The sequence below is a fragment of the Ursus americanus genome, chromosome 2, assembly GCF_024610735.1.
Source record: "Ursus americanus isolate L20-20 chromosome 2, mUrsAme1.1.p, whole genome shotgun sequence".
NCBI classification, from domain to species: domain Eukaryota; kingdom Metazoa; phylum Chordata; class Mammalia; order Carnivora; family Ursidae; genus Ursus; species Ursus americanus.
This window is the reverse complement of record NC_142128.1, coordinates 45,392,167-45,458,613: the sequence shown is the minus strand read 5'-3', so window position 1 is coordinate 45,458,613 and position 66,447 is coordinate 45,392,167. Positions and strand designations below refer to the sequence as shown.

Below are 66,447 nucleotides of genomic sequence, written 5' to 3'. Positions count from 1 at the left end.
TTGAATGAATGGTCAAGTGATTTTTGCCAAGGATATCGAGAATATTCAAAAGAGAAAGGACAGTCTTTTCCACAAATTATATTGGGAAAACTGAATCTCCACATACGAAAGAATGAAGTTGGACCCTTATCTTATTCTATACACAAAAATTAATTCAAATGGATCAAAGGCCTAGATATAAGACCTAAGACTTAAAAACTCTTGGAAGAAAACACAGGGGAAAATCTTTATCACATTGGATTTGGCAATTATTTTTTTAATATAACACCAAAAGTATAAGAAAAAAAAGGAAAAAACAGATAAATTGGTCTTCATTGAAATTTAAAACTTTTGTGCATCAAATACACTATTAAGTGACACAATCCCAGAATGGAAGAAATATTTGCAAATCGTATTATCTTATAGGAGATAGATCTAGAACATATAGAGAGCTCCTACAACTCAATAACAACAACAATAAAACCCAAACGAGCAAATTTTAAAAGGAGCAAAGAACTTGAATGGGTATTTCTCCCAAGAAGATATACAAAGGACCAATAAGCACATGAAAAGATGCTCCACATCACTCATCATTAAAGAAATGCAAATCAAAACCACAATGAAATACTACTTAACATCCATGAGGATGATATTAGAAAAAACCAAAACGACAAATGTTGGCAAAGATGTAGAGAAACTGGAACTTTCATGCATTGCCAGTGCAAATATAAAATGGTGTAGCCACAGTGGAGAACAGTTTAGTGGGTCTTCAAAAAGCTAACCATAGAATTATATGAGGGGCGCCTGGGTGGCAAAGCGGTTGGGCGTCTGCCTTCGGCTCAGGGCGTGATCCCGGCGTTGCGGGATCGAGTCCCACATCGGGCTCTTCCGCTATGAGCCTGCTTCTTCCTCTCCCACTCCCCCTGCTTGTGTTCCCTCTCTCGCTGGCTGTCTCTCTCTGTCGAATAAATAAATAAATAAAATCTTTAAAAAAAAAAAAAAAAAAGAATTATCATATGACCCAGCAATTCCAATCCCAGGTATATATCCAAGGGAATTGAAAGTAGGGCCTCAAGAAGATACACGTACTCCAATGTTCATCGCAAAATCATGCACAACGTGCAAAGGTGGAAACACTCCAGTGTCCACAAATAAATGAATAAATAAGGAAAATGCATTATATGCAAACAATGGAATATTATTTAGCCATAAAAAATAGAGTGAACTTCTGATACATCCTGTAATATGGATATACCTTGAAGACATGGTGCTATTTGAAATAAGCCAGACACTAAAGGGCAACTATCCTATAATTCCACTTATATGAGGTATCTAGAATTGGCAAAGTCAGAAAAAGAGAAAGTAGAGTAGGTTACTAGGGGCTGACGGAAAGGAGAAACAGGGATTCATTGTTTAATGGTTATAGAGGTTCTGTTTGGGATAATGAAAGGTTTGGCATCCAATCCCATTGTGTGTTTTGGTAGGGGTGGGTGTCCAAACAAGGAATTTTCCAACACCAGCTGGGTGTCCTATAATTCAACTCAATTCTGACACCATCTACTTGGAGATAGCATCGGGTTCCACAGGTGAAGTGTTTAGTCCCACAAGTCTGTCCCCCACCCCCATTTCAGATGCCCGTGACAAATGCAGGTCATTGTCAGGGCTTCTGACCCACAGGCTGTAGGTGATAGACTGAAGGCTCCAACAACCCCCTCCTTAGGTTCAATTAATTTGCTAGAGCAGCCCACAGAATTCCAGGAAACTCTTCATTTACTAGATTACCAGTTGATTATGAAAGGATGTAATTCAGGAACAGCCAAATGGGAAAGACGTACAGGACAAGGTGTGGAGAAAGGGCAGGGACCTTCCACGTTCTCTCTGAGGTCACCATTCTCCCAAATCTTCACATGTTCACCAACCCAGAAGCTCTCTGAACCCCCTCCTTTTAGGTTTTCATGGAGACTTTGTTATGGAGGCATGATTGGTTAATTCACTGACCTTTGGTAACTGATTCAACCTCCAGCCCTCTCCCCTCCCAGGAGGTCAGGAAGCGGGACTAAAATTTCCAACCCTCTAATCACATGGTTGGTTTCCCTGGCAACCAGCCCTCATCTTAAGGTGAGGTCCAAAACCCACTTGTTAACATAAATCCAGTTGTGGTGGAAAAGGTCTGTTATGAAACTTTTTTCTCTTTTAAGAGAACACCCAGTTCTTTTTTAAGGCTCTGAAGAGATTTTAGGAACTAAGGACAAGAGACCAAATATTATAACAAAAGATACTCTCATTACTGTAGTCACTCAGGAAATTCCAAGGGTCTTGGAGGCTGTGAGATGGGAGCCATGGACAAAGACCAAATATATATAAGAAATGAGTGACCATGGGGTGCCTGGGTGGCGCAGTCATTAAGCGTCTGCCTTCGGCTCAGGGCGTGATCCCAGCATTCTGGGATCGAGCCCCACATCAGGCTCCTCCGCTGGGAGCCTGCTTCTTCCTCTCCCACTCCCCCTGCTTGTGTTCCCTCTCTCGCTGGCTGTCTCTCTCTCCGTCGAATAAATAAATAAAAAATCTTAAAAAAAAAAAAAAAGAAAAGAAACAAGTGACCAAATATACACTTCTCATAAATCACAGTATCCCAGGTAATGAAAACATTTTGGAAATAGATACAGGCATATCTCAGAGCTGTTGGGGGTTCAGCTCCGAGCACTACAATAAAGTGGGTATCACAATAAAGCAAGTCAAGTGAATTTTCTGATTTCCCAGTGCATATAAAAGTTATGTTTATCCTGCAGTGCGTACGTGGCTCAGTCAGTGAAGCACCGACTCTTGATTTCTGCTCAGGTCATGATCTCAGGGTTGTGGGATCGAGCCCTGCAAGGCCTCCCTGCTCAGCGGGGAGTCTGTTGGAGATTCTCTTTCTCCCTCTCCCTCTGCCCCTCCCTGCGTTCACACACACGCGCGCACACACACACACACACACACACACACACTCTTTTTCTCTCTTCTCTCTTTCTCTCAAATAAATAAACCTTTTTTAAAAAATTATGTTTACAGCAAATTGTAGTCTCTTAAGTGTGCAGTAGGTGTATGTCTAAAAAAAAGTACACACCTTCATTTAAAAATACTTTATAACCAAATAAAGAGCTCATACAACTCGACACCGAGAAAACCAATCAACCCAATTTAAAAATGAGCAGAGAACCTGAATGGACTTTTTTCTTTTTTAAAGGTTTTATGTATTTATTTGACAGAGAGAGAGAACACAAGCAGGGGGAGTGGCAGGCAGAGAGAGAGGGAGAAGCAGACGCCCCGCAGAGCAGGGACCCCGATGTGGGGCTCAATCCCAGGACTCTGGGATCATGACCTGAGCTGAAGGCAGACGCTTCACTGACTGAGCCACCCAGGCGCCCCATGAATAGACATTTTTCTAAAGAAGACATACAGGTAGCCGTTGGACACATGAAAAGATGCTCGACATCACTAATCAGCCGGAAATGCTCATCAAAATCACACTGAGATGTTGTTTCACCAGCCAGAGGGGCTAGTATCAAAAAGACAAGAAACAACACGTGTTGGGGAGGACGTGGAGAAAAGGGAACCCTCATAACTTGGTGGGAAGGTGAATGAGTGCAGCCTCCATAGAAAGCAGTCCGGAGGTTCCTCAAACAATTGAGAATAGAAATACCGTATGATCCAGCTATTCTGCTTCTGGATATTTACACAAAGGCAACGAAGACACTAATTTAAAAAGATATATGCATGTCTACATTTATTGCAGAATTATTTACAATAGGGGCGCCTGGGTGGCACAGCAGTTAAGCGTCTGCCTTCGGCTCAGGGCGTGATCCCGGCGTTCTGGGATCGAGCCCCACATCAGGCTCCTCCGCTATGAGCCTGCTTCTTCCTCTCCCACTCCCCCTGCTTGTGTTCCCTCTCTCGCTGGCTGTCTCTGTCTCTGTCGAATAAATAAGTGAAATCTTAAAAAAAAAAAAGAATTATTTACAATAGCCAAGATATAGAAGCGAATGTCCATTGATAGATGAATGGATAAAAATGTGCCATATATAGATATAGAGAGAGAGAGAGAAAGAGAGAGAGAGAGTGGGATATTACTTAGTCATAAAAACAAGTGAAATCTTGCCATTTGCAACAACATGGATGGACCAAGAGGGTATCAGGCTCAGTGAAATAAGCCGGACAGAGAGGGGTAAATACCATACGATTTTACTTATACATGGAATCTAAAAAACAAAACAACAAGCAAAAACAGGCTGATAAATACGGAGAACAAACAGGAGGTTGCCAGAGAGGAGGGGGCAGGGGCACGAACGAAATAGGTGAGTGGGATCAAGACACACAAACTGCCCGTGATAACGTAAGTCACGGGGATGAAAAGTGCAGCATAAGAAATATAGTCAATAGGCACCGTTCAACGTGTTCTCTCTCTCTCCTCCCCGACTCTCATGATCTCTGCTCCTCCCTGAGTGACAACCTCATCCTTTCCTCCTGCAAGCACCCCTAAGCCAGCATCTTCAAACCTCAGCAACGCAGATGTAAAATCATCTCTCTTTATCTCCTGACACTCACATATCAGATACAATAAGACTGTAAAAAGGTTTTACTGCTAAAAAATGCTGAGCTTTCAGCAAGTCGTCATCGCTGTTGCTGGTGGAGGACCTCGCCTCGATGTTGGGGCTGCCGTGTGATCAGGGTGCAGCTCGCTGAAGCTCGAGGTGGTTTGGCCATTTCTCACAGTAAAGTTTGCCGCAGGAGCGGTTTCTCTGTATTAGGTGATGCTCTTTGATAGCATTTTACCCACAAGAGAACATCTTTCAAAATTGGAGTCAATCCTCTTAATCCCTGCCACTGGTTTCTAACGGTGTCTACACCACACCCTAAACCCTTTGTGGTCGTTTCGACAAGCTTCACAGCATCTTCACCAGGAGTAGAATCCCTCTCAGAAAAAAAATCGTTTTTTCCCTGCTCATCCATAACCAGCAAGCCCTTATTTGTTAAAGTTGTGTCAAGAGATCGCAGCTGTTCAGTCCCATCTTCAGGCTCCACTTCTGATTCCGGTTCTCTTGCTGTTTCCGCCAAATCTGCAGTTACTTCTTGACCCCCTCAAAGGTATCCGGGAGGGCCGGCATCCACTTTTCTTCTAAGTCCTGTTAATGTTGCTATTTTGACCTCTTCTCAGGAACCACGAAGGTTCTGAATGACATCAAGAATGATGACTCCTGGGGCGCCTGGGTGGCACAGCGGTTAAGCGTCTGCCTTCGGCTCAGGGCGTGATCCCGGCGTTGTGGGATCGAGCCCCACATCAGGCTCCTCTGCTATGAGCCTGCTTCTTCCTCTCCCACTCCCCCTGCCTGTGTTCCCTCTCTCGCTGGCTGTCTCTATCTCTGTCAAATAAATAAATAAAATCTTAAAAAAAAAAAAAAAAAAAAAAAAGAATGATGACTCCTGGGACACCTGGGTGGCTCAGTCGGTTAAACGTCTGCTTTCAGCTCAGGTCATGATCCCGGTGTCCTGGGATCGGGTCCCACATCGGGCTCCCTGCTCAGCAGGGAGTCTGCTTCTCCATCTGCTTCTGACCCTCTCCTCTCTTAGCTCTCTCTCTCTCTCCCCCTCTCTCACAAATAAATAAACATAAATCTTTTAAAAAATAGTAACATCAAAGATCAGTGATCACAGATCACCACAAAAATATAATAATGAAAAACTTTGAAATATTGTGAGAATTGCCAAAATGTGGCTCAAAGCAAGTAAGTGTAGGAAAAATGGTACCAGTAGACTTGCTCCACCCAGGGTTCCCACAACACTTCAATTTGTAAAAAGCGCAATGTTTGCAATGCGCAATAAAGTGGAGCACAAGAAACCGAGGTACGACTATAATGTTGTGGGCAGCACTGGGAATGCAGTTCATGCCACTGACTGGAACAATTAAAACAGTAGCTTTTATTTTTTTTAAGATTTTATTTACTTATTTGAGACAGAGAGAGAGAGAACCAGCAGGGCGAGGGGAGGGGGACAGGCGGACTCCCTACGCGGGGCTCGATCCCATGACCAGAGATCACAACCTGAGAGCCAAAGCCAGACGCTTACCCATCTGAGCCACCCAGGCGCCCCATACGACGGCTGCTTTTAGCTTACAACACCATGCCATGTCATTTAGGCTATTTCACCGCAATAAAAAAACCACCAAAAAATGAGAAAAGGATTTAGATGGGAAACGAAAATGCCAATTCACACAGCACACTGAAGAGCATCGTGCTCCGCTCAGAAAAAAAAAGTAAACAGAAGAGTCACGAAATCAGGACTGCAGTACGCAGGAAGAGGGCTTACCACACCTCTGAGAGGAAGGGGAAGTCTCGGTGAGCACCAATTTCAGTCTCTGACGGGGCCGCGAAGGGCAGATGCCAGCCCCCGGAGGCCGCCCGCGCCAGGCTGCGCCGCGGACAGCATGCTCCGGCCTCGCCTGCTGCTCGCCCTCGTCCTGCTCAGCTCAGGTACCCGGGTCCGCCGAGGCCCCGCGCTTTGCGCAGCGCGCGGCCCCTAAATCACTTGTGCATACTGTCTGTCTGTCTGTCGTCTGTCTGTCTGCCGTCGGACCCGGGGCGGGGGGCGGGGGCTCTCGGTGGCGCCTGAGAAACCGCCAGCTCCTCTCCACTCAGCGCCCGAGCTCCTTCACAGTTCACGGCTTTGCGGGAAGTCTCCGCGGGGCTCGGGAGGCGAGCTCTTTCTAAGGCCAGACTGTTTGGGGTTCACACCCAGCATGCTGTGTTATAAGGAGTACTGAGATCAGGAGAGTGAGTTCTCTTCTCGCATTAGCTACTGTCCTGCTCTGGAACCTCAGGTAAGTTACCGATTCTGCCTGAAACTCACTATCTTCATCGAAGAGATCGAAGATCTATGGCTCAGCGTAGCCAAAATTTCTGGGCACAAGGAAGACACTAGAAATAGCCCTATTGGTTTTTGCTTATTGTATAAAAAGGCATCTCCCTTCCTCTGATGCAGATCAGGGTCTAGGCAGACCAGCAGGACTTCACCAGCAGCGGAGAAAGGGACGGGCTGGTGCTGCCTCCCGGTTCCCCGCTGTCCCCTGGGTGGAACCCAGGAAGGTACCCTGTGCCGGGTCCTGGGCTGAGTGTTGCACACGGATTTTATACATACCCTCAGGACAGGCTGTGAGTTTGTACTCTACTGACCCCATTTTAAAATGCGGGGCCCAGATGATGTCAATAACTTGCCCAAATTTCATTAGCCAGCAGGGGGCAAGCTCTTGCAACAGTTGCAACAGTTCTGAGAAACGGTGCCAACTGACCAAGCACAGCCCTAGCCCAAGAGAAAAGACAGAAGTGAGAGCATCACCACAGCTGTAGAATTAACTAGATTGACTGGCAGCTGGAGTGAGGGGAAAGGGCTGGTTTTCTACTTTCCGGGGACGCATCATGATCAGAGTGGAAAAAACTCCCATCCCTGTGGAGTTCACATTTGAGCAGGGGAAACAAGAGGAGTAAGTGAAATGGCATATTGCACAGCGATAAATGATAAGTAAGTCAAGCAGGGAAAGAGGGCATGAAGTATGGTGGAAGGGGCAGGGAAATTTCAGACGGAGTAGCCGAAGGTGACGAAGTTGGGTGACAAAGGGGAGGGGATGAAGGAGCAGTGAGTTCAGTTTGGGACCTGCTAACTTGAAGACATCCGTGTGCTATCCGTAAGATTTCCAGAGAGCAGCTGGAAATTGAGGACTAGGGGCTGGAGGCCTGGAAGTCATGGCACGGAGCGAATAAAGCTAAGGAGCGAGCGCAAGGAGGACAGAACCCTGGGCAGTAGGTGTAAGATGCAGAAAGAGGGAGAATTTGTTCCTATATTCAAAAGCCACTCCCTGGCCTGGGGGCAAAGCCCCACATCTTTGCCTCGCTTTTACCTCCTTGCAAAATTGAACCCACCCTAAACTGAAATATTCTGAATGTGCTCAGGTGAAAATTCCCCGGTTCCTTCCCATTTCCATCGATACCACTCATAAAGACCCTACGAAATAGGGTCGAAATAGACAGTCCTTATTCCCACTTCAGGGAAGAGGAAAGAAGACACACGACACTTAAGTAACATACTTCGTGTCACCCATTTATGGGCTGGGGGGGGGGCACCATGGGCCGCGTGGATAAAGAAACACACGTCCATGCATTTGCAGGTGTTCTAACGCCCAGGAGAGAAGCAGTGATTGCCAAGTTTGGAGATCAGGAGTCTGGTTTCAGAGTCTGTGCTCAAAATCACCTTGCCATGCTAGTTTCCACGAGCTACCTATTCACATAAATGTATATATAATTACAAAATATGACACTAGGAAGAAAATCGGCAGGGTACCATGAAACAGAGAGACGAGGGGATCTGCTTTGCATGGGGTCAGACGTGTGCAAGGCCCTCTGCTGGGAAGAGTTTGAGGAAGGGAAAGAAATCCGCTGTGGCAAGGATCTGGCACAAATTCAATCAATTTTGAAAACGAGTATGAAGGACGATGACTCACGCCATCCCACCTTCTTTCCAGTTGGTCAGACACTGTGACTTTCTATTTTTAAAAAAAGCTGAAAAGATAAACCATGTTGAGAAATAATCCCAGTAGGTATAACTGAAATCGGGCATCATCATGCCTTGGAGAAAACGAATTTCATTTTTTTCTCCATTTTATTCTTTCTAGATGGGAACTTATCAAACATTAATATACATACAAATTACTAGGGAATCTTATAATACCGATTCTGAATGCAGACAAATACTCTGCATTTCTAATAAGCTCCCTGGTAAACCCAGTGTTGCTCCGTGGACCACACCCCTTGAGTAGCAAGGTTCTAGATTTCATGGGATTTTAGTCCTACTGGGGTTGAAGGGAGGGAGAAATGAGGACTAATTCTTTGAGCGTGTTTGCCAGAAGCAGATACGGGTATTCTGATGTTGAGGAGAGAAGTGGTTGCAAGCGGAGGCAGAACCAATCATGTGAGCTAGCCATATGATTCTGAGGTCCTGAGTCAAAACTCCCAGACTTTTCTGCTGAGAGATTGTATCCAATGGCTCCCTTAGCTACTTCTCTAACCAATCATCCACACCTTCCAGTGTTTACTGTTGCTCATTTTTGTTGCGCATCGCGGGCAAGGAGTTGTTTTGCATTATCCTCGGGGACAACTGTGCCTTTCCACCTCTCAGAGTCCGTGGTCTGTCCCCATGTGACCTCCAGCCTCCCGTGACTCTCAGCTTCCAGCCTCCCAGTCCCCATCTAGCCTCAGCTGGGTCTCCATCTACAGGCAGATTTTCTTTCTTTCTTCCATTAAAGAGAAATTCACAAAACATAAAATAATAGTTGTAAAGTATATAATTCAGTATCATTTAGTACATTCACGATGTTTTGCGACCACCACTTTCATCATTCCAAAACATTCTATCACCCCGAAAGAAGACTCTATGTCCATTAAGCAGTAATTACCCATTTGCCCCCCAAGCCCCGCTCCCTCCTGGCAAATACCGACTAGCTTTTTGTCTCTGTGGGTCTACCTATTCTGGACATTTCATATCAGTGAAATAGTGTGATGTGCGACCTGTGTGTCTGACTTCTTTCACTTAGTATAATGTTTTCCAGCTTCATTCGTACTGTATCATGTATCAGCACTTCGTTTCTTCTTATTGTTCAATAATATTCCATTGTATGTACGTACCACATTTTATTTATCCGCTCATCTATACAGATGGACGCTTGGGTTGTTTCTACCCTTTGGCTCTTGTGAACGCTGCTGTGATGAAGGTTTGCGTGCAAGTAGTTGCTTGAGGACCTGTTTTCAATTGTGATCCAATTCTGGATCATACGATAACTCTAGGATTAATATTCTGAGGAGTCACTAAGTCTTTTTCTACAGTGGCCGGTCCAGTTGACATTCCGACCAGCAATGTATGAGGGTTCTAATTTCTCCAGCACTTATTTTATTAATAATTATTTATTTTATTAATCCTTACCAGCACTTACTTTCTGATGATGATGATGATGACGACGACGACTCTCCTGGAGTTGATATTCAAAAGGTTTCTTTTCCTGTTCCAGCAATTCATTAGTTAGTTTCTAAAAGATGAAATTCGTAGTTAGGCAGAAGCGTCTAGGAGTTTCCTGAGTCTAGGAGGTCTCACTGGTGACAAAATCCGTTCTCTACTTTTATTCTGCTTCTCATTCCTGAGGGCCATGGGATGATGGATCATCTTCTGTAGCTGCTTCCTGCTGGACGTGGGCACCGTCGTGGGGGTCCGGGGAGGTAGAGAACCTCTTCCAGCTAGTCCGAGGTATGTGGGTCGCCGGGCTTCGCTCTGAGCTGCTCACACCCTTGTGTTACCACCTTCTGTAATTGTATGGCCTGTGTAGGCTTGGTCAGGAACTGTACGAAGAGTTAAGTATGCAGGTCCAAGGAGTAAGGATTATTAGTAGCAGGATTATTAGTGGCCGCAGGAAAGAGAGGAAATTTGTGATACTGGGTCGTGCCGTTTGGTAGTCGGCCAGACTTAACTGGGAGATGCCCTCTGGTTGAAGGTACGCAGTCAAGCCTCGTGATCAGAGAGGTTTTAATATCCACTTCTACTTCATCTGAGGAATGAGTGCTCCAGGTAGAACGTGAGGTTTTAGTTACACACAGGTCCCCTCCTTCTGCTAACAAGTGGTCCAGAGCTGGTCTGTTACCTCACACTACATTAGCGAAAGAGTCAACGACAATTTGTAAATTCTTGAGGGCACCGCCTGTATTTCTAGCCAGGGTTTCTATTGTGCCAGTTCCTAGGGTGGCCTCATGATACATAAAACCTCCCAAGGGCTGCTTAATCTGATGGGCGATCCAACGCTGGCCAGAACCAGGCCCCAGGCTCTCTGTTCCTGATGGGAAGATTGAGTAGGGTGATGTAAGGTCGTCTGCGTGGGACTCATGAAGCCTACAGTACATGGCCCAGTGAGCAGGATATCGTCAACGGACACATGAGCAAAAGCGAGAAACGGGGAGATAAACATCCCAGCTGGAGATGATGCCCTGGGAGCCTATGGTGGCATGGTCCTCAAATAAAAGCATGTCCTGGGGTGCACAGGCTCAGTGAGCCTGCGTTGAGTTAAACCAGTTAAGCAATGCGGGGTCCCAGCTTGGGGATGCCATTGCATGCAGGAGACAAAGGCTGTGTACTTGATTGGACCTGTGGCTGCCTTTCCAGGGGCCTGATGACATAAATAGGTCCATCTCCAGCACCCCTTAGGTTGGGTCAGTCTTGTCCGTGCCCTACATTGACCTTCCCACGTCCCTGTAATGTTGTCGCATCCCCTCAATGGACACCAAGGAGCTTCACTGGGAAAGCAGTCCTCAGTGACGTTGACAGTAGGAGGGGCTGTGGGCGTTCCAGGGGTACATCCACAGCAGAGCTCTCCAGCTGATGTGCAATTTACGTATTGCACCCCTCTCCTCCCGCTATCATTAACAATGGGGGTAAGATTTACCCATAAAATTTTTCTGTGGGAATGACCCAGCCCGTACAGCTATGGAAGGAGAATTTTTATTTCACTTTAATTTTTAAAATAATTAATTTCTTTGAGAGAGAGAGAGAGAGAGAGAACATGAAAGGAAGGGGCAGAGGGAGAGGAAGAGAGAATCTCAGGCAGACTCCGCACTGAGCACGTAACCTGACTCTGGGCTCGATCCCACGACCCTGAGATCATGACCTGAGCCGAAACCAAGAGTCCGACGCTTAACCGACTGAGCCACCCAGGCGCCCCTGGACCCTGGAAGGAGAATTTTTAAAGGAATTCAGAAAGCCCATAAAGAAACTTACATTCATGCACTTTTCGGCAGTGCATATACTAACATCAGAACGATACAGGGAAGATTAGCAGGGCCCCTGCGCAAGGATGACACGCAAATTCATGAAGCATTCCAGATTTTTATGTATCAATCGAAATCGAATTTTGCGTTGTAATTACGTGTTATTTCCTAAGCCCAAAATGTATGTATTAAGCATAAAACCTATTATAACTTTAAAAAAAATTTCCCACTGCTGCATTAGAAGAGAGTGAACTTCACATCCTTTTTTTTTTTTAGAGTAGAATTTTTTCCCCTGATTTTTACCCTTCGGAACATACTACTAGCAAACAGCACATTTTCGGAATAGAGTCAGTAACACTTTATTAAAGGACCTGTGCGCCAAGTACTATGCATACTCGTATGTTGGCCAATCATCTCTAAACCTTTCATGTTAGAAATTGTGTGCGTAACAGTCCTAATTGAAAACGTGTACCACAGCTCATATCGCTTGTTCTCTGAGATGTCTACAGGAGTTGAGCTCTCAGCCATGAAGAACTTTGGCTTCTCAGAAACAGCTTGTTGCCAAGGTCAGGCTAAGACGAGACCTGCTTACGGTTGTGGTTGCCCAGCTCATGAGAGTGGTCCCCACCTTCCTACTTAGCTGGCTTACCTCTGCGTACGTGCTATTAACCTGTAGGTACTTAACGAGGAGTCGGTTACCCTCTGACCCATCTCCGTTGACAAGTCATCTTAACGTTGGTTAAGCGAGAAGAAAACGGATCAGTCTTCCAGTAGTTTGGAGCCTTTGTGGGCTCAGATGTCCTGATTTCGATTCTCTGTGTGTGCTTGGAAACAGTATACTGTGGTTTTCAGGATTTTTTGTTAACACATCGAAGCCTTAAAAAAAAGAAAAAAGATACACACACATTCTCAATGTATGGTAAAACAGATATAAGTCACTTTTCCAGGTCCAGAGCAGGGTCCAGAGCCCTACTCACTGGGTGTCCTCCTCACTCTCCATAACCAGCTCCTGGTGGTCCCCAAGTCCCCTCCTGGGGTGCTTGGAAACCACTGGTCGGGAGCATTCCTTGTTCTCATTAGCCAAATAATAGTACTTCTGTCACCACTGTCAAACTGATTTGGTCTTCATTATTTTGTATTCTGGTTTCAACCAGGATCATCCCAATTTGTATTTTAGTTTTCATTCCAATTTTTCAATTAATTTTTTTAATTCATTTTTAATCAGGTTTATCAGTAGATGCTGTTATTCATAAGAACGGTGCGTCCAGCAAATGAGGATAACTGATGCCTTTTTTGTGGTTTTGAATAAAAGCATTTACAGTTTCTAAATTATTATTTTGTAAAATTCTTACAGTCTCACCATTTCACCTCATCACATGCTGATTTAATATTGTTTTATGTAAAAATAGTCCTTTTCCCATTGTGCCACCGTTCCTTCAAGCGTCGTTAGTTCTTAAAACGCATTAAAAAATAATAACCAGGTTGACTTTCACACCTTATATAATCAGCTGTATTACACACCCGTGTTGCGGTGACAGTGTCCTGGAAAGACATACTATTTCTCACGTATGCTTTTACTGAGAAAATAATATACCAATTAGCATGGTCATGTCACCCAGTGCTTCATATTGAAATTTTTACGATCATAAAATTGCAAAGTCCGATCAGGGATTTACACCTGTGTTTTTGGTAATGCCGTAGGCAGCCTTTCCAGAGTAAATTCTGGGCCCCCTTGCTGTTTATGCTTTCTTTGACCTATTTTGCCTTTTTCATTTGATCAAGTCCTTGGAAAACCATTTTCAGTAAGTTTTTCCTAGTCTCTTTAGGCATGTGGTTGGTTGTCATGGGGGTGACGCGTAAGGGAGGCCAGAAGTTGGGTTGAGATGGCAAGAGACTATTTTGTGCTTTAATGATGTCGTACTTGATAATAAGTGTGTAAGTTACTAATACATGAAATGATGGTAATTGTATCTTCCATGTGAATTCCCATTGGGTAAAGTTATTTCCTGATGTGAACAAAATTACACTAGGGTCACTCTGGATTGGATGGTGTATAAACCATCCAGCCTCAGTGTGCGGGTGTCGGTGACATATCCAACAGCCTTTAGTTTATTTCCCTCCGCTGTGAGTTTACTTGGATTCCCTAGGGGTTCAGTTCCCAAGGGTGCTCGGGTGTGTCTGTAGCTTGAGATATTCCTAGAACCACTGTGACAATAATGTCAGGAAAGTGTTCACATTACGATCTTAAGGGCTAAAACACGGTGCCTAGCCCTTGGAAGCTGGTGAGCAGGGCAAAGAGGACTGGAAAACTATCCATTTTACCATATAGGAGCAAGGAGCGGTGGTATTTCTTACTAAACAGTCACGGGGAAAATGGCTTAACCTCTTCAAGGCAAAAAAGCAGGAGAGCAGGCCAGCACCGTGCGGGCTGACGTCACTGTAGTTCAGATCTGGGTGTCCTGTCCACGGGTTTACTTATCTGCGTGCCCCTGGAACAGAAGTGTCAGGTCGGAGAGTGGCTCACGGGTGTGTTTGTTGTCGTCTGTGGCTTGCAGCACCTCGTCCTGAGCTTCTGGTGCAGGTGACTTTTCCGCTCCAGAGTTGGGGACCCATGGCACCACCCTTCTAGTTTTAAAGAAGATAGCATGGCCAACAGTACGACAGGAGGCTCTGTTTTTATTGGGTGTGGTTGATCCTGGGGTGACCCACTTTTCCAAGTTTGGAGGTACACCCAATGCCCGGGTTTGTTGGGGGCAGCCTGATTTCAGTAGGTTGGGGGAGGTGACAGAGCCAAGGATACTTGCTGAGCGTGTTGGAGATTCACTATATGCTTAATGGCCAGAGAAACCTCCGGGTCTGGTGGTGAGAAGTGAGAGCCTTTAGGAAAGAGCCTCCCATAAGTCGTTTTGAATGGGCTAGATTTTGGTTTACCCTTTGGGGCAGCTCTTACCCCGGTGGGAGCTATCGGTGATAATTTTAAACAGTTTTGCTGTGTTTCTGGGCACGACTTCACCAGGGCCTTTCCAGAGGGTTCTTTTAGTTCGTCCTGTCCTTCTAGAAGACTGAGGTCTCCAGGCACAGAGTGTAGCCTCCATTTGATGTCCAAAGCTCCGGCTACCCCAGAAATGACCTTTGATGTGAAAGTCGACCCATTATCACTCTGTAGCAACCTCGGTAACCCAAATCAGGGAAATCTCTCTTTTTTTTCTTTTTTACTTTTTTTGAGAAAGAGAGAGAGCATGTGAGCTGGGGGGGGAGGGGGTGCAGGGACAGAGGGAGAGAGAGAGAGAATCCCAAGAAGGCTCCACACTCAGTGTGGAGCCCGATGTGGGGCTCAGTCTCACAACCCTGAGATCATGACCTGAGCCAAAACCAAGAGTTGGATGGTCAACTGACTGAGCCACCCAGGCGTCCGAGGAAATATCTCTTTTGATAAGGCCTTTCTGTCCCACAGGGAGAGGCCCCATGCATCCAGTGACTGTATCCACAAACACCAAGAGGTATTTGAACCCCAGGTGCTACCGCATGACAGCAACATGCATTTACTTCCCCTGGGGGTGCCCCCCAGTCTGAGTTGCTGCGGCTAAAGGGGGTACCAGAGGCCTGGCTTGCACATTATTTGTCTGGCAGTAGACACACCGATTTGCTATCCTTTTACTAATCTCTTTCATCCTCGGGATGTCTACCATCTTTGCTAACCACGGGCAGAAGCTTCTTTGCCATCATGGGTTGAATCGTGTGCGCTCTTAGGAACCCCCAGACAGTTTGCTTGGGTGCCCGGACTTTCCCACTGCTCTCTGTCATCCAATCTCTGCTTATCAGGGACCACGGGGAGCCCATTTTTGCTCCCTCCTCTCTTTCATCATAGGACTAGGTGGACTGATAAAGAGGCAAGGAAGGGCGTAATGGCCGCTGCAAAGTCTCCCCTGGTCTAGCAGGCCTTTCCATGCCTGCGTCCGCCAAACAGCCTCCCTGTATGACTTCTGAATTTCCTTTCTGGTGGCCCTTACAGTCACTGCCCCACTGCCATCTGTGGTGGCTTTGCCCTGCTTCCAGCAGCCTGTGGATTTCTTTGCCATATTCGATTCCTTTCTTTCCAGCATTTAAGGACCCGCTTTCTTTCCCTATTTCTCCAGGAGCACAGATGACAGAGCAGGTGTATTTAGAATCGGTGTGAATAGGTAGCCCTTTCTCTTGACCCAATTCTAAAGCTCTGTTTAGCACAATTCTGTCTGCCTTTTGGACGGAGGAGCCTGGGGCCAGCCTCTCGGCCTCCACAAGAGTGGTTAGGGTCATGCCCCTTTTTCTATGAAACCGCTACAAACCAGCCTCCGTCTGCATGGGACGGGGCTCTGCTCCGGAGATCTCTGGGACTGGATAGAGTACCCTTGATCCGTCACTTCTGGGCCACTGTGGGTAGTCGGTGGATCAGGTCCGGAAGTCGAGTGGCTGGGTGTCAAGCGTGACATGGCTTCAGCTGTCGCCGAGGGGGGCCTCGCTGCACGGCCTGATAGCGCCGTATTCTGTGTCGGAGTAGCCACAGAGGTCCTTCGGTTTCCAATAAACCAGAGACCAGGTGTGGGGTCCAGACTGTTGCAGGCTGACCCATAGGTTTTCTCTGCCTCTCTGATCGAAGGGCCTGTGGCTGCCACAGCTCTCAGGCAGGGAGTCCGACTCTTTAGAGAAATAAGCTACCCTTCTCTTCAAGGCCCCCAGCGTTTGGGTTAACACCCCCACGGCCACTCCTTGTCTTCCCTGTACATATAAATCCAACGGCCTTTCAAGGCCTGGTAACGCTAAGGCTGGGGTTTCTGGAAGGAGGGCTTTCAGTCTAATGAAAGCTTGATCACAGGCTTTATCCCACTCAGATGGGTTGGTCTCAGGTCCCTGAAACTCATCATAAAGGGATTTCACACTTAGCCCAAAGTCAGGAACACAGATGCGGCCAAACCCAGCCATTCCCCAAATCCCGCACACTTGCTTGTGGGTCCTTGGTGAGGCCGGCTGACACTCCGCTTTCTCTTTCACGAGGAAGACCTTGTGGCCCCCTTAGAAATAAGGAGCCCCAGCCTTTTACAGGTTCCTTAGCACTGTGAGCCTTGTCTTTTGATACCAGTACCCCTTGCTGGCTCGGAAATTTAACAGGAATCTAGCATTTTTGTCAGAAGACCCTGAGTGAGGCTGGCTTTTGCAACACCACCCATGCATTCACGAGAGTGCTGTTTTCTAGAGTTCCCTTTTTTAAGGCTTGTTCTGGGATTTCTCCAGAGAGAGTAGGGGAATTTTTTAAAATCCCTGATGTAAACCGGTCCAGCAGTATGGTTTTGCTGGGGGGCCGAGGTCTTTCCACTCAAAGGCAAATAATTCTTGGGACTCCGAATCTGGTGGGGAGCAGAAAAAGGCCTTCTTTAAATCTAACGCAGTGTAATATTTACTATTACTTGGTGGATCAGCTGATAGGGCTCGACAGACGTACGTCTCAAGTAGCCTCATTAACAGCTTAGAGGCCTTGAATGATCTGTTCCTTGCTCCCTGGCTTTTTAACGGTAAACTGGGGTATTGAGTGGGGATCTGCGTGGCCTGCTCAACCCTTGCTCTAAGAATCTATTTTTTACCCAGAAGACCCCTTTATAAAAAGCTTCTGGTTTTAAGGGGTGTTGCCTTACCCCTAGCCAATGATCGATCGGTTTTATTTTTTTTAAGATTTTATGTACTTATTTGACAGAGAGAGAGAGCCAGCACAAGCAGGGGAAGAGGCAGAGAGAGAAGCAGGCTCCCACTGAGCAAGGAGACCGATGTGGGACTCGATCCCAGGACCCCGGGATCATGACCTGAGCTGAAGGCAGACGCTTAACCCACTGAGCCCCCCAGGCGCCCCATCCATCTGTTTTAATTCCAGCATCACGAGTGTGGCACTGGGGGCACATCCCACTCATCCTTGTGCCCAGACCTGCAGGTTAACCTGGCTTAAAATACTCTGTCTTCCCTTCAGACCCTGGCAGACCGTGTAGGACAGCCGTGAGTTTAGCCCCCGGGACCTGGACACTTGGCTCTCTCTCCTGTCCTGCTCCCAGCTGATTAAGGCTCCCAATTTGGAGAAGATGTCTCCCCCTAAAGGAGGAACCGGACGTTCTGCTGCATAAAGAAAAGAGTGCTTTTGTCATTTTGATCCTATGCCATAGGTCAGAGTCTCCAGAAATCTCTTGGTTTCTCTTCCCGAGACTCCTTTTATATTACATTGAGTGTTAGAAAGGCTACTCTTCTGGGTGCTCCACACAGAGAAAGTGGTTCCAGTATTAAGTGACAGTTCCACCCACACTCCTCCCACTGTGAGGGTCACCAGGGCTCCTCATGGGAAACGAGGATCTGGTTGTCTGAAGCCGGCCAGGGAGCCCCATGGCCCCATCACACCCCATCATCGTGGAGGGGCAGCTGGGATGATTCAGTTTTGCCCATCCTCCTTTTGGGGGCGGTGAGTAGTTCTGTTTCCATTGCCCTTCCTGTTTACAGTAAGCACCCTGACTGTAACCCAACTCTGTCAGCGGCCTCTTGATCCCACGGGTTGGGGGTGGGGGGCAGGGTGTCTTCGTGGGTGTCTTCCTTCCTGACCCTGGGTACCTCGAGTGGCCTGGAGCACCACTGTCAGAAGGCAGCTCACCTTTCAGCTTTCTCGACCTCTCTCCTCGCAACTCCACCCCCCCCCGCCCCGCCCCACCCCCTCCCTACCGGACACCCCAAGGGCTGCCTCTGCTAGCCGAGCAGAGTCAGTGTCCGGACCTATGGCCCATTTTGGAAGTTTCCTACGGATTTCTGGGGCACCTGGAGATCGGAAATGGGTCTTAAGGACCACTTTGGCTACCTCGGGCCTTGAGGTCCCAGTGTGTATGCCATCTCAGACTATCCAGCAGCCTGAGCTGGCGGGTGGGTTTTCACTTGTCCCCTGGGACTCCGGCAATGTGGATCAGTCTATAGGAGGTCCACTTACTTCTTGCATAGCTTTCAAAAGTAGGCTCCGGAAAAGCCCTATAAACCCTCTCTTCCGTCTAAGGAATTAGGATCCCACCGAGGGTCAGCTCCTGGCACTGCCTCCTCGCTCCGTCTCGGAGAATACAACCCAGGGTGACGGTCCCTTTCAGCCCCTTCTCTGGCTTTTGCCGCCACCCAGACTTTTCTTCTGCCTCTAGGAGGACGGTTAGTAAAGCTTGGCTGTCCCCCCAGACCGGACTGTGCATAGAAAATATGCATAAATTTATGAATTCAGCCAGATCAGCTCATAGTCCCCTGGTGTGCCTACCAGCCGCACAGGTCTGATGTTGAAAAGAGGACACGCACATTAATGAGACGTCTGTCACCTTTAGGGACCTGTCTAAATGGGAATATTCCGGCCCCAGGCTGGAAGCAGGTCCCTAATCTAGTAGTGCTATCTGGTAAGGGAGGAGACATCAGGGACCTCTTGGGGGTGTTACTGAGAAATCGGGGGTTAGCACTGATGGGGTTGGAGGAATTGGGGTCTGGGTGTCCCTAAGGATCTGGGTACGGGGGAAATAAGGCGGAGGTTTATTGCGACTTATGGAAATGTAGAAGGGATTTGAGGCAAATGGTTTCTAGCTTTATGTCTTCGGACTTAGAGGCAGAGTTCTTCATCAGATCTAATACGGGAAGTCTTTTGGAGGTTTTAGGTTCCACCTTTATCTTACAAATTTTCCATTTCCTTTGTAAACCTTCATTTCGATATAGTGGCATAAAGCATTGAACGTATGGGATCTCTCCCCATTTTCTTACTTTTCTACAAAATAGTTTCAATCGCAGTGTGGTCTTGAATTTTAAAGTTCCGTTTTCTGGCCACTTTATTGCACCCTCTACTGTATATTGTGGCCAGGCTGTGTTGCAAAAGATCACTTGCTTCTGAGTCCAGGGAGAGGATCCAAAACCTTCCAGTTCTGGAGACTACAGCCCACAGGCTTTCCCTCGGGGTGGAACTTGTCCCATGTTCTGGGAATCTTCCTTAGAGTCTCCTTCTTCTTTTTTTTTTTTTTTTTAAGGTTTTATTTATTTATTTATTTGACAGAGACAGAGACAGCCAGTGAGAGAGGGAACACAAGCAGGGGGAGTGGGAGAGGAAGAAGCAGGCTCATAGCGGAGGAGCCTGATGTGGGGCTCGATCCCAGAACGCCGGGATCACGCCCTGAGCCGAAGGCAGGCGCTTAACCACTGTGCCACCCAGGCGCCCCCTTAGAGTCTTCTTCTAACTTACAAAGGGAGTTCACAGTGAGTAGCGGTGACACAAATGCCACACCATTTGCTCACAGAATATTTAAGACTCCAGTGGCTTGTCCTTCAGAAAAAACCTGAGAAAGAAAGGTGCCCCAGTGGCTTAAAAGATGTTCGGAGACTGCCAAGGACTCTGGGGTGTCTATCTTATCAGTTAGTCACAGCGAAGGTAAACCGGAGAACCGGGGTTCCCTACTTACAGATCGCCGGGAAAGAAAAGAAAGGAAGGACAAGCTACACAAAGAACAAGCAGCCAGGGTGGCCATCCAAACAGCCAGCCACAGCCTACTGACTAAAAACATATGACGCAGAATTAGATCAGCCAGGACGGAGACGTCTGGCGATCTCCCAGACCCTAAGCACCAGGTAACGGAACAACTGTGCCCAGAGTCCCCGACAAAGGGACCAGACAACTTTATCCCCTGACTAGTCTTTAAACCAACGCCCCCGTTCCCGTTTCACCAGCCTGGGGCGTCCAAGCCTCCCGAGGAGCCCGGTGATGCCATCTTTCTGTTTTCTCCCGATTTACTCAGACTCGGTGAGACAATCTCATTTACCTGTAAAAGCTGTGCTGTAGACCCAGCTTATGCCAGCAGGGATCATTGTAAAGATAGCCAGTGCGGCCGCTGGATTTCAGGGGATGGCCCAACGCTGGCGGTGGTTAGAGGCACCAAGGAGGGAGAGCCCCGCAAGGAATCCGCTCCTGGCCCAGGCCCCGGAGCTTGAACGCGTTAGCCCAGGACGAGCCGCCACTGCCCTCGGCTCTGCTCATCGGAAACCAGGGACCTGGAGGGCAGAACCTCAGGAGGACGAGAGTCCCATCTGGGTCACCAGACTTTGTTACTGGACCAACGTGGGTGATTGAGAGAGACTACAGAGCTGGAGTGGCCTTGTGAAGTCTTCTGTATTTGCAGCAAATAAAGAGAACATAAGTTCCAAAGCTGTGACTCCCCCAAACGGGAGTAAGCAGCTCCTTTTTTTCCTTTTAAGTCAATTTTTAAAAATGCAAGTATAATTAACATACAGTGTTATATTAGTTTTAGGTGTATAATATAGTGATTTAACAATTGTATATATAACTCCGGGTTCATCATGGTAAGTGTATCCTGAATCCCCTTCAGTTATTTTACCCACCTCCTGGTAACCAGCAGTTTGTTCTCTCTCGTCTGCTTTTTGGTTTGTGTCTTTTCTTCTTTGTTTTCTTCCTTAAGTTCCATGTATGAGTGAGACCATACGGTATTTGTTTTTCTCTCCCTGGCTTATTTTACTTAGCATAATCCCCTCTAGATCCATCCATGCTGTTGCAGATGGCAAGATTTCATTCTTTCCAAGGCCGAGTCATATTCCAGTGTGTGTGTACACCACACCTTCTCAATCCGTTCATCTGTGGGTGGCCACGTGGGTCGCTTCTGTGTCAGGGCTCTGGTAAATGCGGCAATTAAAGATACAGTGGTTCCTGTATCTTTTAGAATTAGTATTTTCATTTTCTTTAGGTAAATACCCAGTAGTGAAATTACTGGGTCATATAATTTTATTTCTAATTTTTTAAGGAACCCCCATACTGTTTTCCGCAATGGCTACACCAGTTTGCATTCCCACCCACAGTGCAGGAGGGCTCCTTGTTCTCCACAACCTCACCAACGCTTGTTATTTCTTGTGCTTTTGATTTTAGCCCTTCTGACAGATGTGAGGTGGTATCTCATTGTGGTTTTGATTTGTATTTCCCTGATGGCGAGGGATGTGGAGCATTTTTTCATGTGTCTGTTGGCCATTTGGATGTTTTCTTTGGAGACATGTCCGTTCATGTCTTCTGCCCATTTTTTAATTGGATTATTTGTTTGGGGGCCGTTGAGTTGTGTAAGTTATAAGTTCTTTATATATTTTGCATACTAATCCTTATATATATATAAGTTCTTTATATATTTTGCATACTAATCCTTTATCGGGTATATTATTTGCAAATATCTTCTCCCATCGGTAGGTTGTCTTTTTGTTGTGTTGATGGTATCCTTCACTATGCAAAAGCTTTTTCTCCTGGTATAGCCCCAGTTGTTTAATTTTACTTTTGTTTGCCTTGCCGAAGGAGACATATTTAGCAAAATGTTTCTATGGCTGATGACAAAAAGATTACTGCTTGTGTTTTCTTCTAGGAATTTTCTGGTTTCAGGTCATTTAGGTCCTAATCCATTTTGAGTTTATTTTTGTGTATGGTGTAAGAAAGTGGTCCAGTGTCATTGTTTGCATGTAGCTGTCCAGTTTTCCCAACACCGTTTGTTGAAGGGGCTGTCTTTTCCCTATTGTATATTCTTGCTTCCTTTGTTGAAGATTAGTTGACCATATACCTGGCTTTATTTCTGGGAGCTCTATTCTGTTTCATTGATCTATGTGTCTCTTTTGTGCCAGTGTCATACTGTTTTGGTTGCTACAGCTTTGTAGTTTATCTCAAACTCTGAAATTGTGATTCCTCCAGCTTTGTTCTTCTTTCTCAGGATTGCTTTGGCTGTTCGGGGTTTTTTGTGGTTCCCTACAAATTCTAGGACTGTTTGTTCTAGTGCTGTGAAAAATGCTGTTGGTATTTTGGTAGAGATGGCATTAAATGTGTAGATAAGCAGGCTCCTCCCACTGGGGGCTGGGATGAATATTCAGAGGGAGAGCTCCTCCTCATCGCGTGTAATGGCCAGGCATGGAGTTGCACGTGCACACTCAGAAAACACGCCTATACATACGTTGTACGTTATGCCAATGAGGCTTATGCTCTCCCAGGGCAGGGATTTTTAACATTATGATGAAGCTGAGGTAACCGTTGGGCACTTTATGAGTTATCTGCCCAGACCTGTCCTGGGGCCTGGAGGTGGGGGGCAGGGGAGATCAAAACAGTTCTTTTCCTGTTCCAGCAATTCTTTAGCTAGTTTCTAAAAGATCAAATTGATAGCTCGGCAGAAGTTTTGAGGAGTTTCTTGGGTTGTGGGGTTCTCCCTGGTGGCCAAGTCACACCATCTGGACCCTGAAGCAGCTCTCCTTGTGCCCAAAGTCTCACAGAAGGGCTTTGGAACATTGTCTGTAACTTCCTCACCTTCCAGAAGCAAAATGCCTCCAGCCTTTTTTTTTTTTTCCGTAGACTTTCGGGGGCCTCTACCTTCCCCTTCTCCACCTTCTTCTACTTTGTCTCTTCTGTCACAGACCCCTTTCTCGTCCCCCTGTACCCAAGCAAACTCTCCACAAATAGAAGCAGAGGCAAGCAGGTATTTGAGCTCATCCTTGAAGGATCACTCGGAGCTCACCAGGTGGAAAAGGCGAGGAAGGGCATTTCAGGCAAAAGGAACAGCAGAGCAGAGAAAGAGCAGGGCATTCTTGGAAGAATTACAAATAATTGAGCTCTGGGAACCTGTCGCTTTTATTCAAAACACTGCGACAATGTTATCTCCCCTGAGAAGTGCTCCTTGACAACCCCTCACTCCCCCGGCCCCCGACGCTCACTTCCCTGTGCTCCCACGGGGCACGCACCTCTATTGCTTCGACATGTATGGAGCTAGAAAGTGTGCTAAGCGCTAGGGATACGGAGATAATAAGCACAATCCCTGTCCTCAAGATTCTGGAAAAGACAGGAAAACAATCTCATAATTACGACAGAAAGAAAGAAGGACTTGGTACCGAGTGCGCCAGGTACGAGGCAAGCAGAGGTCAGCCCCGTCCCAGCTCAAGGGCGAGGTCACTGCGCCGAAACTACTCCCTTACCTGCCAGGCTCCTCTCCCACATGGTGAGCGCAGAGGACCAACATTTCCTGTTCATGTTGCCAATCTTCAGCCACGAAGTTGGTCCGTCAAAGGGATCTAATACATACGGTCTGAATGCCATGATTTCTATAGCCTCGCTTACTGAATTAACATGGAACAGCGCAAATAGTAGAAAGAGTGACTTGTTAAATGCCTAATTGCTGTCTACAAAAAACAAAGGAGACTTCAAGGAATGTGCTAGGCAGGGAGGCAACAGTTCCTAGGGAGTCCTTGGGCCTCAGGTATGCCCAGACTCCTTACAAAAGAGACACTGTTCCTTAATATCCTGAACAGAGAACCTCAAAGAGAAAGAATGGAGTGTCCTCAGCAGCTGCTCATTGGTTGAGTAGTATGTGCCTACCACGTGCCAAGCCTTGGTCAAGAGTGGTCACAACCGGGGCGCCTGGGTGGCACAGGGGTTAAGCGTCTGCCTTCGGCTCAGGGCGTGATCCCGGCATTATGGGATCGAGCCCCACATCAGGCTCCTCCGCTATGAGCCTGCTTCTTCCTCTCCCACTCCCCCTGCTTGTGTTCCCTCTCTCGCTGGCTGTCTCTATCTCTGTCGGATAAATAAATAAAATCTTTAAAAAAAAAAAAAAAAGAGTGGTCACAACCATGAAAAAGACACAAAATTCTTTGCTCTCATGGCGCTTACATTCTAGTGGAAGAGAGAATTTTAAAAAAATGCAAATTATGACGTATGCTAGATGGTAAGCATTATGGAGAAAAATAAATTCGAAGGCAGCTGAATGTACAAGGGTGGGAATGCAGGCTGGTGCAGCCGCTCTGGGAAACAGTAAGGAGGTTCCTCAGAAAGTCAAAAATAGAGCTGCCCTATGACCCAGCAATTCCATTACTGGGTATTTACCCCAAAGGATATAAACATAGTGATTCGAAGGGGCACAAGCACCCCAATGTTTATAGCAGCAATGTCCACAATAGCCGAAGTATGGAAAGAGCCCAGATGTCCATCAACAGATGAATGGATAAAGAAGATATGGTCTATATATACACAATGGAGTGTGACTCAGCCATGAAAAAGAGAAATCTTGCTTTTTGCAACGACGTGGATTGAACTAGAAGGTATTATGCTAAGGGAATAAGTTGGTCAGAGAAAGACAAATACCATATGATTTCATTCATGTATGGAATTTAAGAAACAAAGCAGAAGAACATAGGGGAAGGGAAGGAAAAATAAAATAAGATGAAAACAGAGAGGGAGGCAAACCATAAGGGACTCTTAACTCTAGGAAACAAACTGAGGGTTACTGGAGGGGAGGTGGGTGGAGGATGGGATAACTGGGTGATGGGCACTAAGGAGGGCGCATGATATAACGAGCACTGGGTGTTGTATGCAGCTGATGAATCATTAAATTCTACCCCTGAAACTAATAATACAGTATATGGTAGCTAAATTGAATTTAAATTTCAAAAAAAGGCCGCTGAATGTACGAGGGTGAGGGTTGGTGGTAAGAGAAGAGTGATCCTCTCTGAGAGGGAATGTGTGCGTTAAATACCTTTCACGGGTGAGAAATGAGCCACGTGCACACGTGGGAGGAGCGCTTCCAGACAGAGGGAAGCGCAGGTGTACAAGCCCCAGTCTATTCAAGGAAGAGCCAGGCCAGCAGAGTGCGAGCAAAGCGAACCAGTCCGGGAGAGTGGTAGGAAATTAAATCAGAGAGCTAAAAATGAGCAAATCGTTTCGGTCCTTATAGGCCATTGTAACTGGTTTGGTTTGGTTTGGTTTTTGTTGTTGTTCTAACAGTTTTAACTGAAATAGAACACCCAGCGACTTTTTCCATATTTTGGCTGTTGTGCGCATTGCTATAAACGTTACGATGCAGGGGCCCCTTCACATCAGTGTTTGTATCCTTTGGATAAATACCCAGTAGTGCAATTGCGGGGTCGCAGGGTTGCTCTATTTTTTTTTTTTTAAGATTTTATTTATTTATTCGACGGAGATAGAGACAACCAGCGAGAGAGGGAACACAAGCAGGGGGAGTGGGAGAGGAAGAAGCAGGCTCATAGCGGAAGAGCCTGATGTGGGGCTCGATCCCACAACGCCGGGATCACGCCCTGAGCCGAAGGCAGAAGCTTAACCGCTGTGCCACCCAGGCGCCCCAGCGTTGCTCTATTTTTAATTTTTTGAGGAACCTCCATATTGTTTTCCAGAGTGGCTGCACCAGCTTGCGTTCCCACCAACAGTGTAAGAGGGCTCCCCTTTCTCCACATCCTCACCAACATCTGTTGTTTCCTGACTTGTTAATTTTAGCCTGACAGGTGTGAGGTGGTATCTCATTGTGGTTTTGATTTGTATTTCCCTGATGCTGAGTGATGTGGAGCATTTTTCAGGGGTCTGTTGGCCATTTGTATGTCCTCTTTGGAGACATGTCTGTTCATGTCTTCTGCCCATTCCTTGACTGGATTATTTGTTTTTTGGGTGTTGAGTTTGATAAGTTCTTCATAGACTTTGGATACTAGCCCTTTATCTGATAAGACACTTGCAAATATCTCCTATTCTGTCGGCTGTCTTTTGGTTTTGTCGACTGTTTCCTTTGCTGTGCAACAGCTTTTTATCTTGATGACGTCCAGATAGCTCATTTTTGCTTTTGTTTTGCTGGCCTTTGAAGACATGTCTAGCAAGTTGCTACAGCTGAGGTCGAAGAGGTTGCTGCCTGTGTTCTCCTCTAGGATTTGGATGGATTCCTGTCTCACATTGAGGTCGTTCATCCATTTTGAGTTTATTTTTGTGTGTGGTGTAGGAAAATGGTCCAATGTCATTTTTCTGCAAGATATTCATTGACAGATCAAAGATGTGGTATGTACACACGATGGAATATTACTCAGCCATCAAAAAAATGAAATCTTACCATTTGCAATGACGTGGATGGAACTAGAGGGTATTATGCTGAGGGAAATAAGTCAGTCAGAGAAAAACAATTCTCATATGGTTTCACTCATATGTGGAATTTAAGAAACAAAACATGATCATAGGGGAAGGGAGGGAAAAATAAAATAAGACAAAATCAGAGAGGGAGACAAACCATAAGAGACTCTCAACTCTAGGAAACAAACTGAGGGTTGCTGGAGGGGAGCGGAGTGGGGGATGGGCTAACTGAATGATGGGCATTAAGGAGGGCACTTGCTGTAATGAGCACTGGGTGTTGTATGCAGCTCATGAATCACTATACTCTCCCTTTGAAACTAATAATACACTATATGTTAATCAATTTAAATTAAAAAAAAAAAAGAAATATAACACACAGCAAGAAAACTGTACAAATCCTAAGTGTGAACTCAATGAGTTATCATAAAATGAATAAATCTGTGTATCCAGCCACAGGTCAAGAAATAGAACATTAGCAGCACTCCAGAATTCCCCGTCGATGCTTCCTCCTACCTGCGCTCTCCCTCCTCCTCAAAGGTGACCACTGTCCTGACTTCTAGTAGCAGATTCGTTTTGCTGCTTTTACTTTCACTAAATGGAATCAATAGTAAAAATAAAAGCCAAATGAATCTTTGCTCAAGATTTTGCTTGTGATATTCACCCACGTGGTTCCTAGAGGGCAGAAGGGTTCAGATGACAAGGGCCCATTAAACTCCTGATGGCAAAGCCGGGGTACAGAGGGGACTGCGTGCAGTGCGTCTGTGCCCAGCACCCACGTGACAGTCCAGGAAGAGGAAACGTGAGCTGAGCGTCAGGGTCTCGAGAGGTATTTCCTCCCTGCTCAGAGTCTGCCCTGAGAAGTAAGAGATCTGGAGAGGGTTGGGGTCATGGCTTCAGTTACTTCTTCCCTGATTCACTCAAACATTCCCAGATCCTACTTCATGTCGGGCACAATGCTGAGCTACAAAGTTTTTAAGGAAGGGTCAGTTAGACAAACGGGTGACCAGGACTGCAAAATGGCGTGGTAAGTGCTCAGTATTTGCAAAGGGCGCTAAGAAAGCATCTTCTTTATTTTATTTTATTTTTATTTTTTAAAGATGCTTATGTATTTATTTGACAGAGACAGCCAGCGAGAGAGGGAACACCAGCAGGGGGAGTGGGAGAGGAAGAAGCAGGCTCCCAGCGGAGTAGGGATCCCAGGACCCCGGGATCATGCCCCGAGCCGAAGGCAGATGCTTAACGACTGAGCCACCCAGGTGCCCCAGGAAGCATCTTCTTTAAGAATCGTTGTGACTATCTCACCTTTTGTGCTCAAACATTAATGGCTCTGAGATACGCTCAGGAGGATATGCCCATTATCTCTTCCTTTGAAGTTATATTTATTACTTTTTTAAAAAAGGTTTATTTCTTTATTTTAGATATGGAGAGAGTGCGCATGAGCAGGGGGAGGGGCAGAGGCAGAGGGAGAGATTCTTCAAGCCGACTGCCCGCTGAGCGCAGAGCCCGATGTGGGGTTCAATCCCACGACCCTGAGATCATGCCTGAGCCAAAATCAGTAGTCAGACGCTTAGCCAACTGAACCGCCCAGGCGCTCCTTGTATTTATTACTTTATATTTATCAGTTTTATCTCCTCGATTAGACTATCATCTGTTTGAGAGTAGAAAAGGTATCTTCTGGGATCATAAAAAGAGCACAAAGTGGCTGAAGTCAGAATAGTTGGGTTTGAGGGGCGCCTGGGTGGCTCAGTCGTTAAGCGTCTGCCTTCGGCTCAGGGCGTGATCCCGGCGTTCTGGGATCGAGCCCCATGTCAGTCTCCTCCGCTATGAGCCTGCTTCTTCCTCTCCCACTCCCCCTGCTTGTGTTCCCTCTCTCGCTGGCTGTCTCTCTCTGTCAAATAAATAAATAAAATCTTTAAAAAAAAAAAAAAAAAGAATAGTTGGGTTTGAATCCTGACTCTTATTCTTTAGCTGGACAACCCCGGGGAAATGAATTAAACTCTCTATGCCTCAGTTCCTTCATCTATAAATGGAGATAGTACTATCCATCCTACCTGCCTCCCAGAATTGTAACAGCATCAAAGGAAATAATGAGTAAGAAGAGCTGTAAATTCTTATCGTCCGTCCTCTAAACCCCACAAACCTACTATGTTGAGCACAGTAACTGCTCAGTAAGTTCATCAGCAAAGACTTGTGGTTGCGGGAGCCTGTGCCAGGGAGTGGATGCAGTTCCCTGTCCCCCTCCACCTCCTGCCCAGAGAACTCAGAAGTTGGACTCAGATATTGTGCCCATGACTCTGGAGTGACCGACCAGTGTGGGAGGGTGGACTGGGCCAGAACCGTCTGGGCCAACTGCCCGTTCTCCAAGAACGCCAGACATCTTGCTGGGGGTGGAACCTCTGGGATTGTCCATTTCAACGCTTCGGCTAACCCCTGTCTCTCTTGCTCGTATCTCTGGGCGTCAGTATCAGCAGGCTCTAACTGACGGGCAGAGTTGGGGGAAACGGCGTGGGGAGCAGGGAGTGGGCAGAGGGGGATGGTTATAGCCGTTTCCCTTCTGTGTTTGCAGGGAATTCAGCTCCACAAGACAGCGCCAACCCACTGACGGTGAATGGGATTCTGGGGGAGTCAGTAACTCTTTCCCTGAAGCTTCCCGCACGTGACGATATTCAGTCCATCACCTGGCTTCACAATGGAAAATCTGTCACCTTCATATTGCCGAAAGCTGCTCCCGACGTGCGGGTCTCGGTGACGGACACAGAACGGAAACATCGACTGCAGATAATGGAGAACTACTCCTTACTACTCAGCAACCTGACGGCGGCAGACGCAGGACTTTACTGTGCCCAGATAACCATGCAAACCTCTACCGAGTTTTCCTGTTACACTCTGCAGGTCTTCAGTGAGTCACAGCATGGGGTGTAATTGTGTATGGACTGAAGGGTAGCACAGATGTCCAGTCCTGTGCCCGCAAGTGTGCACGGTAGCCCAGGAGTAAAGAGCGTGGCATTTGCAGTCCGACTGAGGTCTGGCAGGAAAGCAAGTCAATGGCGTTGCTCGGCCGATGAGTGACAGAGTGGAGAATAGAACCTAGGTCTTGTGACTCCTGGCCTCAAATCACATCACTGTCACTCACACACTAAAATCGTCCCCCTCCACCGGAAATGTACTGGAAGTAATAGAAGCGGAGTCGCTGTGACTCTGTTACCTGGTGTATTACCTGTATCCGTAGTATATTCTTCACAATAAGTCCATGAGGCAGGTGCCACCCTTACCCCTGAGGCCTCGAGTCAGTCCCAGCAACCTGCCTACGGTCATGGAGACAGTAAGTGGGAGAGTACCCAACATGATAGCGCCCTTTACACAAAGGCCAGTCTGACCCCATGGAGTGATCAGTGTACAGAACAGGGGTCTACCTAGAAAGTGCTCTGTAAGGATGAACTGATAATAAGAAAGATCTTTTCTATCAAGCTTATTTAACTTCTTTTTTCTTAAGGATTTTATTTATTTATTTATTTATTTATTTATTTATTTATTTATCAGGGAGAGAGGGAGAGCACACACAACCAGGGGAAGCGGGAGGCAGAGGGAGAAGCAGACTCCCCACTGAGCAAGGAGCTCGATGTGGGACTTGATCCCAGGACCCTGGGATCATGACCTGAACTGAAGGCAGACGCGTAATCGACTGAGCCACCCAGCGGTCCCAAGGTTATTTAATTTCTAACAATATTTTCCCCAGATGGCTCATATCCTCAACATAAAATTATGGAAACTAGGAGACAGTTTATGAGTCAGTATTAGAAAAGAAAATCCTTCTAGCAATCGGTGATGTTCAGAAATGCTGTGAATGGCTTTAAGATAATCACTTGGTGAGAATGTCGTACAGGAGAGTCAAGCATTAAACTGGCAACTCTAAAGGCCACCGGGATTCTATAATTCTTACCTACTCCAGAATCCATGGTATCTAAAATTCACCCAGAGTCTTTCGGGTTAAGACATGGAATCCAAAAAAAAAAAAAAGCACTTTAGTTAAAATGTCACCACAAAAGGTTACATGTGAACCTTTAGAATCCCACGAATATTTGGTGGATTTGCCATGTTAGATTGGTCAAAGTCATGTCCCTAAAGGAATAGGACACAGAACAGGTAAACATGATAGGAAAGAGCATTGCCTAGAAAGTCCGCAACAGGAATTCCAACCAAAGGGGCAAACTGCATTAGTTTCTTGGGGCTGCCAAAATAAAACACCACAAATCCGGTGGCTTACAACAACAGAGTTTTTTTTTTTTTTTTTAAGATTTTATTTATTTATTTGACAGAGAGAGAGAGAGCCAGCAAGAGAGGGAACACAGGCAGGGGGAGTGGGAGAGGAAGAAGCAGGCTCATAGCGGAGGAGCCTGATGCGGGGCTCGATCCCATAACGCCAGGATCACGCCCTGAGCGGAAGGCAGACGCTTAACCGCTGTGCCACCCAGGCGCCCCAACAACAGAAATTTTATTCTCTCTCAATTCCAGAGGCCAGAAGTCCCAAATCCAGATGTGGGCAGGGCCACGCTCCCTCTGGAGGCCCTACGGGCCATCTGTTCTTTGCTTCTTCCGGCTTCCGGGTGCTGTTGGCATTCCGCGGTGTTTGTTGGTCTGTGACTGCATCATGCCAGTCTGCCCCCCCCCCGTGTGATCTCCTCTTCTGTCTCAAATATCGCTCTGCTTTCCTCTTACAAGGACCCTTGTCATTGGATTTAGGGCCCACCCGTCTCCTCATCTTACTTAATTATATCTGCAAAGACCCTTTTCCAAATAACATTCTGGGAATTAGGACATGGGGATATCTTTTGGCCGAGGGGTGGGGGGGTGTCATCATTCAACCCACAACAAGCACAATCCCTCAGGGTGACCAGGATCACCAAAGCAGAGCTAGGATCCTGGAGAGAAGAGAGACATCCAGTCGAAAATCTGAGAATAGACCCATATCAGGCTCCTTCATATTTGTTGAGAGGATGTCCTTCTGCCATTCTCCAGAAGACCAAGCGTGACTTCTGCAATAACCATACTCCCCAGATTCAATGCCAATCCCTTCTCAGGGCCCTTTGACATCAGGAGTGCCAGGGAACAGGGGTGAGTTCTAAATGGGGTGGTCATAAAAGGCCTCACTGAGTAAATAGCATTTGAGCCAAGACCTGTTGGAGGTGAGGGAGTGAGCCATGCAGATTTTTGAAGGAAGAGCCTCCCAGCATAGGCATTCCCTGGACCCGGCATGCTCAAAGAGCACCAAGGGGGTCCAACACCAAGGAGCAGAGTGAGGGGAGAGTAATAGGAAACAAGGTCAGTAAAGAAGCAGGGACCGCATCAGGTAAGGCTCTGAGAGCCATCGCAGGGACTTTGGCTTCTCTTCTGTGAGATGAGAACCTTCGGAGGGCTTTGTAGAGCAGTCGTATGACTTGACTTACTTGCTTAATGGATCCTTTTGGCTGTTAAGAATAGACTCCAGGGGCCAGCAGAAGAAGCCAGCGTACCAGGCAGGCCACCGTGGCAATCCAAGCAAGAGATACTGCTGCTTTGCCCCAGGATGGTAGCGGGGGGGAAAGGAGAAGGGATATAGTCTGGAGGTAAAGCCACCAGGATATCCTGGTGTGGATGAGATGAGAAGGTGAGTCACACGTGGCTCCAGGGCTTTTGGCCTGAGTGGCTGGAAAGGCGGTTTCAACTAGGGTGCTGAAGACAGCGGACTGACAGGTTTGGGAGAGGAAAACAGGAATCCTCTGGAACATGTTGAGTTTGAGGTACACATTACATCCAAGAGGAAATGTCACGTAGGCAGTTTTCTATTCCTTAAGCGGAAAAAGGTAACCAGATAGATTTTTGAGGTCAGCCAGGCACACAGGTTGAGGGAAATGTGGCATTCGTGCCACATATTGGCCATTGCTGTGCTAGGCACTGTCTCAGTTCACCCTCATAATTCCCTAAGAAGTTGGTGTTATTGCCCAGGTTTACAGATAAGGAAACTGAGGCTTGGAGAGATTACAAACATATCCATCGTCATGTAACCAGTAAGTGACAAAGCCACGAGTCTAACCCAGGTCTTCCTAATTCCAAATCCAACACTTGCCATTACACGACATCTCCTTTCTGTCAAAATATGCCCCACCTCCTACTCCATTCACGAAGCTTAGAGCATTCATCAATCTCTTCCCACCAGACAGTGGGAGACATCCAGTGCTTCCCTGGGTCACCGCTACCCTCAGGCCAAGTCCAGGTCAGTAGCCTTTTCTGTATCGCTCCCACGTCCCTGTTGATTCAAGGCTACTGACAGCTTAATAGCCAGTATTTTCTGGTCTCTGCTCTCAGAAATTTCTACAGCAGATGTTCTCTCACATGCCTGAACGTATTGTACTTCTTTGCTCCCTAGACTTGCTTGCTCATTCAGTTTCACTCCTTTCCCGGTCTTTAAGCTCTCAACATTTCCCTCTCTGTCTTGCTGGCGTCCCACCTCAGTCACTTTGTCATCATGGGAGCCAGCAGCCGGTAGCATGAGGCCCAGGATTCCTGCAGATTTGTGAGAAATACAGTTCCTTAAGGACGTTCAGCTTTTAATTTCCTCCCCAGCTAGGGAATTCTGATGGCTGAGAAAACACGGTTCTTGAGTCTGGTCTACTGGTTTCTGCTCTGGCTAAGGTAGAGTTGACCCTCAGCTGAACTCCCCTGTGTCTTCACACAAGGTCCATGTACAAGGCTAGGAAGGACACCAGGAATAAACTGGGGCCCAGAAAGTCAATCGAGCAGCCCAGAATCATCTACCTAGTCAGTGTCTCCCTACCCACTTCTCCCTCTGGCTCCTCTGGCTCCTGCTGGTGCCCTTCCTCATGTGGTCACCCCAGAACTTGGGGCCATCAGTTAGGCCAACAGGAGAGTGTTAGGTGGAATACAGGAACATTCTGTGGTGGGAAGGATATTTTTCACGGAGTGCTGAACCAAGCCATTTGTTGTTAGTTCGAGTCTTTTCTCTGCACACAGGACAACTGAGGAACTTACGAATTACCAATCACACTAGGCTGTCTGACATTGGGACCTGTGAGATACACCTGACCTGCTCTGTGGAGAATTCAAATGACAGCTTGTTACGGTGGCACGTGGTAGGAAACACATCCATAAAGGAAGCAAACCTCACTATCTCCTGGGACCCCAGGAATTCCAGTGACCAGAAGTACACCTGCATAGCGGAGAATCCTGTCAGCAACATAGCCTTCTCTGTCTCCACCCAGAGTCTCTGCAAAGGTAACAGTCTGTCTCAGGTCCCTCTGAGAGCCTTGAGCAGCTGCGGGCTGTGGTGTGTCCCTCCTGCCCAAGGTGATTCCCCAAAACAGTGGCCCAGTGGGAGGCAGCCAAACCCCGCTAGGAGAGGACAGACATTCCTGCAGCTCTGTGCCTCTCACTACCTCCAGAGGCCTCTCCACCCTCCCTCCCTCCCCTGACCCTTCCTCCAGCCCACGAAGAGCCCAGGAGCAAAGTTCTTGGGGAGTCAGAACTGCTCCCCACTCTGGCTCTACCGGGCTCCTGCCCTGTCTGCCACACGGACTCCCACTCTCAGAAAATCTACCCAGAACCAGAGCCTAGCCAGCCCCCAAAGGCGGCCTAGAAGAGGCTCAGGGGAGGCTTTGAGGAAAACACTTCCTGTGTCTCAAATGCAACTTCTTTTTTCTTTTTTCAGGTGTTTTGAATACGAAAAATCACCCTGATACCAAATGGATTATAATTGTGGTTACAGCTATTTTGATGTGTATAATCATCACGATAGGGTTATTTGTTTGGAGGAAAAAAGGTTGTTTGTGGAGGACAGGTAAAGGGAGGGAGGGTGGTTCACTGGCACACCCCCTGGGATGTGACCCCACACCTATTAATCTCCCAAGGGGGGTGGGTCCTACTGGAAAATGCATGACCAAGCCTCAAGGCCTGGCTGCCCTTCCCCTTCAGCCCCTCCCCCCACCACATCCTCTAGAGAGACACCACCTGTGGGCTTGGGGTAGGGTGTGGGAGCCTCTCCCCCTACACTTACAAATTTCAATTTCCCTGATTTTATTTTCTAGGCATCTTTCATTTCTCTACTCCTCAAACCCAGAGTCCTGGTGAGCTTGCAGACTCTTAGCTCCTAATCATAAAACAGATGGGGAGAGCCTAGTGGAGGAGGAAAAGGGCTGGTCAGAGGGCTGGATAATGAGAGAGGAGGGAGTCAGAATGTCACTACTCAGATGGACCGGATGGTGCAAAAGGAGTTGACCTGTAACTATGCATGTCTGTCCCCTCTGGGACCTAAAGGGTCCCTTACAAGTATGCAAACCAGTCCCTCACGCAGTTTCCTGGAGTGGGATTAGGGTCATTCCCCACCCTGCTGATGAGAAACCAGGTGCCAGGGAAAGGCTCATGGCCGGTCTGCCAACAAATCCAGGGCAAGGACGGGATCAGAGCGTCCAAGGTCCAAAGACCAACTTCTTGAGCCCATCACTCTTTCAGCCAAGATTTGAATACTGAGTAGACCCAGTCCAAACAGGTAGTCTGATATGGAGACAGGAACACAGGTACTGGCTTCAGATCGGCTGTGAGTCTCATTTCCTGGGTGAGAGCTACACGACATCGTGTGTAGAGGACAAACAGTAGATTCAGTCAGAAGGCAGACATCTAAGTTCCCATTCCATCATTCCCACGTGACTTTGTGCCACGTTAATTGAACTTTCTGAGCCTCTAGTTTCTCATATATAATTAATATAATATAATATAATATAATATAATATAATATAATATAAATCTAGAGTATAATCATCCATAGTATAATCACCTATAGTATAATCATTAATAATATAATCCGAGAAGTTGAATAATATCATATAGGTGAAATAATCTGGCTCCACTAAGCTTGCCAACAAGGTTCTCTAGCCCTTGTGTAGGCTGTGCTCTTTGGTCCCAGGAGCTCCCTGGCCCAATGTGAATCCAGAGGAAGACTCTGAAGCTTTAGGGTACCTCTAGACCACATCCCCCCAGGAGATGAGGTCAGAAATAGAGCACATGGCTGAGAAGGTTCTGGTTCAGCCCAGAACTTCAAAGACTGTCAAAAGTGAACGAACCCTGGGGAAGGGCACTGCCTTGAACAACTGCCTCTTTGGACCCAAAAAGTGCCCTGGTGTAGACAGAGGTCCCAGGGGAGCAGGACACTGACTGTGCCTTCTTGTGTTAACAGCAGACACCATAAGGAACTTAGATTATGTCTCCGTCTCTCCAGGGAACACCGTGTATGCTTGTGTCACTCATCCAAACAAGGTGAGTCCTTTCAGCTTTATACTCCATCATTGGCATGGTTTTTATAGTCTTTATTCACAAACTTGTCACCACAATCATCTGACTAACCCAATGACGCACGCCGTCGAGGAGAGGGGAGGCAGTGGCAGGAGCTACGACCTCGTGTGTGGGCTCTAGCTAGCCCCCAGGGCTCAAGCCCCGTGGTGTGTCGGTTCATACCCTGCTTTACACGGTCCTGTAACTGCATGATGCATCAGTGAGTCTTGTCCCTTCTCAGCTTAATTACAAGCTACCTGAAGTGACAATTACGTCTTCCTCTCTCTTCCCTGAGCACAATGCACAGTAAATACTTGCTGAATGGATCAGAGTTCATTTAAGTCTGAGAGTTTCCAGAGCAGACAATTCTATAGCAGGGGATTTCTCACCCTGGAAGTAGTGGAAATAGGGGAACTCAGAAACAGTCTCTCAAGAGGGAAGTGGGGCAAGGATTTGCAACAGTAGAACACAGTAAAGGCAAGAGCAGGCTTCAACCCTCAGCCCCCATCCGCAACATGCCAGATGGCCTTGGTCAGCCACCAGGAACGCCTCTGCCACACATCAGCAGTTTCCCACCACCCCCAGAGTAAAGCTCCTGCAGGTGAACATTTCTAAATAATACCGCCCATCTTCTGAAAAGTAAGCCAAGATAATTCAGCATTCGCCAACTCACGGGAGCAATGATCCAGCTAGAAATCTTAGATTCTCCAAGTGAATGTCCCTTCACACAGCCCATCAGTTATTTACAAGGTAGGCTCCTTGAAGAGAGGTAACAAGAAGGGGTACTCCCACTTGTTCAAATGTTTCTATCGCCTTTCCAAAGCCCTGTTGAAGACCAGATGAATCACCCTCAACAAACCAATACATTAATCTCCAGCAAATGTGCTAGCTTCTTCTTTAGCAAAAATTATACTTTGGAGAGTTCCAGAGGTTTTGATTAATACCCTGAATATTCCTCGGGGTGCCTGGGTGGCGCAGTCGTTAAGCGTCTGCCTTCAGCTCAGAGCGTGATCCCGGTGTTCCGGGATCGAGCCCCACATCAGGCTCCTCCGCTATGAGCCTGCTTCTTCCTCTCCCACTCCCCCTGCTTGTGTTCTCTCTCTCTCGCTGGCTGTCTCTATCTCTGTCAAATAAATAAATAAAATCTTAAAAAAAAATACCCTGAATATTCCTTAATAACTTTTAAGTGTCAAAACTTATGAGCACAGGGGACTTCTGCTGTTATTACTGTACTTTGTATTCTAAGCAGAGCCATTCTTGAGACTGGGTCTTCCTCCCGCTTATCGGTCCCTCAGGCTTGAGGAGAACCCAATGGCATGATGACAAGGCAATTCGAGTCACAGGGACAAACTGGAGCAGGCAATACCTCCATTTATAGCTAGTAAAGATCTCAGACAAAAGATGCAACACTTTGTATAATTCTGGTATAGAAGTCAGTTCTTACAATGGAGGCAGGAGAGTCAGGTCGGACGCGGGGAAGAATGCTTCCTTTTCTTCCCACCACCTGCTGACAAGATCGCCCTGTCCCTTTCTGGCTCTCGAGCCACTGGTTGGCTGGGGGGTTGTGCTTCTGGGTGGGCCTCAGGAAATGTCACTAAACTTCTCAGGTTGGAGAGCTAGTGGTGTTTGGTCTCCAGCTCCTCTTGCTACATAGCCTGTAGCCTTTTCCTCCTGAAGAACTTTGACATCATTGCTCTGTATCACATTGTCTTCCCCCGGCATTTATCTACGCAGGAATATCTCTTCGTCTGTGTGAGCCAAATGTATATGATTATTTTTTTTTTACAGCAAACAAATATCCCAACACCTGTGAAAAGCAGTGATTTCTCCACCATTTACTCCACAGTTCATCAGTCCAAAGAGGTAGGCCCGTGACTGTCCCCTGTTGTCACATCTTACCTCTCTCCCCAGACTGGTAAGCTTACAGGTGAAGTACGAGTAAAGGGGCCGTTCTATAGACACACGAATAGCAGCAGGTTATAGAAAGTCTCAGGACATCACCAAAACATATCCAAGAAGCTGTCTTGTATTGCAGGGTCACCGCCCATAACTAAGTTTTCAATGTTCCTGAATTTAATGAGATTTTTTTAAATTCAATTTTTAATTTAACTTTGCCTTAGCTATCGATGTCCTTATCTACCAGTCAGTGCTCTCCAGGCCTTCTCCATAGCCATGAGCCGTAGCCTGAATCTCTGGTCCCTACTAACCGACTTCATTTTCCTCTTTTTTCCATTAGAGTAAACCTATTTCTTCCAGGACAACTGCGCTTGACAGCGTCATCTAAATTGCTGAGAGGTCTCAAAAGGAGCCCAGGAATGACACAGCTTCTCCTGATCCCATGGGAGAGAACCCAGCTTGGTTTCTGCCTGGCAACAGAATTTGAATCTTTAGGCTTATTACTTGCAGTTCTTCGGACTAGAACCTGCTTAAGTACGTCAAACGTCTAAGGAATAACATCATTTCCAGCGTGTGATCCAAATAACATTTTCTAATTCGCTCCAGGCCAAAAAATGCTTCTGTGAACAAGCCTGGACATTGACTTTCTCTCTGGCAACTGATGGAGTTTTGTGCTTGACAGAGGATTATAATTCGGAAGACAACCACTCCTCTCCTTCTAGAAAGCAGCCCGATTGTGATTCACTGGGAGAGAGAACAGTGTGTTTGTTATGTGTGATGTCTCTGGAATTGGACGGGCCTTGTCCCAAATCCTCACACGTCATTGACTAGACATATCTCCTGGGACGTGTTCTGAAACCCTTGAGCTCTGGTCTCCTAGACTAAAAAATGGGGATCGGCCTGTTCCTCAAACCAGGAACCGGAGTTAGCCTTGACTTCAGCTGTTCTATCACCAGGCCCTTTGGACTCTACCTCTGAATACATATTGTAGACCGACCCACTTCTCACCAGTCCTTTAACCTCCACCCTGTGCTAACCCATCATCACCTCCAACGTGGAATAGGACAGTAAGCTCCAAACACACTTCCCCGATTTTTGTTCTTATCTCCCTCCGATCCATTCTCTACAAGACAGGGGGAGTAATATTTTTAATATAAATCAGATCCTTCACTTGTCTGTTTTAAATCGACCCTACAAGACTTCCCAGGCACTCGGAAAGAAACTGAGTCTCTGTGGCTCTGGATGGCCTGAGCCATCTGCAACCTCAGCCATCACGTCTCCTTCCGCCCCCTCTCTGATTTGGCTTCTCTGATTCTCTTTCAGCGCCCCCCCCCATCAGAGGAGACAGTTTACCCACATGTGCCTGAGGACCCTTCTCTGCCAGTCTGGTTCCTCCTTACAGGTCCCCCTGCATATATGTCCCCCCTCCAAGAACGACCTTCAGAGCCCTGTACCGAACGCTAACCCTAACCTTAACCCCCTGTTATTCTGTCATATCTTCCATGTCATTTATCACATGTCATTAAATATTTATTTGTATTTAATGTCTGTTTCTCCTACTCTACCGTATGCTCTCCAGGAACGAGGACCACGATGATGTTATCTCTGTATCCGGAAGCACCCAGCACAGTGTCTAGCACATAGAAAATGTTCAACAAATACTTTTTAATAAATAAATGAATATGCGATGGAGTTTTGTGAGAATTAAAGACGATGTGCCTACAGCCCTTTGCGCGGTGCTTCACACGAAAGAGCTCAAGAAATGTGAGCACCTGTGTCGTGCTCTGTTGTTTCTGTTATGAAATTGCGCTCCTCCTGAACTGACAGAATCTTCTCACAAACCCTCAGCTCAAGAAGGGAGGAAGGATACATCCTCTGGGGCCTCTTGCCACATCACTTCCTACGTTTTCTCTCTGCTCAAATTTTAAAAGTTCGTTCTTTTTATCCCCAGAGAAGAATTTTCTGATTTTTTGTGTGAGTTTGAGATCTTTAAACCAATTTTTTTCAACACTTTATTGAGGTATGATCAACCTACGAAAAGCCATCGGTCCGTATAAGCACACAACTTAATGAGTTTGGAGAGAAGTATACATTCGTGAAACCAGGACCACGATCAGTACTATAAGAAGTTTCCTCTAACCTTTTTTTTCCCCCTAATTTTTAGGTTTTTTGTGTGATAAGAACGCTTAACATAAGACCTATCCTGTTTGTAAATGTTTAGGTATATAATACGATATTGCTAATTATAGGCACTAAGAAGCCCAGTGTATCTCTGGGACTTACTCCTCATGCAGGACTGAAATTGTATACCCTTCCTCCCTCCGCTGCAGAGCCAGGCTAAGTGCTGAGTCACCGGGCCATAGTCCCCAGAGCAGTTCGCGGACATGCCAGGATAACGCGTGTGAGCTCCATTACCCTCCTTGCCTGCTGAAGGAGCCGTCCGGGGGTTAGGGGCTTTCTCCCAGTCCTGCAGAGCCAAGCCAGCTGCTGGCATCCGTGCTGGCTGCTGCGAGCCGTGTGCTGTTTGTAGGGCCAAGCATGGGGTGGGGGTGGGGGTGGGGGCCAGTGGGGCACCATATGCAGGGGCGGACACAGGGCAGCTGCTGAGGGCCACCAGTGGGCCAGCTGACTGGCAGGGTCCATGGGCTGGTTTTGGAGCTCCACACGTCAGTTGCAGTTGCCGTGAGCCCCAGCCCCTTTTCTTTGTTCTTAGTTGCTCCTCGATGAGGCAGAAATGCAAATTCCTTAAGCTATCTGGGGCACAGAAGCAAGCCTCAGGCCTGTTCGGAAAGGCTGGGGAAGCAGGACGCTCTTTTCACTTTCTGTGTCTCCTGTGGGAGGAACCACAGATTGAGGGAGTCTCTCTAAGCACTGAGCTGTGCCAGCCCGGGGAGTGGGTGATGTAAGTCAAGTGAAACTGTTCTCACCCTTTGCAATGTGGCTGTTCTCAGATTTTGCGCTCCGTTGGGGTGCTAGGCCTCTCAACGAAACCCTGGAACTCTCTTAAAAGTCTATGTGTCCATGCATGGCTGTTAAATCGGAATTCCTGCGGGAGGACAAGGGCTGGGCCTCCTATGCCACCATCTAGCTGATGTGACTCTAATACATCTTTTTTTTTTTTTTTAAGATTTTATTTATTTATTCGACAGAGAGAGACAGCCAGCGAGAGAGGGAACACAAGCAGGGGGAGTGGGAGAGGAAGAAGCAGGCTCATAGCGGAGGAGCCTGATATGGGGCTCGATCCCACAATGCTGGGATCACGCCCTGAGCCGAAGGCAGACGCTTAACCACTGTGCCACCCAGGCGCCCCGACTAATACATCTTTTTTCAATGTGTCTTTCTGGTCACAAGAATAAATACATGCTCATTATGAATAATTCAAACATTCCACAAACAAAAATCCCCTACAATCCCCAAGATAATTACCACAAATGGTTCTCCATGAAAGAACAACATTTTTACCAGAATGAAATATTTTTTAGATTTTTTTTTTTTTTTTTTTTTTTTGCTTAAGAATATCTCTTAAGGGGCCTGAGGCCGGCTCCGTCGGTGGAGCCCGAGACTTTTGACCTCAGGGTTGTGGGTTCCAGCCCCACGCTGCATGTGGACATGACTTAAAATTTCTCTTAAATATTTTTATTTTATTTTATTTATTTATTGTAGAGAGAGAGCGTGTGTGAGCAGGGGAGGAGCAGAGGGAGAGGGAGAGGGAGACAATCTCCAGCAGACTCCGTGCTGAGCGGAGCCTGACACCGGGCGCGATTCCTAGACTCCAAGAGACCATGACTAGAGGTGAAACCAAGAGTCAGTCACTCAACGGTGAGCCACCCAGACGCCCCCACATTTTTAAAAAATCTTTTAAAAAACCAATATCTCTTAACTTTCCAATGTCAGAGCATGTAGCTGTGCTACATTTTTTTTTGCTCTTGATTAATTTTTATCAGTTTTATCTACAAATAATTCAAAGTCAAGTAGAGCTTTAAAGTGGATATAACAAGAGGGCTCCTGGGTGGCTCAGTAGGTTAAGTGACTGCCTTCAGCTCGGGTCATGATCTCCAGATCCTGGGATCGAGTCCCACGTCGGGCTCCCTGCTCAGTGGGGAGTCTGCGTCTCCCTCCCCTTCTGCCCCTCCCCCTGCTCGTGCACACTCGCTCTCTCAAATAATAAATAAAATCTTTAAAAAAATAAAATGCATATAACAACTAACTACAGTCTCTTGTTTTATATTAGCCTCTCACATACTCCCCCTTCTACACACACACACACACACACACACACACCCCACACTGTCTACGGACTTCTTATCTGTTTAGATTCATTCCTTCCCTGCTCCATCCTCCTAACGTGAAGACATGTCAGTTTCGGCTGAATACGTATTCGAATGCTTTCATCATTAGGACCATGTAAAATACTGCTGGTTCCTGAGCCAAGAAGTGACTATGATTACATTTCCCCTCTTGTACAGCTTTTAGTTTTTCTTGGAGTTAAGGCCTCGTTTTCCTCTTTGCTTTGTTGTCATTGAACACCTGTATTTCCATGCCCTCCATTAGCTCTATAAAAGTGATTCTTGATATACTTTTCCACCCAGTTAAACCTGTTAAATAATTTATCAGCTTCATGTTCTTCTAGAAGCATCCCTACCAGAACGTCTGACCTCCTACTTCATCCGGACCTGTTATTTTCTATGCCCGATGCACAGCCATTGTCTTGGGATCCCCTTTGCTATCACCTTTGACAAACCTTTAACCTGTCTCCTCTGTGAGATACTCCAACTTTTGTATCCCCTGATTTCCTTTATACATTTCTGAGTTACTTAAATAGCTACAGTAATAGTGTATTGTTTTATGATTTTTAAACCAATACAATTCTTCTTAAAATTTAAATCGATTTTTAAAGTTAAATGCAAAATTTTAAACAGGCCAGGACTGGTGGAGGGAGCCCATGTGCTGGAAACTATGCGATGGAGACCAGCTCTTTAGACCTCAAGTTTCAGTGGGAAGGGGTGGGCGAGCTTGAATAGCAAAGAGCTGAAATAGTGGCTGCAAATAATAGATAAGCCAAACAAAATTCATCAAAGTAAAACTAATCTCATGTACTGGCTATCACTTACGTTACCAGTCAGTGGAGTAGGATGAGACTGAGAAAATTCGTTCAGGAAGAAGGAAGGACTTTTAGGAACAGAGTGGTGGAAGCATCAAGGAAAGAGAAGAGGGTTACTGTCATGCCACGCAAGATGGCATCAAGCTCAGAGGAAATCTCTTTGGGTAGGTAAAGGAGAGCCTTCCATACCAAGGGGATCAATCAACAAAAGGAAAACTTCCTTCAGAGGGGAAGAAGGAATAATCTGTGAAATCAGGGCAGGTAGAGAAATGTTTTCAACACCTAGAATGCCAAAAACCAGCCAGAGAATTAGAGATCATGTCACGGAAGGGATGTTAATCTATCTAGATCAGGAAATCTACAAGAATCCACCGGAGGCTGGACAGCACTGGACAGCATCACTACTGGTGTGGGAACTAGAAATGTGTCCACGCGTGTCTCAGAAGTGAGTGAGAAAAAAGCTTATAAGAAAAACTAAGCTGACATTTCACTATAGACCAGGTAATAAAACACAGACTTCTTAATTCTTCTATTTCCTTAAACCTTTGGAACATCCTCCGTATTTATTATCCGTGTCACACTCTCTTCCGTTGACTCCTGCGATACCGCGTCCTCCCACATTTCCCTCCTTCTTTACCAGCTGCTTCTCAGTTTCCTTCTGAACCTCTCTCTCCTCGGCCGGACCAGTAAAGACTGGAGCTAAGCTTCAAACCTGGGCCCCTTTCACTTTTCTATCTACATATTCTTACATGATGTCAACTATTTCCTTTGTCTTAACACGATTTATATGCTAATGGTTCCCAAATTAATATCTTTAGCCCTCACCTGCTGGCTTACATCACGAACTCCTACTTGGCATTTCCACTTCGATGTCTAACACACATATCAAATTTAGGATGTCAAAAAAACCCAAAAAACAAGAAACCTTTGGATTTCCTTCTCCAAGCCTCTTCTACTGCTCTTCCCCATATCAATAAATGGTACCATTGTTAATGGGACACTATCAACCCTCCTTTAGAGGCCTGAAGACCACCCAATGCTCACCATATAATTAATCATTTTTTCCCCTTTCTGGTGGGAAGCAAAAGGAATTAGCCGAGTGTAAATAATCTATTGTTATGAAGGTAAACACATTACGACCTGGGATGCCCCATTCCCAAGAGATAGAAAATGCATTTTGCAGCCAAGGAAGAAAATAGTCAATGTCTACAAAATTCCTATGAAACAAAAACAAAAACCTTTCTTTATCCGGAAAGTAAGCTCGTTCTTCAATGTTTTCATTGTTGCAGGGAGGAAACTGCACCACCGTTAAAATGCTTGGATTGTGGGAAGAAGACTGTGGTTGGCTGTCCTGGGAAGATCATGAAGACAAGTCCTCTCCCCTTTTAAGCAGCCCCCGGTCACGCCCACTGGCAGTCCCAAGCCTTTGGCGTGACCTGCAAGACCCCTACTTACATTTCCACTCCTCCCACAGCATCCCAGACTCGTTCTCATTTTGCTTCTAGAACAATGCAAACTCTGCTTCTGTGCCCTTGTATATTCAATTCCCTCTGTGATACATTCTACACACGCGCACATGCAAACACACCCACACGGGCTCCCCAGTTCCTAGTCATCAGCACTCAGCTTCTATATCATTTCTCCAGAGAAGCCTTCTCTGACATATTCACCCTCACTACTCCTGTGATATGGTTTCATAGCTCCCTCTAATTCTCCAACCACTTATGCAAATTGTAATTTAATAGACATTTATGTAATTTTGTGTTTGATATATCTAATATATCTCGTTGCATTCTAAGAGAATAGTGAGTGTGTCCCCAGAACCTCACATGGTACCTAGTCTATCAAAGTAGACATTCAATAAATACTTATTGAATAGATGAGCAAACGACAGATCGGAAGTAATCTGGTAGATGCGGGTGGAGGGGGGAATTTAAAGGCTAGAGGAAGGACCAGGGTACAGAGTGAATGACAATAAGATTGTTAGAACCCAACCAGTGTAGGTGAATGCTGGGGACGCCAGAAGGGGTTCCTTATATACAGAGGGACAGGTCTTCAGTGGAATCACACCCCAACTGTCTCATCACAATGGCCTCTGAAATCTGAAATTTGAAATTACCCCCTCTGCTTCTTCTTTACGTTCCCCCTATACTCACTGGGGTTTCCTCCCTCCTTCATTCATTTTAAGTCACCCAGACCCTTCGTCCCTATCTGAATGGCTTTCATTCCCTGTCCACAGATCAATGAAGTCATGATTAACACTCTCTGTGCTCTCTTCCTTAGCTTTCCATATGGCTGAGCCAGCGTCCAATCCAAACGATCGCCTCTGCCCCATCCTGATTTCCCAGTGCCACCCGCAACATCCGTAGGAGAAAGCCAACGAACCACGCAGCACACCACAAATCCACGCGATTTCTCTTCGGACCTTCGCTCCTTTGGCTGATGTTTTCCCTTCCCCAGCTGATCCAAACTCTCTCACCCTTTGCATCTTTTCAGTAATCACCTATCCAGTGGTTCTCAACCCTTGACTGCTCGTTCGAACCACATAAAGTGATTGTAACCCACCAACGCAGGACCCAATGTCCAGAGATGCTGATCCAATTATTCTAGGCCGGGACTCAGGCAGCAGTCTTTCTTTCTTTTTTTTTTTTTTAAAGATTTTACTTATTTATTCGACAGAGATAGAGACAGCCAGCGAGAGAGGGAACACAAGCAGGGGGAGTAGGAGAGGAAGAAGCAGGCTCATAGCAGAGGAGCCTGATGTGGGGCTCGATCCCAGAACGCCGGGATCACGCCCTGAGCCGAAGGCAGACGCCTAACCGCTGTGCCACCCAGGCGCCCCGGCAGCAGTCTTTCTTAACTCCCTGCGTGACTCCAGTCTCCTTACTGGCAGAAACGTTCTTTGACGCACGTAGACTACGTGAGGTAGTCTTTGAGAGGACCTTGATCTTCTGGGTGAGGCAATGCGTTGATCTTCAGGAACTTTGACAGAACACGGACGGCATTCGTGTAGATTTGAGAGACCAAACTGGAGGGGAAGCCTCCCCAGCTCGTCCCCATTCCTAGCCATAGGCCACTGCCCACCTGCTGCCTCCCTCAGAGCCAGCACAAAAGGGTGGAGGAGAAAATCATCACAGTCAGTGAATGGCTGAGAAAAGGGGTTTGGAAACCATGATGGAGGTGTTGTGGGAGTGGGAAGTCGGTAATGAAGGGAGGAATGAGGAAAGTATTCCATTGGCATACTTTCTCAAGTCCTAAACCAGAAAGCACAAACTGGCAGCTGGAGACCAGGATCCTATCGACAGATATTTGGCCCCTCGGTGCTTTAATTTTGTTGCTGTTATTACCCTCTGCTCACCACGAGCGTATCTACCATCTATCACACACAAGGCTATTGCAACACCATTGACTATATTCCCTATGCTGTGTCTTCCATCCCCATGATTCATTCATTCCATACCTGGGGGCCGGTATCTCCCACCCCCCTTTACCTTCATTTTTTATACAGTACCATGAAAAATTGAGATAATTTACCTAGAGACCCTCACGTCTCACTTTTCTTTAAAAATGTTTTCCAGGGGCGCCTGGGTGGTACAGCGGTTAAGCGTCTGCCTTCGGCTCAGGGCGTGGTCCCAGAGTCCTGGGATCGAGCCCCACATCAGGCTCCTCCGCTGGGAGCCTGCTTCTTCCTCTCCCACTCCCCCTGCTTGTGTTCCCTCTCTCGCTGGCTGTCTCTGTCGAATAAATAAATAAAAAATCTTTAAAAAAAAAAAAATGTTTTCCAGATCCCTGACCATCCTGGGAGCACATTTCTACAGGGCAACAATATCAGATGCTGAGGGACATTTGTCTTACTCTAAATGGGGCTCACACTCTACCCTTCACCCCTGGCCTGGCTCACCTACCTCCCTGGCTTATTGGATGTGCCTGATATCTATAAATCTTTACGCTTCCAACCCCGGGCTAAGCCATGAAACTTTGCCCCACTCCATATTAGTCCAAGAAGCAAATTAGCAAGTCAGGCAGAGTAACAATGCCTGACCTCCCTTCCCCACTCCCATCTACCCCCGGACCAATAGTTGGACCCTGGGGCTTTAGAACATTTCTCTTAAAGCTTTTAGTAAAGAACCACTGAGCCTCCATCAGGGTCCAATGTATAGCTTGATAGGAGGAAGATCGCCACAGATGGGTGCGGAACAGAGAGAAGGTAACCTGCTCCAGAGACTCGAAGCAGACATTTCATGCTAAATTTCAGTGATGACACGGGGGAAACCTGAACCCCTGAATTTCCTCTTCCCAGAGGTTACCTAAAGACACTTTCCATGGGAAAGAAGGAAGGGGACATTGTCCTTGGCCTCTACTACCAGGCCACTAACATGAATGGCTTATGTCCCCCGCTTTCACTTCTTCATATGTAGTCGCACCCCTCTTCTGAAGCTTCCGTCTTAAAAGCATCAATATGCCGGTGCCTTCTGGGGCATTTGACATTACAGAGTCCTCTCCACCCCGAAGGTTTCCCTCTTTCTAGCTCTCAGTACCATCCTAGCTCTCTCCCCTGTCTTTATGGCTCCTTCTAACCTCTCCTTGGCTTGACTTCTCTTACGATTCTTGTCTCATAAATAGATTTGTTTTCCTAGATTCTGCAGACTGGACGCTTTGTCGATGTCCTATAATCACCTCAAATTCTGCTTTTCTCTCTCCCTTTATTCATTTCCATGTCTGTCACATCTCTTTCCCCAGATCCCTGTATGGCCAGCTTCTTCTCACCGTTCATATCAAAGAGGCTTTCTCTGATTTTTCTACCTAAAATTGCTCCCAGCCTCCCCACCCCCTGTCATTCTGTCCTGTTACCCTTTGTTTTCTCATAGCACAGATCACTATGGGAAAATACATTATTTCTATACAGATTTCTTGCCCTGCTCCCCAACTAGAATCTAAGTTCAGGGATGGTATGGACTTTGTCTATTTCTTCACTGTATTCTTAGTGCTCAGAATAGTGTGTGAGACAAAACAGATACTCTAAGTTTTTGGTAAATGGAGGAGAGAACAATTACAGCATAACAAGGAGAAGCCTACCCAGTTAGGGTGATCAAAGAAGGCTTCTCTGAGGTCGTGACTTTTGTTTCGTTTTGTTTTTTATTTACAAATGATAACCTGCAACCAAAACTTCTTATCTGGTATGGATACACACACACACACACACACACACACACACACACACACACACCAGTTCTCAACCTAGAACATGCACTGTCCTGAATCTCAAAATGACTTGTCAGGGCAGTGGGCTGGCATTCAACATGCATCCCATCTTCCTTCTATGGCCTTCCTGTGCCATAGAAACACAGCATCTAATAAACTATATGTCCTAAGACTTCTCCGAAGCTGGGCAGTGACTTTCTGTTTTTCTTCACCAACTTTTTGTTGCACAGATATAGGTTTGAAGGAGGCAAAGTGTCAGACCTAATCAGTGTTGACAATTCAGATATAGAACTCAGAGCTCAGAAATAGAATTCACAGGAATCAGTGACTTGACTATATATGGGCGATGAGGAAGAGACCCATGACTGTGATGAGTCAAATATGTCAGTGATTGACTGAAATTCAAAAATGAAGGGAAGGAAGTTTGGAGAAGATAATTAATGTGGTCTTGAATGACTTTAAGCTGCCTGAAGGACATCCAAATTCTATTAAATTAACAGTCGGAAATAGAAGACTAGAGCAGGAGAGCCCATTTGGGGCTGGAGCTACAGCTCCGGAAACCACATCGTGTGGGCGCAGCTGAAGCCGTGGGACTGGTGGGATCATCCCGGGAGCGCATGCACAGTGAGAAGAGAAAAGGACACGTAGGGAGCCCTGCGTAACTGAGAAGTCACCCCTGGGAAGGAAAATCCAAGAGATAACAACAAAAGGCATTGACAGAGAGGTAGGAGAACCAGCAGATCTCAGAATCACAACAGTTCAAGATAAAAGAGTTTCAGGAAAGTGGAAGTGATGACAAATTCTGCAGAAAACTTAAGTAAGACGTTTGCTAAGCAGGAGATCATGCATGACCATACAATGAGCAATTTTAGCTTTGAATCTCGTGTTATAAGACTGCAACACCACCGCTCTTCCTAGTAGAGTCACATGCTATCCTCGGGTCACTGTCTGCCAGCTCCTTGGGTTCAGCTCCTGGCTGGCTGACTTGTACACTCTTCAACACCACTCCTTCTGAACTTCTATCCATGCACATGGTCCTTCCGTTAGCCTTGCTTTTCAGATCACCGACCTCCTCTCCTCCAATGCCCTTGTCTTCCACTCCTTTCACTCCATCCTGGTCTTCTCCTCTGTCTTTTTGACTCCTTCTTACTGCTCCTTGGCTTGGCTCCTCTTGTGATTTCTGTCCCATAACCTGATTTGTTTCTCTAGATTATGCTGATTAGACATCTCCTGTAGTCATAACCTAGTACCAAAAGCTGCAATCTTTCTGTAATCTTAGTTTCAAGCATCCTACTCTCTCTAATCCCACCTTTTTTTTGTTTGTTTGTTTTATTTATTTACTTGAGAGAGAGAGAGCATGAGCAGGGGGGAGGAGCAGAGAGAGAAGCAGGCTGCCAGCCGAGCAGGGAGCCTGACGCGGGGCTCAATCCCAGGACCCTGGGATCATGACCTAAGCTGAAGGCAGACACTTAATTGACTAAACCACAAAGGCACCCCTCTAATTTCACCATCTTTCCATTTCACTCCTTCTTTTGCCCAACTCCAATAATCCCTTCACCTCCATGCCCCAACCAATAGTCCATTGACCCAATTACCTTTCACTGTCCTTTCTGCCCCTCGTGGCATCACTTTCCTCCTTACCCAACTTAATGTCCATAGTAAGTCATTGTCACCACTCCCTCCCACCCACCCTCAACTTCCTTGTTCCATTTTGTGTCGTATTACCTGGCCAAAAAAAATAATAGAGTCAATACTGCTTAATTCCAACTTGGGCTCATTCATGCCTGAATTTGAACAACTGGCTGAAAAAAAGTATACAACCATGCTATGATTAGTCTCACTGAAATTCATGATCCCTAACTTCAATACCACCTAGCAATCATACTTTAGTTCTCTCATTCATTCTCTCACTCGCCTAAACAACTAGGAAGTGAGGGCAGAGAAATCATACGGGGCACCAATACTTCTTCATTCTCTGCTTCCTTACTGAAAAAACAGAAGGTATCTGAGGAGTATTTCCACATGCTTCCTTTATACCATCAGCCATTCACCTTAATTTGTATCCTACTCTGTCTTCTCTTCCTTTCTGTAACTTTCTTCATCTTCCTGTTACTATGGATGAATTTAATTAACCGTGCCAAGTGAGGGACAGTTCCTCTACTTATGCACTAGGCCCTGTCTCCTCTCGCCTGCTCAAGGACATTGCTCCAGCACTCTCCCCTTTTAAATCTGCTTTCACAAATTCCCTCTCTGCTAGGTCTTTCCCATCCGATTACAGTCAGAGGGCAGACATACTATTTCTCCCATCTAACAGACAAAACGCTCTTGATCCTACTTCTTTCCTTAGCTACTGCTCTATTTCTCCTTCTGTTCACAGAAAAAATCCTACTTTTCTCCTCCCACCCACTTGACCCATTGAAATACTCAGTCCGCAAATTACATGAACTATCAACATTATTTGGTTCAGTCAATTCCTTCCTCCTTTTTTTTTTTTTTAATTTATTTATTCGACAGAGATAGAGACAGCCAGCGAGAGAGGGAACACAAGCAGGGGGAGTGGGAGAGGAAGAAGCAGGCTCATAGCGGAGGAGCCTGATGTGGGGCTCGATCCCACAATGCCGGGATCACGCCCTGAGCCGAAGGCAGACGCTTAACCGCTGTGCCACCCAGGCGCCCCTCCTTCCTCCTTCTTGAAACATTTCTTCAGTCATCTGTCAGAACACCACACTCTTCTGATTTTCTTCCTTTTTCCTGGCCACTCCTCTGTCTCCCTCACTGGTTCATGCTCGTCTTCTCTGCCTGTTAACATTAGGTTACCCCAAGGCTCAGCTCGTAGAACACTTCTCTTTTCTATTTATTCTCATTCTGTTGATGGTCTCATGTAGCCTCATAAGTTTAAATTCTACCCACAGGACAATGACCGCCAAATGCATACCCCGTCCCTTTGACAACTAAACTCCATCCTTTATCCAGCTGCCTCAAGACTTCTACACTCGAATGTCTTCTGATCACCATCTCATGTTTAGGTGGTACAAACCGGATCTCCTCATCTTTCCCCCAACCTGTTTTTCCCACAGTAGCCCCCAGCTCAGCGAACTGCAGCTCCATCCTGCCAGTTTCTCAGGACAAAAATCTCTGAGTCCTGATTTCTCAGACCCCCCATCCCATCCGTCGTCATATGCTATCGGTTCTGTCTTTACAACAGATCCGTCACAGCTACTTCCCTGTGACTTCCCTGGTCCAGATCACCGTCTTCTATCATCTGTGTTACTGCAGGCCTGCTTCCTGTCTTGTTCTTTTCAATCTACTCTCAACACAGTGTGACCCTTTTAAAACTTCAGTCAGAACGTATCACTCCTCCGCTGAAACCTCTCCAATAGCTTTTCAGTTCACTCACAGAAGTTAGGGTCATTAAAATGGTCCAAAAGGCCTGACGTGACTTGACCCTCCTCTCCTCCATTACTTCTCTGACCTCAATTCCTACTGAATTTTCCCCTTACTCTCAGCTCCAGCCACACTGGCTTTCTGGAATGCCAAACATTCCTACCTCAGGCCTTGACACTTGGCTATTTCCACTCTCTGGAATGGTGTTCTTCCAGATATTTACATGGCTTACTTTCTCACCTCCTTCTGGTTTTGCTCAAGTGTCATTTTCTGGAGAAAAAGGTTTGGGAACCATTTGCATCTGGGTGACAGCTGAAGCCATGGTATTGATAAGGTCACCCAAGGAGTGTATCTATAATGGAAAGAGAAGATGGTCACGTACAAAGCCCCGAGTAACACCACGGTGGAAGAGAATCCCAACAGAAGAACAAAAAAAGGAATCAGCAGAGAGTTAGGAAAAAAAAAACACAACAAAACCAGAAAATTCTAGTGTTACAAAATTCGAGGAAAGGGCGAGACAGAGGAAATAGGAAGCACATAAATAAATTCCACAGAAAACTGAAGTAATATGGAAGTGTGATGAGTAGGAAGTCATCGGGGACCTCAGCAAGGACAGTTTCCTTGACATGGTGGGTGGAAGCTACTGAGCAAGCGTTTTAGAAATATCTGGAAACTATGGAAGTAGAGACTGAAATTGGAGAGATTACTATTTTGAGAAGTCTGGTTCGGTAGAGAAAGAAATTAGGTGGTAGCTAGGGGGTAAATGCAGGTACATGAGAAGTAAGGTTTTGTTCCTTTGGGGGGACAAAGCTTGAGTTTGTTTATAGAGTAAAAGCAGGTAGAAGACGAGAAGTGAAAGTGCAGCTGAGGATCGGGGGTACCGCGAAGAGGATTCAACAGCACCCGACAACTATTTGTGGTGGCCCCACTACCAAATGACGCCAGGTGTTCAGATCCAATGAACGAAATAAAGATATTGTAGCGTAATGGATGTGGGCAAGGTTAAAACCACAAGCACAGATTCTGATTTTAAAGCCAAAAGGAACAAAGGAAGGAGGAAAGGATCGGTTACAGGAAATTGAGGGACTCCCTATTCTATGGCCTCTATTTTCTCAGCAAGCAAGAGACTGCAATCTGTTGACAGTGAAGGGAATATGAGAATGGGGCATAAGGAAGATATTTCAGGTTAAAGATTTGCAATAAGAATTAAAGAGAATAGGAGGGGAAGCTAATAAAACTAAAAGGAAAAAGAACGATCGAACGGCTCTTGGACACCTGCGTGGCTCAATTGGTTGGGCGTCTGCCTTCAGCTCAGGTCATGATCCCAGGATGAAGTCCCGCATCGGGCTCCCTGCTCAGTGGGGAGCCTGCTTCTCCCTCTGCCTCTGCCCCTCCCCCTGCTTGTGCTCTCTCTCTCTCTTTCTCAAAATAAAGAAATAAAATCTTTTTTTTTAAATGCCTACATGATATTAAATGCCATTAATTTGTAGAGGCTCCATTCTCTGCAATTGCGTGAATTTTATCCACTACCCTGCAGCACTCAGGGACAGAATGGCTTGTAGAACTCGCAGGTGGTTGGTGGCTTACAGAGCAGGGAAGGAGGTAACGTGTAGTGGTAGGATCCCGAAAACAATCAGCTTGGATTTGTCTATTTCCAACCCGTCTTTCCTTTGCCCGCCTCTAACAGACGGTAAAAGCTAAACCCTTAATAACCCAGCTCCCCGGCAGCGAGGGGAAGCCATGCCTCGATGAGCATAAGCGTAAGTCTACAAATGAGGATCTTCTGTTTCTCCTTTCTAGTGTCCACAGCACAGTCATGAGGCCTGGTGAAGCAGCAGCCGCTTGGTGACCTTGAGGTCACAAGTAGCTGGATAAAGTCAGCCTAGTAAGGCTGTCAGAGCAGAAAGGGAGAAAGAACATGTGTTCCTGACTGTGTTCAGCGCTGTAGTTATCAGCTCTGGACTGCCTTGCCTCGGGCTTCTTAGTACGTGGAATAAATAAACCCTTATTTCTACAGGACATGGTTTTTGTGTTTTCTGGTGGTTTGCAACCAAATGTGTTCATAATTGAAACAGAGGTCCGGGCTATGTAAATATGTTAGTCACGATGATTTTGGTCGTAAAAAACAAAAATATTAGGTAAATGTAGGAGCTTCTTTTGTATCCCACACATGGGACCCAGCTACAATGCAGTTTTGATTTGACAGAGCCTCTACTTCCGTGACGTCTGTTTCAAAATGGCTCCCAATCATGTCTGTGCTGCGAAATAAAGCCAAAATTGGGGCAGGGAGGTATTATAAAGTAATATAAGGGAAAAGAAGTGGGAGAGGATTTATTAACTCATATGACTGGAACATCCACGAGATAAAATGGGCTTCAGATCCAGCAGGATCCATAGTTCAAATAATCTCATAAGAAAAATTATCTCTCTTTATCTCTCAGCTCTGCTCGCCTCTGCTTGACTTTATTCATTCCCAGATCGCTCCAAGTATCCAGCAGCTCGGTTTTTACATCTTGTTTAGAGCTCATGACCCCACAGGCTGTTCATATGTACAGTGTACATATCAACCCCCAACAAGGATTGCTTGGATGGCCTGGGTCGGGAGCCCACATCGATGGTAGAGGTGGTTAGGCCACAAGACCAACAGCCCCGCCAACACCACATGGAACGCAAGAAGAGCTCCCACACGATACTGAGGTTCGGCATACAGAGAAGCGATAGGGCGACGATGGTGGGAAAAGAAAGTGAGGCTAGGAGGGAGACAAATAAACTGGGGGAAAATGAGTGGGTTATTGGACTGGAGATATTGATGAGGCTTATAATTTGTATTGAGAAATTATGCAAGATACGGAAGGATAAAAATTTGTAGTCAGTAGGATACAGAAGTTCAGTATTTCAGACAGGTGGAAGAGCTCTAGATGATAACTGACAAGGTTTAGTTTGTGCGTACGGAAGAGGGCAGTAAAACTAAAGATCTGAGTACTAGGTACTAGATCAAGATGATCAAGGATAGATTTGTATCTTAAAGGCCTTAAACTAGTAAGATATTTATGATACCTGTGTTCGTTATCTATGGCTATACAACAGGTTACCCCTGGAAACCACCATTCTGCTTTCTGTTTCCTTGATTTCAAGGATTTCAGATACTTCTTGTAAGGGAAATCATACAATATTTATTCTTTTGTGACTGGCTTACTTTACTCAGCAAAATATCCTCGAAGCTCATCCATGTGGTAGCATGTGACATAATTTTCTTCCCTTTTAAGGCTGAATATCTATTGAGTTTTTAATTTCAGCCATTATATGCCTCATTTCTGGAAATTAAATTTTATAAAATCTTGGTTTTTGTTTTACTTTATGTTTTTAATAATTTTAAGCATAAAGATTTTACTTTCTAGAATATGATGCCAACTTATTCTTTTAAGTGCCTGAGGGCTCAAATTTTCCTTTTTTAAATATGCTGACTTTTTAAGTCCTAATGAGTTGTTCCCCTGTGTGCTTTGAATTTCCCATCAAGGGAAAAATGGGAAGTTGTTCAATGGGTATAGTTTCAATTTTGCAAAATGAAAAAGTTCTAGAAATCCGTTATACAACAATGTGAATATAGTTAACACTACTGAACTGTACACTTGAAAATGATGAAGAGGGTACATTTTATATTGTGTTTTTACCACAATTTAAAAATTTTAACTTAAGAAAAACAACTCAATAAACACATCCACCAAGATAAAGTTGATATACTTTTCTATTCTTCCCACTGAGTACAATGTAAAACCCTAGACATTATATATAAAACAGACATAAGAAGTTGCTGAAGGTGGAGAGAAGAAGGCAGACAGGCTGGGGAACTCACGACCCAAGGAAAGACTCAGTGCTGAGTTTTCTGGGTTCTGTTTTTGCTTCATATATCCCAAACTTGGAGCTGAAGAAGACAGCAGTCTAAAAATGCCAGGGGGTGTAGACAACTTACACCTGGAAATCACCAACACATGGGTAATATTTAAAGGCATGAGACCAAATGTGGAGAGTTAGTATAGACTGAACAGAGGAGAGGCAAAGCAGACTGTTGCCTCTGGAAGAGGCAGACATAATAAAGGAGTCTGACAAGGAGTGGCCAGAGAGGTGGGGGAGAAACCACTCACGTGCCAGGCATCAGGCTCATATTGTATACAAATCTTCTCACGTAATCCTCACAACAGCTCTATGGTTTAGGCACTATTATTATTTCCGCTTTACTGATGAAGAAATTGAGTCTTATAATTTAAATGTCTTGCCCAAGTTCCCACGAAAGAGAGAGGTAGAGTTAGAACTAAAACCCGAGACAAAAGCAGATTCCACACTTTGCATCCGTATGTCACAGAAAGCAGTGGGTTTCAAAAGCCTCAGCTGATGATAGTTTACAGGATAGTGTGGAGAAAGGGTCAGGACACCAGGAACCAGTACGGTTAGAGAGCTAAGGAATAACTTAGGTATAAGAGGACAGGGGTTAACCAGGAGGATAACAATGGAGAGACGGAGCCTTAAACAGGAAACACTGGCAGAACTTTAAAACTAATTACACATGGGAAAAAAAGAAAGGTTACTCCGAGAGGAATCCAAGGCCTCGTCGTGCTTGGTGATTGTGACACAAAAATAGTAACTTGGTAGGTTGCCGAAGTCAGCTTGAGAGATTAACTGGAAAACACTCCTATATTTTTCCTTTACTCTCTCCACCACCACACTCACAACCCTTCTGACACCAGTTGTATGGGGGCGTTTTCCACACACCAAGCAATTCTGGGATACCAGCTGGGAGTCCCACAATTCAATTTGGTTCTGGTATTACCTGGAGTTAGTGTCAGACCCCACAGGTAAGGTCTCAGTCCCACAAAACTGCCTCCACCCCAACTTCAGATGCCGAAGGTAAAGTGGTGGCCATTTTGGCAGGTTGGCTCTTCTCTGCGTCCACTTTCTCCTGGCCTGGTAATACAATGTCAAAAGTTTCTGGAAGGGTGGTGAAACTTTTTGCTGGCATAACTTTTGGAAGTTGCCTTCTGGGGTCACCGTTTATTTTACTGTCCACATAAGACAACCCCATCCCACCCCCCGAGGGAGACCCCCCCTTTGGGAGGACTGTGGGATGGGCCCAGGGAGGGCTCGTACTCACCAGGGAGCCTCTCACTCCAAGCTGCTGCTGCTTCAGAGTTCCCACCCCTACTGCCATCTCCCCTTCGACAGCTGTGTCCCTCTCCAGGCTACTTCATCGCCAGTGTGACCCCTGACCCTCTAAGTACCACCAAACACAAGTCTGTGTGTCTCTCACTCCTTCACTTGTTGAAATAACTTTCTAGGCCCAAGATGGCCACCCTGCCCACGGTGCCATGGCAGCAAGCTGAAACAGACAACGTTCACGTCCCCGTAAATGTTCTGCTTGACCAGAAACACAGTATGTCCAGTCAGGCAAGCCCCATCCCCCAAGCCAACCCTGGGCTCTGTGTCTGCTTTCTTGTTCTTCACTCTTCATCCTATAAAAGCATCCTGCCTCGCACCCCATTTTGCACTGCTCCAAATGGAGACGGTCTGCTTCAGGAAGTGTTAGATAAAGTTTGTGTCACCTACATGGTCTTCTTTAATCATTTTTAAAAACACTTAAAGATTTGAGGGAGGGATGCCTGGGTGGCTCAGTTGGTTAAGTGTCTGCTTTCAGCTCAGGTCATGATCCCAGGGTTCCGGGATGGAGCCCAGTGTTGGGCTCCCTGCTCAGCAGGGAGCCTGCTTCTCCCTCTGCCTCTCCCCCTGTTTGTGTGCTTGTGCTCTCTTTCTCTCTGTGTTAAATAAATAAATAAATAAATAGATAAATAGATAAAAAAAAATCTTTAAAAAAAAAATGATTTGAGGGAAAGGGCCAGAATGCATGGCACAGAATAAGAAACAAATTAAAATGAGGTCCTTCAAATCACTGTCTTCGGAGTCCCTGGGCCAACCACGTATAGAGACGTTCTCACTGGTGACGTCCTCCTTAGGCTCCAGCCTGTGCTTTTCCCGGGAGCTCGCTCATCCTCTCTCCCCTCCCCTCCAAGTCCCAGGGCCCGCAAGCCAGAAGCTGCTCATACAGGTTTACATAAGTCAACTGCTAAAATTTCAGGAATTTCGCAAACCTGTGGTTAAACACAGCCATTATTGAAAACTGAATTACATAAGCTTACATTTAAATACATTAATTTTTACAAAGGTAGTAAGTACTCAAAGCACATCACTTCCTAATTATTTTACTACACGTTACATCCTATGCTCCCGAGATGATTTACATCTCTTGCTCTCATATGGTGGAAATACTTTATAACAGCGCCCATCTCTGTGCAAACGCCACCACACACGCGGGCAGGTGCTGCCAATCCGGGTTTGGGGGTGGGGGGTGTTCGTTTGTTGTTTTTATCGGTCAGGGGGTTGTTAAACCTCCCGGCACTCCCCCCGCCCCCACAGGAAAAGGGAAATACACCTGTTATTCGACCTGCAGTCCGATTTAAACTCTGTGTCCCCCAAGTTCGCTTCTCTGAGCAGACTCTGGGGCCACACTGAACAAAAGAGACGTGCTGTGGTGCTTGTGGAAGCCGGAGAGCCTTCCCCTTCCTCAGATGGGTTTTACCATCCATTAAATTTGCGGCTGCTCCGGTTTCTCTAAACGGTGCATTTACGAATCTTCCGCGAATCCTGCTTCTTCGACAGCAGGAACAGAGCACAAGCATCCAGTATGCAGACGGCTTATGAGAAACCCGTGACGGGCAGGGAAGCGACTGGAAACACTGAATCTCCCGCCCAGGAAGGGGTCAGGAGAGACTGCGTTGTTGTTGAGGGAAAAATCCTAAAAACAAAGCGAATGGAAACCGGTCTTTCTGTGAGGGGGATAATAAGAGGGAGGGGAGCGCCCCCTTCTATGCTTTGAGTCATTTCCTGCTTGAATTCTTCCTGTTTGTCCTTGGTTTTTCCACAAGTAACCGGTGAGGCCCGACCTTCCACCCTCGCCACCCCTCCGGGGTCATGATGACCGCAGTCCCGGTGTTGGGCGATCGGCGGGGACTGGGGGCACTTTGATGTTCGGAGCTGGAGGGGCCAGAAACGACAGCGCAATTTGCAAACTTTCCGGTGGCTGGGAGCCAATCCGATTGAAGCTGCAGATGCGAGCTCGGAGCTGCGAGGAAGCCCCTGCCCGGATGCCTTCTCTCCCTCCCTCGGGCTCCATCTCTCCTCTCGCCCCTTTTTTCTTTCTTTTTCTTTCTTTCTTTCATCCTGCCTTCTCTCTGTCTTCCTCTCTTTCTTTCTCTCTTTCTGACCTGTCTCTCCCTCCACCTCCTGTCCTCCCCCCATCCGCCCTCCCCCCACCTCCCTTCTTTTTTCTTGGGTGTTGCTCTCAGGGCTTCAAATGCATCTTAATGAGGGGGCTGCTGTCACAGGAGAGGAAACAGGAGTGCGAGCATATGATTTTGAGGCTCATAACTGAACCACTTTCGGTCCACAAGAGGCCTGAGAAAGAGACAGACAGATAAGACAAAGAAGCCAAACAGTGTTCATTTGAAAGAGGAACCGTAAAAACGAAACTTATGGGCCTTGTTTACCTTTTTCTAAATAACATCGGAGTACTTACATCCGAGAATAATAATAGCTCTACTCTGCGTGGCTACTTTCTTCTGAAGTATTCGCTGCAGTAGCGGCAAAGAGCACGGGCTTTGTTGTGGGACCGCTGTGGGAGCCGGCCGGCCCCTCGCTGGCGGTGTGACCTGTGTGGGCTGCTAGGCTCCGTCCTCAGGGCCCACACTTGGGCTGGCCTCGCGGACACAGCCTACTGTCAACCGCCAGCGTCCGGTTGGCGGCTGGCTGTGCTTACCCGGTGCTGAATGTTTTTAGTCAATCCTGATTGTGCAAGGTGCGTGAGGAACCTATCACAGAGTGACTGGAACATAGTGGCGGATGTTCGATAAATTTTCGCTCTGCCAATTCTTTTCCTACCCACCCGCCCCCAAACACTTTCACCAACACAGTTCTGTAAGCAAGCAGTAAAAATCTATATATTTATATATTACTATTATGTTCCACAACTTACGTAACAGAAAGCATAAGCACAGAGTGAGTGGGTTAAGAACCCAGTGATCCGTCAGAAGCACCAACCCTTGATCAAGGCTCCTCACGCCCAATTCAGAGCATTAATGGCAAGACTCGACGTCTCTCTGGTAATCAGTGGACCGTTTTTTGTTTTTGTTTTCTAAAGATTTCATTTATTTATTCGGCAGAGACAGAGACAGCCAGCGAGAGAGGGAACACAAGCAGGGGGAGTGGGAGAGGAAGAAGCAGGCTCATAGCGGAGGAGCCTGATGTGGGGCTCGATCCCAGAACGCTGGGATCACGCCCTGAGCCAAAGGCAGACGCTTAACCGCTGTGCCACCCAGGCACCCCTAGTTTTAAAGTGCAAAGAGAGTAAAGTTTGGAGTCAGAAAAATCTGGGTTCAGACTCTATCCTTCCTTGTCACAAGATCATACTCTCTGTATGATCTTGAAAAAGTCACATAACCTCACTAAACCTGTCCTCATCTGTAAAATGGGACCAATATACCTTAATGTTTCAGTGGGATAATGTATGTGTAAAAGGAGCTTAAAATGAGATTCTCTTGGGGCACCTGGGTGGCTCAGTCGTTAAACGTCTGCCTTCGGCTCAGGGCGTGATCCCAGCGTTGTGGGATCCAGTCCCACATCGGGCTCCTCCGCTATGAGCCTGCTTCTTCCTCTCCCACTCCCCCTGCCTGTGTTCCCTCTCTTGCTGGCTGTCTCTCTCTATGTCAAATAAATAAAACAAAAATATTTTTTTAAAAAAAAATGAGATTCTCTTTTTTAATTTGGGCTAAATCTCCAAAAACCATAAATAAAACCCCATAGATGCTTAAGTTCTCCCCATATGACAGAACTGGCCCCCCTTTTCAGGAATCTACAAAGATGATAGGACGAAGCTGGCTTTGTGGCCCTTAATGCTTCACTTCTCCTGGAAATTGAGGTTAAAGAGAAAGGAAGGACAGAATTTCTCTGCAAGGAGTTGTGGGAATGTTGTGCTTTACACAACATGGGGCAGGGGATGTCTCCTCGCCTCAAGCCGGCTGGGTGGACTCCAATGGAACCATCAGTGGCAGATCATTCAGAGTGACATGTGTCCTCTGGAGTCTGGGATTCGTAAGGACTGTGAAGAGAGCCTGTGGATAGATGGGCCTAAGGCCACAGAGCAGGACTGACCAGGTGCAGATGGTGGGACAGATGCAGGAGTGTTTCCCCAGATCGAACATAGGCTTTCGGAGGTGGAGTTGATCTGGAGCCGGTCTGAAAGCTCGTCACTCCATAGAGGCCCCCCCGACCAACTTTGGGAAGCTTAGTCCTCAGCGTTGAAGTTAAAACCAGCCAATCAGATAAGAAGCATCACCCACATCGTGGGAATTACAGTTGGAGATTCCCAGTAAGGGAATCTTTGAAGAACTTACAAAGCAGCCAGTAATATTAAGCGGCCCCAATCCAGGTCACAAGAATACCAAAGGCGCTCAAACCTCCATCCTGCATCCCTTTGTCAACGCAATGCCCTCTTTTACTGCACTGTTCTCATAGCTACCTTTGGCTCCAAATTCCTGCTTCTGCTAAATTCGTTTAGTTTATGGATCATTTGACCACTTGTGTGTATTTCCCCGGTCTTTGCTACCTTAAACCCAGGGAAGATTCAGATCATTCCCAAAATTTCTGCCTACGAAGCCCCATTTACACAAAGCTATTGCATGGATACAACATCCTATCGTAAGAAAGGTTTTCGGGGGCACCTGACTGGCTCAGTCATCAAGAGTGCGATTCTTGATCTTGGAGTTGGGAGTTTGAGCCCCACATTGGGTGTAGATATTACTTTGAAAAATGAAATCTTTAAAAAAGAAAGGTTTTTGGAAGAAAGGCTGGTTTACAGCAGAGCAACACAGAGTCAGATATTATTTTTATCTTCCCAGAAAGCATTTCTATCCCCATTCTTCTGGTAACAGACCCTTCCCCCACCCCAGGCAAAAGTGTAGTCACGTGACCTGTGTTGGTTGATCATAGGGCCCTATTTCACTGGTGCTGATGATTCGTGCAAGGGATGGACGTGGAATCCAAGCAGGACTAATTGGAACATGTCCCTGGAATTGTTACGTGCACACGGGTACCCCTTACCCCCCTCCCCCAACAAGCTCTCTCTTTATGGTTGCTGAGCGGGGTCTGACAGCAACCACGTTTCTTGCCACATGGCCAAGTCCTGCCTGCCCCAGCAAAGAATAAAGTCAAAGAGAAGCAGAGCCAAACAGAGAAGAGCAAGGCCGGAAAAGAAGGAAAGGAGGGAAGGAGAGAGAGAGAGAGATGCAGCAATGTTAACCCAAATTTCTACTTTCGGTCCCTGCAGCACTGGTTTCTGCAATTCTTCCTTAGTTGCTACAAACTCACCTTGTATCTTTCCAAACTTTGTGACCCACTAAGATCCCTTTTTTGTTTAAGGTTCTTTGAATGGGACTTGTGTCACTTTCAAACATAAGAAGCCTGATTCATACAGCAAAAGCCTTCCAGTGAAATGTTGGGTATCTCTGGCCTTAAAAGACCTTTCCCTACCCTGCCCTTAGAAATGTTCACCCATGCTGGTTCTAGTTTTATACTCTTTTAATGGCTCCAGTCTCTTTCCTTGCTCTTCCCCTTCTGCCTTCTCTTTTCTGTTGCCTCCTAGAATCAAAAGTAAATTGCTTCCCTTCTGTATGTCAAGCAATTCAGCCACTTTTTTTGTTACTATATTTGTCCTGAAATCCATGTCCTCATATCACATCCTTTACCAAAAGTGGCTTATCAAGGTATTTTCCTAAATACAGGTCAACACACACACACACACACACACACAAAGTCTTGGGCCATTCATTGTCTATTAGGGAAGAAATCCAATCTAGATATTCCCTAACAACTTTTTTGATAACTGATCAGGTAAATTATGTCAGGTTTCTTATCTATAAATTTACATTTTAGGGTTAAAAAGGCTATATAGATGAACTGCCCTAACCCCTTTAATAAGCTTAAAGAAGTTAAGTAGCTTGTCCAGGATCAAAAAGGAGTTAGTAGTGATATTGGGGCTCCTGATTATTTTGTCCAGGGCAAAAGAACAAACCTTTATGACCTTGATTAATGCCATAATATAGGTTGGTTTAAGGTTTGCAAACTCAATGTTCAGACGAACCTCTGAGCTTCAGTCCCTCAACTATAAATGATGTAAAATAGACCATTGTTCTCAAACACTTTTAAATCTGGAACCATTTATTTAAATGAAATCCTATACTGACTGCAAATAAAGATGAAATATATAGTGATAATAATAAATATATTAATTCAGATGCTTTAAGAAATGAGAGATGCCAAAGATTTACTGGGGAAATGCCTATGAAAGAAAAAGGAGAATAAGCTAGAGAGGTGGACTCTTCAGACCATGATGTAGACCTGACCCTTAGGAAAAAGAAAGGAAAGGAAGAAGGACTGGATGAGTGGAGTCTCAGACTGCTGTGCGGTTCTAAGAAAGTTCTGCCTGGGTTGATGAATCCTCAAGCCAAAGTCACCCATCAGAGGAATCTGTACCTTGCAGGAAAAGACCTACATTAGTATTCATACCACATTCAATCAATGACTAGGGGCCGCCCATGAAAAGGGGGGCTTTCGTGCAGATACAATGGTAGATTCAGGGCATGCTGCCAGAGTCATCCATCAATTAGGCTTCCTGCAACAAAAGATGTGAGTGGTGTACTGTCACGGTCACCTCAAATAAATAAATAAATAAATAAATAAATAAATAAATAAAGTAAACAGAAGTTGCATTTGGGTTCTTTTCTCTATCTTCCACGTCTCTCCTTACTGCGTTTATGTGGAAATAAATGGAAGATACAGAAAAGAATGAGTTGGAAGCCCTAGAGCTGAAAAATGCAATACCTAATATGACAATTCACTAGTTGGGTTTAACAGATAGAAAAGAAATGACCAGCAAACTTGATGGCATAGTAATAGAAAACGTCCCAACAGAAATAGGAGGAAAAAACTCTTTAAAAAAAGAAAGAGAGAAGGAAGTGCGTCAGTAAAGTGTGGCACTGTTAAGCAGTATAACACAAATGTCATCAGATGCCAGAGGGGGGTGGCTGAGAAATATTTCAAGGAAAATGACTAAAAATATTCCAAATTTGATACAACTATAAACTTACAGACCCAGGAAGCTCAATGAACCCCAAGCAAGATAAACATAAAAATTACCCAAGTAATATCATAACCAAATTGTTGGAAACCAATGATAAAAAGAAAATACTAGGGGCGCCTGGGTGGTGCAGTCGTTAAGCGTCTGCCTTCAGCTCAGGGCGTGATCCCGGCGTTATGGGATCGAGCCCCACATCAGGCTCCTCCGCTATGAGCCTGCTTCTTCCTCTCCCACTCCCCCTGCTTGTGTTCCCTCTCTCGCTGGCTGTCTCTATCTCTGTCGAATAAATAAATAAAATCTTTAAAAAAAAAAGAAAAAAGAAAGGAAAATACTAAAAGTAGGCAGAGGAATAGGAACATTATATACATGAAAATAAAGGGAAGATTTATGGCAGTCTTCCAGTAAAAATAAAAAATGCAAGTCAGCAGACAACACCTTTAAAGTGTTAAAAAACACTAAATCTAGAATTCTATCCAGAGAAAATACCTTTCAGAAAGGAAGGCAAAATAAAGACTTTTTAAGAAGAAAAAAAGGTTAGAAGGACTCATGACCAGAACTAAAAGACAGGAAGTATTAAAAGAAGTTCTTAAGGTTAAAATACAAAGTTTCCAGATGGAAATCTGGAAATATATAAAGGAATAAAGAGGAATGGCTCTAATCTCATCTAACAAAACTTGAAAGCATGCCTCAAAATATCAAGCAGTTCCCAAGTAAATTAACAGCACAGACAACTCAAAATTATTTAAAAGAATTCAAAGAATCCCAATAACCAAAAATTCACAATATCTGGAACCCAGTAAAAAATTACCGGGCAGTGCAAAGAAGCAGGAAAATATAACCCATAATGAGGACAAAAGGAAATTAAATATAAACAGAAGCAGAAAATGATACAGATGGCAGAAGTCATAGAAAAAGACATTTAAACCAAGGTTATAAACACATACTATATGTCCAAGAAGCTAGAAGAAAACATGAGCATATTAAGGAGAAACATGGAGGATATAAAACAGCCCAAACTAAACTTCTAGAGATTAAAAAATTACAATGTCTGGTATCAAAAAATACAGTAGGTAGAATTAAGAACTGATTAAAGACTGCATCAAAAAAGATGTGAACTGGAAGACGCAGCAATAGAAACCACCCAAAATGACCCATAAAGAAAAACTGAAAATGAAATAACTTGGAAGCACTGACTCTTTGGGCAACTTCACATGGACCAACGTACGTGTAACAGGAGTCCAGGAAAAGGGAGGGGAGAGGCAAAAAGTTTGAAAAAATAAGGGTCAAATTTCCCAAGTTTGATGAAATTATCAAAGATAGATCTAAGAAGCTCAATAAATCCCAGCCACAAGAAACTTAAGAAAACCATGCTAAGTTCCATCATAATCAAGTTGCTTAAAACCAGTGATAAAGAGAGGAGATTAAAAGCAGCCAGAGATAAAAGGCACATTAAGTACAGAGGGAATAGTGCCCCTGGGTGGCTCAGTGGGTTAAGCATCTGCCTTCAGCTCAGGTCATGATCTCAGGGTCCTGGGATTGAGCCCCGCATCGGGCTCCCTGCTCAGTGGGGAGTCTGTTTCTCTCTCTCCCACTCCCTCTGCCTCTCATCTGTGCTTGTGCTCTCTCACTCTCTCTCTTCTAAGTAAATAAAATATTAAAAAAAAAAAGTACAGAGCAATAAAGATAAAATGACAACAGTCTCCTCGGGGTGAAAACCATGCCAACCAGAAGGCAGTGCAGCAACATCCTGCCGGCGAAGGACAAAAGCTGTCAACCTAGAATTCTATACCCAGTGAAAATAGCCTTCAAAAACAAAGCTGAAATAGGCTTTTCCAGACATACAAAAGCTGAAAGAAATCATTACCAGCAAATCAGTGCTATAAGAAGTACTTAAAAAAAGCCCTTCGAGAAGAATGATATGGTAGCAGGTGGTTTGATCAGAGGACGTAGCATAGCTACCACTGAGCCCCTCCCCTCGTCCCTCCACAGAGCCGCTCCCAGCAGGAACTCTGGAGATGCCTAAGGATGCCTCAGAAAGGCCTCGAATGATTTCCAAGAGCCCTTCCAGTTCTCACCTTTCAACAAGACTTGATTCTGGATTATGTGTTCTCTTGGGCACTTTGTCTAATAGCAGAATGAACAGCCATCAAATAAATATTAGTGAGTGTGTTACAGTTCCATGATGCAGAGAGTCAGGAATTAACTTAATGAGAGAGTTATCCAAAACCGTCCGTTCTTCTGCTATTAGTGATATATACCAGTATGATTTTGATCGTCAGCAGTTGGGGATTTGGCAAAGAGGCAGAATTTGTGCTGGAACTGACAGTCAGACAAAGCCAACAGTCACAAGCATGGTCTGGAGCAGCTGGAAGCGTGCGGAAGCTGACTCCTAGTACGCGGTAGGCCCAGGGTGCAAGTGGGGACACAAGCTTGAGACTCAGTTTCTTCATATTTATAATTAAGATTTTGGTTAAATGACCCTGAAGTTCCTTCTGGTGCTAACTGCCTGTGAGCCTGTGAGTGTGACTGAATTCAGACCAGTCTCATCCTGTCTGTCGCCATCTCGCCCTTC

At 46.0% G+C, this 66,447-nt stretch overlaps 1 protein-coding gene and 1 non-coding gene across 6 annotated transcripts; both read left to right on the top strand.

Moving 5' to 3' along the window:
• Positions 1–6,362: 6,362 nt before the first annotated feature.
• On the top strand, positions 6,363–40,005 carry SLAMF6 (SLAM family member 6). Of its 5 annotated transcripts, none has more exons than XM_045784630.2 (8): positions 6,363–6,485; positions 29,306–29,638; positions 33,748–34,008; positions 34,442–34,552; positions 34,818–34,856; positions 35,963–36,042; positions 37,846–37,920; positions 38,294–40,005. In XM_045784630.2, exons 1-8 carry the CDS (start codon positions 6,440–6,442, stop codon positions 38,339–38,341), a joined length of 993 nt encoding a protein of 330 aa, XP_045640586.2. In that variant the 5' UTR covers positions 6,363–6,439; the 3' UTR covers positions 38,342–40,005. The 5 variants fall into 5 exon arrangements, with proteins under 5 accessions (XP_045640586.2, XP_087711800.1, XP_045640585.2 ...); XM_087855674.1 differs by having other exon boundaries at positions 34,442–34,570; positions 38,314–40,005; XM_045784629.2 differs by having other exon boundaries at positions 34,442–34,570.
• On the top strand, positions 11,824–11,928 carry LOC123783833 (U6 spliceosomal RNA). Its single transcript, XR_006777312.2, has one exon. It is a non-coding gene; the product is annotated as a U6 spliceosomal RNA (small nuclear RNA).
• Positions 40,006–66,447: the final 26,442 nt, after the last annotated feature.

Bases quoted from the DNA above. Each gene is read 5' to 3' on its own strand.
- SLAMF6 (XM_087855660.1), top strand. From the start codon at position 6,440: ATGCTCCGGCCTCGCCTGCTGCTCGCCCTCGTCCTGCTCAGCTCAG. The intron at 6,486-29,305 runs GTACCCGGGTCC...CTGTGTTTGCAG, and splicing joins CCTCGTCCTGCTCAGCTCAG to GGAATTCAGCTCCACAAGAC. The intron at 34,857-35,962 runs GTGAGCTTGCAG...TTGTGTTAACAG, and splicing joins TCCTCAAACCCAGAGTCCTG to CAGACACCATAAGGAACTTA.